Source organism: Amblyomma mixtum, chromosome 3, assembly GCF_055824585.1.
Source record: "Amblyomma mixtum isolate Tamu chromosome 3, ASM5582458v1, whole genome shotgun sequence".
NCBI classification, from domain to species: domain Eukaryota; kingdom Metazoa; phylum Arthropoda; class Arachnida; order Ixodida; family Ixodidae; genus Amblyomma; species Amblyomma mixtum.
The window spans coordinates 380,968,025-381,028,972 of record NC_143014.1 but is presented as its reverse complement, the minus strand read 5'-3'; the positions used below and the strand labels follow the sequence as shown (position 1 = coordinate 381,028,972).

The 60,948-nt window shown below is 48.9% G+C and overlaps 2 protein-coding genes across 2 annotated transcripts; both read left to right on the top strand.

Annotated features, from left to right (window-relative positions):
* The first annotated feature begins 282 nt into the window (after window positions 1-282).
* On the top strand, window positions 283-42,335 carry LOC149357000 (uncharacterized). Its single transcript, XM_089584401.1, has 21 exons — window positions 283-415; window positions 6,956-7,429; window positions 7,926-8,319; window positions 9,168-9,425; window positions 10,787-11,080; window positions 12,140-12,274; window positions 12,838-13,137; window positions 14,254-14,460; window positions 15,161-15,322; window positions 16,674-16,860; window positions 17,883-18,019; window positions 18,284-18,404; window positions 19,056-19,220; window positions 20,449-20,595; window positions 21,208-21,329; window positions 22,712-23,008; window positions 24,370-24,482; window positions 37,350-37,587; window positions 38,955-39,290; window positions 41,468-41,715; window positions 42,014-42,335. Exons 2-21 carry the CDS (start codon window positions 7,101-7,103, stop codon window positions 42,276-42,278), a joined length of 4,455 nt encoding a protein of 1,484 aa, XP_089440527.1. The 5' UTR covers window positions 283-415; window positions 6,956-7,100; the 3' UTR covers window positions 42,279-42,335.
* On the top strand, window positions 26,171-32,105 carry LOC149357001 (uncharacterized). The gene is made up of 4 exons (XM_089575382.1): window positions 26,171-26,264; window positions 27,002-27,154; window positions 31,665-31,753; window positions 31,861-32,105. Exons 1-4 carry the CDS (start codon window positions 26,171-26,173, stop codon window positions 32,074-32,076), a joined length of 552 nt encoding a protein of 183 aa, XP_089431508.1. The 3' UTR covers window positions 32,077-32,105.
* Window positions 42,336-60,948: the final 18,613 nt, after the last annotated feature.

The following is a 60,948-nucleotide window of genomic DNA, read 5'->3' as shown; positions in this document are numbered from 1 at the left end:
CCCTGTCCTCTCGACAATGACAGCTGTGGCTACGCCTAACGAGTCCTCGGAAATATGAGACGGTTACTGTGCGCTTTCCTTCACTCAAAGGACGCAACCGCGCATTTCAGCACACTTTCTTTCCTCTAGCGCCGACATCTTCCTCATCATCACGAGCCTCGTGTCAGTGTGGCTCGTGGCGAAGGACCGCGAGATAAGACCTCGTGAGAACGGTGAACGCCTGCTGCTAAGAAGGACGCTCGCACGGTGTGTTACGGCAGCTCTCGGATTCCGGCAACTAGGCCTAGCGCTGTGTCAAGGGGCTACGCGTCCAGACGAAACCGGCGCCAGACCATCGCCGGGTTTGCGGCCTTGCGTTATTTTGCTCCGAGGGACGCTTCAGTTCAACGAGGGATTGCGAACTGTTTCGCCTAAGGTGAGTAATTTTTTCTCCGCCACTGAGGCTGTGTATCGAGTTCCACGCGAGCGCTTCATCGGGAATGCCTACCTAGTCTTGAGTGCAAGACCAACGTTACTAGAACCAACTCAGTTTCACAACTCTGCCCGGAGAGCTGTCCCAAGTGGCGGTCGCGCGAACTAGTGGCGCTGCGATCGAGTCTTGCTCCCTCGTCGCCGCTCGGTGCGGCTCGCTGGCCCTGCTGCGCCCTTTTTAAAGAGCGCTCGCGACAGCCGTTTTGTGTCGTCTGCTTCTCGGTTAATTTTAAGGCGATGCCTCATACTGTCGTTAGCAGCCGTGTCGGCAGATGTGTCCGCATTTCGGCGTCACTACTTAAAAAAAACTGTCGAGGCTGAGAATCGAACCATGGCCTTTGACATTTGAAGTCACTAACTACTCATTTGGCATTTGAAGAAATCATTAACAACTCATGACGAGTTAGTCATTATTGGTAGCAATGAGTGGTTAATGAATAACTAGTCATGGCTAACCAATCATGACTAGTTCTTCATTAACCAATCATGACTGGTTTGTCATCGCTGGTTAGTCATGACTAGCTAGTCATTAACCAGTCATGACTAGTAATGACTGGTTAATGAATAACTAGTCATGGCTAACCAATCATGACTAACTAGTCATGAGTGACATGACTAGTTAGTCATGATTGGTTAGCCATGACTAGTTATTAATTAACCAGTCATTACTAGTCATGACTGGTCAGTTAGTCATGGTCAGTCATGACTGGTTAGCCATAGCCATGACTAACCATGACTAATGACACATTAGTCATGACTGGTTAGTCATTAGGCAGTCAACTAGTTAGTCATTAACCAGTCATGACTAGTTATGACTGGTTAGTCATGACCAACGGTACTAGAACCAAGGTCTAGTAATGTTGGTCATGACTAGCTAGTCTTTAGCCAGACATGACTAGTTCGTCATTAACCAATCATGACTAGTTGGTCATGACTAGCTAGTCATTAACCAGTCATCAATTAACTAGCCATGACTAGTTAGTCAATAAGCAATCATGACTAATTAGTCATGATTGATTAGTCATGACTAGTTAGTCATTAAACAGTCGTGACTGGTTAGCCATTAAGCAATCATGACTAGTTCGTCATTAACCAGTCATGACTAGTTATGACTGGTTAGTCATGACTTGTTTGTCATCGCTGGTTAGTCATGACTAGCTAGTCATTAACCAGACATGACTAGTTCTTCATTAACCAATCATGACTGGTTTGTCATCGCTGGTTAGTCATGACTAGCTAGTCATTAAGCAGACATGAATAGTTAGTCAATAACCAATCATGACTAGTAAGTCATGGGTCAAGTCATGACCCAATTAGTCATGACTAGTTATAATTAACCAGTCATGGCTAGTCATGACTGGTTAGCCATTAGTCATGACTGGTTAATCATGACTAATCATGACCAATTACTAATTAGTCATGACTGGTTAATGACTAACCAGCCATTAGTAGTTATGACTGATTAGTCATGACTAGTCAAGACTGGTTTGTCATGACTAGCCAGTCATTAACCAGACAAGACTAGTTCGTAATTAATCAATCATGACTAGTTATTCATGGGTCATGACTAATTAGTCTCGACCCAATTTGTCATGGCTAGGCAAACCAAGTCGCCCCATAGCCGCCTCGTGTGTGCCAACGGCCGTGCGACCAAAGTTGCGTGGAAAGGCTTTCGCCTCGCGCACTTTAGATCGTCAAAGTGGCCCCTGAATTTTTTGTTAGTATTTTGTGACATCGGGCCTCTTCATGTTGACCTGCTTTGCACCGGGATGCAATAGCGGGTATCCCAACGATGACTCCACGGACAGTCATTTCAGCGTTTTTGCAATTTTTTCACAATATTAACAGCCTAATTTCGCATCACACAAACGTGTTCTCCAAGATAACACGCAGCTTCGGAGCAACAGGTGCCGTAATGGAAGTATTATTTTACTGCAGCCATGTAGAGCGCGAATGCAGCGCGCCAAAACCTCATATGTGCCGGCCGCTCCATGCTTCCGCGCTGCGTGTAGCAGACGACGCGCCCGGCAGGGAGCAAGACTCGACTGCAGCGCCGTTAGTTCTCGTGACCGCCGCTTGGGACACTCTTCTCCGCTGGGCGGTATGGGGAGCTGTGAAACTGAGTTTGTTCTAGTAACGTTGTGCAAGACTGCTCGCACCAGCTGCAGTGGTCGCACAGATTTCGTTACTATACATGGTGATTCATCTAATATTAACGCTAGAGCGTTAAGGGCCCCGTGTCGCAGAAAAGCCGATGTCGGCGTCGGCCTCGTTGGCCGTGAGCGAAAAATCCCAGAAGCCCGCTACTTTTCCTCTTCGCTTGGCGCTCACGTAGCGCCATCAGACGGCGCCCACTAAAACTTTCTCCTCGCAATGTACTAACGCCACTGCCCCAACAGAGCGCGCGACGACAGCGCCTCCCGCTCGTCTCGTTCGGGCGCAGTGGGGCCGTGCGGGGACGCAGGAACCACGCGGTGAGCGGCGAACAACGCAGCGCGCACTTCCAAGGCGCGTTCACCACGAAGCTTGCGGCTTGCTGGCCGTTCGTTCGGCGCGGAAGCTATGCTGGCGTTTGTGGCATTGGGTTTGTCGAGAGGCCTCCTAAACACTCCGAGCTATTTGTCCAACGGGCAAGGCGTCGCGCCGAGCGGGCGATGGCGTTCCGCGGACTCCCTGGCAGGCTGCGACAGGCTGTCGCGTTCCACTCTTGAAGGCGAAGCTTAAGCGTCCTCCAACTTTTTTACAGATTTTTTAAAACGTAGGCTTTTTGAGTTAGAAGAGCGCTTTTTTTGGAATAGCATTGTCATCGGTGTTGTTACCAGAATACAGTTAAGAAGTGCTAACTAGCAGGATGTTTAAGTAATATTCAATAGTTAATTTTTAACTATTACTATTAGGCTACTTAATTATTTAGAGCCGTGTAGCCCACCGTAATTAATATTCATATCAGTCTAGAATTTCGGAAACGCGAATATCCTTGGCGCTGTGGCTCGGAGTTGATAATTCCACGCCGCCACGGTGGATTAGTCGTTACAGCGCTCGGGTGCTGACCCGAAACACGTGGGCTCGATCCCGCCCGCGGCGGTCGCTAGAGTCCCGTGTACTGTGAGATGTCAGTGTACGTTAAAGAATCCCCTGCGGTCGAAATTTCCGCAGCCCTTCACTACGGCTTCCATCATAGCCTGAGACGCTTTGGGACGTTAAACCCCATAAATCAAACCAAACCTATTTCCACGAGTTGCGTGCACTGGAGAGGTTGCTCTGCCTACAAGCTTCGCGAAAGCGCACGCATATTGGCGCGATGTAGCCAAATATCGTTGGGCCACAGCGCCGAGGGTAACCGCGTTTTCGAAATTCTAGAATCTGATATGGACGTTACTTACGGTGGGCTGCACATCATTATCACCATCATCGTCGTCATCATCATCATCATCAGCCTGACTACGCCCACTGCTGGGCAAAGGCCTGTCCCATGTCTCTCTAATTAACCCTGTCCTTCGCCAGTTGCGGCCACCGTATTCCCGCAAATTTCTTAATCTCACCCACCCATCTAACTTTCTGCCTCCCTCTGCTACGCTTGCCTTCTCTTGGAATCCGCTCCGTTACCCTTAAGGACCAGCGGTTATCTTGCCTTCGCATTGGTGGGCTACACGCCTCTCAATAATTAAGGAGCCTAACAGTAATAGTAAAAAGTTAGCTATTCAATATTAGTTAACCAGCCTGTTTGTTAGCACAATACTTCGCTGAACAAAGAGCTCTTCTAACTCAAAAGCCCTATTTTTAAAAATTGCGTAAAATGTTAGGTGAAACGCCCTGTATGTCACCAGAGCACGTGAGGCCAGTAGGACTTTGAGATGCGTTAACCGGAACTGTGTGGCCGCCTGGAAGACCATTTGAGCTTAATGGAACAGCCCAAATTGTCAATAAACCCAATTAGAACTTGTTGCGGGGCTAGCTGGTACTTGTTTTTGGTCGTAAGAAGGCGCAACGAAAACGGACACGAGAAACGTTTGCGATTATTCAGCCGCATTGCGGGTTATATCCGAGAAACGAACATGAAGCTCAATGGCAAGAAAATCAAATTCTTGTCATTCATACCGCCTTTTCGCAATCACGATGTATTTGGATTTTATGGGGTCTAACGTCCGTAGACGACTTAGGCTATGAGGGACGCCGTAGCGTAGTGCTTAGGGAATTTAGACCCTGTACTGGTATCGCACAGCACACGGGCCCCTAGCATTGCGCCTCCATCGAAATGAGACGCCGCGGCTGGATCGAGCCCGCGTCTTTCGGGTCAGTAGCTGAGCAAACGACTGTCACCACGGCGGCTGTGGCCAGAAAGCCGCGTTTAATCTATACCTGAATCGACTGAAGCTGGATCACAGCCGTAATGACCAGCTGCAATGTAGTGAAATACTTACGGGAATGAAGGAAGAATATTTGTTTGCTGCAAACGACCGGAGTGGGTGAGAGAACAAACTTGCGTTAATGATATCCTAGTTGAAATCAAGAGGAAGAAGTGGGCTTGGGCAGGGCATGTAATGCGAAGGCAAGATAACCGCTGGTCCTTAAGGGTAACGGAGTGGATTCCAAGAGAAGGCAAACGTAGCAGGGGGCGGCAGAAAATTAGGTGGGCGGATGAGATTAAGAAATTTGCGGGAATATGGTGGCCGCGGCTGGCGAAGGACAGGGTTAATTGTAGAGACATGGGAGAGGCCTTTGCCCTGCAGTGGGCGTAGTCGGGCTGATGATGACGATGATAATGATGATGAATGGGAAAAACAGCGCAACGGAAGACGACACAAGAGAAGGGGAAACACCAGCGCTGGTGCTTGTCCTTCTCTTGTCTCGTCTTACGTTGCGCTGTTTTTTCCAGTTCTTCACACATGTCCCAACCAGCCCGTATTCGCACTCTTCTGGAATCAACAGTGTACTTCACATCCGCTCATTGTTTAATCACTGGACTGCTTTAGTGCAGGTGCAATTCGCTGCGATGGTCGTATACAGTAAACTCCGAACAGGTACGCACTGACGACGCAGTATCATGGAGTCAACTTTACGTCGCTGAAAAACATACGGACCACGGGGTTGAAACATCTCACCAACCTGCCTAAAGCACTTTTTACTTACTTGCAGGAACAGCGTTTTTGTTTTTTCGAACGTTCATTGATTCACACACCGTTGAATAGCAAAATATTCTCATTTCTGAAGCACATCTTCAAGCTACAAACCACTGCAGTCGCCAGGAGGGAAGAGCGATCACCGGCTCGCTGCTTGAGAAAGAGACCGCGTGGTGCCGCCACCGACACTGAAACGGCCGAATACGCCGCCTATGTATAAGCGTCACCTGACCTACCAATGGACCTTTTTTTTTTATGCCGCGCAGGGTTGGAACAAATGCCATTCTGAGCCTTCATGAATCCTTACTCTTTTTCAACTATATCGATGGAAGCAGCGAGGCAGGAGAGGTAGTCGAACCGCAACGTTTTTTTAGAAGTTTGCGCCTTCTTGCTCGAGTACAAGGTCTCCGGTTCGTTACCTAGCCTCATGCCAATGCGGACGAGCATGGGAAACCGCTCTCGGGCTATGATTTCGGCGCTCACTGAAGAGGCGTTTCGTAGCTGCTATTCTTCCGAAGCGCTCCGCTGCAGTGACGAGCCGTAATCGACTAAGGCCTAGCAATGCCCAACGTGGTCGTCCTTCATCAGAAGCATTCCGTTACGGTGCTTGTCCGTGGTCGAACTTGGCCACTTTGACGCAGTTTTGGCCTACGTGCTTGTCATTCATTCGAAGCTCTCCGCTGCGGTGTCGGGCTGTTATCAACTTATGCACCCGTGGGCGAGTGGGACCCCACATATTGGTAATTCACCCCATGCCGGGCCGATGCCGGGCCGGTTACGATGCCGGGCAGTAATCGACCTAGGCTATCTAGGGGTATTGGTGCCCCATGTGTTCATTATTCACCCTAGGCACTCCACTGCCGTGCAGGCCCGTAATCGACCTAGGTGCCCCATACTGTGGTCCTTTATACAATGCACACCGCTGAGTTGCCCGCTTGTAATCGACCTATACGGTGCCTTGCTTACGCCACCTAGGCGTAGCTGTGCCCCAAGTGGCAGTCGCCCATCGCCTAGCTAGTCGCCTAGGTAGACTACCAAGACCTTAACATTAGTAGGTAATCTCCCTGATCGGTGGAAAATACTTGGCTTGAATCCCGATACCCCGAAGATTTTTACAGCAGACTTTAAGGACGTTTTGGGAGATGTTCCTCCTTTGTAGATTGCCTAGCCGCCTCTGCATTCCAGGTAAGACTGGAAGTAAGTGGTGCTTAATGTTTCACGAAGTGGTATTGCCGTGTTAACTGCATGTCCGGCTATTATGGCATAACGAAGTCGTGGTGCCTAACATCAGGAGCGCTGTCACTGACGCCCACGATGCAGCTGCTGAATTCAACCATAATTACTTGTGCAAAACCTCTTCGCAGCTCGTATCAAAGGCCAAGAAATCGAGCACTTCCGGGTCTGCCCCTTGGTCTTCTAGCTTGACTGCCGCTCCAGAAGAAGACATAGTCGAACTCAACGCAGAAGCCAGCCGAAGAGTTTGAAAGGGCAGCATAGCCATCTGCCGCAATGACGCTTCCTACAGAGCCGTTGTTGCTTCCTACAGAGCCGTTGTTGCTTCCGGGGCCGACGCCATCGGTGTCCAGGTTCTGCGTTCGCAAACGGCAGGACGACTGCCGGGAGATGACGCTGCGAGTCCATTGTTTGGAGTCCGGCTGGGGCACGCCGACAGCAACTCAGCTGCGGCGGCTGCTAGGCCTGCACTGCGCCGTGGACCAGGTGGGGGCCGGAGACCGTTGCGAGGTGGCCGTCTACGAGAGCCTCAATTGGACAGCAACCATGACACTGCGACTCGAGCGGTCACCCAAGGACTCGTTCATGCATATCGTACTTAAGTGGTGAGCACGACAAGTCGTTCTGGCTTTGCCCTTGCCTGTCTTCTTTCAGCCTCAGCAATCATTTTGTCAAGTATGTACTGTCGCATAAGTTGAGAAACTCCTCATGTGCCCTGACATGGGTCCAAAAAGCGGAGGTTAGCTGATGCGTGCGTATTGGAGGTTAGGTGACTGCAGCGCCATTTGGGCAATCCAAATGCATATTCAACCACTACTATTTATACCGTGATCGAGGGGAAAGGCTGTCGAGCTTCATCAACAACTCATTGCGCGAATCATTGTTGACACCTCCGTCTGTTCAGAAACCGAGAGGCGTTTATGCAGACATCTCGATTCATAGTTTCGTCCCTGGTGCAATTAAAGAACTATCGGTTTCCGCATGCGCCGTACTGAGGTGGTTGAGGGTGGTGACAGTACCGCAATTTCAGTTCGAAGATATCGTTCATGCGCCTGTACCGGCTTTTGATTCCGCATGTCCAGTTTACTTTCTTCTCCGCAGGTGCGACCAAGACCAGGACGCGGCCAATAACGGCACGGCTGCGGGAAAGTCCGGCCCGCCAGAATGGTGGCTCGCATCCGAGGAGCTCGAGGAGCACTGCGACCCATACAGCAGCAAGGTCGCCATGGAGCACAAGGACGTACCCGTAAACGCTTTTGCCCTCGGCTGCTTCCTCGGGTACAACACGTTTGTGGCGCACTTTGACAGCGCCTACACCACGCCGCCTCCGCCCTCGTCGTCCAAGTCTTCATCCTCTCCCTCCGGTCAAACAAAGTCTGTGAAGCAGGGAAAGAAAGGAAGAGGGACCAAGTCTAGCTTCCCGTCAGATGGGACAAGCTCGACGACGAGGAGTCTCAAGCCGTCGCCGCCTGCGCCCTCGTCTGAAGGATTTAAGGTGACATGAGATTTAAGTATAGGTGTTCTCAGACGGAGTCTTTCCAAAATTTGGAGTTATGGCAGCTGTGAATGGTTGCATGGTGAATGGTCATGAGAATAAACCTTGCTGCTGTCGGTGAGGGCTTAGGGTAAACTAAAATACAGCCTGAATCGCAAGGGGGATATGAGAAGAGTATTCGTCACTATATCAGGCGATACGACGGCAGTGGCAGCTCATATATGCACATTAAAACTAACGCTGTCCTCCCAGATCAGATCATGGGTGCGTGAAGGCAAGGGAAATTTTCGGGCATGATAGCCATGCACTTTACACGAGGGCCCTTTTCAATTCATCTGCATGCCTCACTTTTCAGATTGGCTCGCTTGACAGGGAGCATAAATTGCCATGTGGATAGAATTCATGTAACGAGCAGCTCCAGAAAAATTTATGGGGTGCCTAGCCATTACAGATACCAGTAAGAGAGAGAGGTGCGGTGCTTTACACGGCACGGTGGCTTAGAACAGTTTTATATACTGCGGCCAGTATAAGCGACCTGCGATTCACCGTTCAAGTTTTCTTCGGGCATAGCGATTTGAAGGAGTGACGCTATGTTGCATGATATCGCAGATGTGGATGCTATGCCGTGCCCATCCTCAGTCTTAGAGAGGACTTTCAAGGGTTGTATAGACAGTGCTTCTCCTTACATAAAACACTTGGAGCGCCAGGAATGTATTATCCACTCTGCATGGTGCAAAACTGTACCGACATTGATAGACCTGCGATTCTTAGGAAGTACTGCAAGTTCACAGTGTGAGCGGAAGAATTAGGTTTTAGAGCTGTCTTCTGAACGCCTTCTCTTGCGCCAGGTGACGCAGTGCAATGCGCACTTTGAGCACAGTTCCAAAGGCTTGTACCTGTACTTCGTGGACGTCCGCAAGCGGAGCTCCACGCTGTACCGGCTGCTGGTGCGGTACTCGAACGTCTGCCGCATCATTCTACGCAAGACGTCGCCAACAGCCACTATTGTCTACCTACACCTGTTGCACCCACCGCTGCTGTACAAGGTGTGCGCCGGTAACAGCTCCACTAGCCAGTGCAACCGCGAGGGTGACTATCTGCCACAGGTGAGTAGTGCTGTATCGGTTAAGTGCTTTCAATGGACTAAACAGGAAGCTTGGCTGTCTCCAAGAACTGTCCTACACCCTTACGGTTTCCCTTCCGCTACAGTTTCCTTTAGTCGTAGAGTTTGCATTTTGCCTAGAAGGCCAACTGTAGGACTACAAGGAAAGTTGACGGACTTCGAGAAAAGCTGTATGAAAAAGAGCTAGAAGATCTACCAGTGGGGCTAGTTGGTGTTCCATCTGTACGGTTTTTGAAAGCGCTAACTGTGCGCTGAAACGGGCACGCACAAGACGGCGCGCTATAGAAACCAAGGCCTGTATAGAAACCTGTACAGAATCCTGGACGAGTGACTGCTGACTGCTTGTCTACTAAAAGTGTAGGATGAATATTAAGAGACATAAGACGTATTTGAGCGCTGCTGGGGCCTGTCTTCGGACTTGCTCTTCCAGTCAACGTCCACTGCTACTTACGCACCTTAACTCTAACTGCTCAGCTAGTGTTTCTCAGTGACTGGTCTCTCTCAATTTTTTTCAAACCTTGTCCAACTCCCCTCCTTTCTCGAGACTGCTTAGCCTCTCTCCTTTCAGCAGAAGCAGTAACGGACGTCGCACAATGGGCATCCACACAAAAATGCCATATCGACTGCCCTAGTAGATATGCAGTGTCTACTTGCAAAAGCTTAGTTTTACGGCAATAATGCTGGAAGAGATTTCGCCTCACCGCAGAAGGAACTCAACGTCAGGTGCACTGCATTTTAAGTCCTTATCTTGAGAACCACATTACCTGGCCCAAACACGCGCATATCCATATCCCATTCACGAAGCTTAGTGGTAGAGTGACAATACAGTCGTGACTTCACTGCATTCTTTGTTTGGCAAACATTAAGCTGCGACAATGGCGGTCCATAGAAGCTCCTTACTAACACAGCCATTAGTGTAGATGATGGGCGCTGAAAATGAGGTCAGTCATCATCATCATCATCAGCAGCAGCAGTCAGACTGTGCCCACTGCAGGACAAAGGCTTTTTCCGTATCCCTCCGTTTAACCCCGTCCTTCGCCAGCTGCGGTCAACTTATCTCCGCAAACTCCCTAATTTCATCTGCCAACCTTACTCTTTGCCTCCCACTGCTAAGCTTGCCTTCTCTTCGAATCGGCTCTGTATCGAGTCTGTTACCATAAAGTACCATCGGTTATCGTGCCTTCCCATCACGTGGCCTGCCCATGCACTGCTCTTGATTTCGACCAGGATATCATTAACTTGAGTTTGTTCCCTCGCCCATGAAATAAAAATAGAAATTGAGTCCAGACAGGCTCGAAATAAGGGACGCATCAGCCTGCTCAGCCACCACCTTGCCTGACGCAGTTCGACCTGTCCGAAACCACCCCGTGGGACCGGGCCGTCGAGTTCGGCGAAGGACCCTTCAAATGCGGCGCCGACGTTCTGGGCAGGAGCCGCGTGATGCGGCTGACGCTCAGCGGACCGCGCCACTGGGCGCCCCTCTGCAATCTGATCCTGCGCACGCGCAACAACGCGCAGGTTTTTTACGCGCCCGTGCGCGAGTTGCAGGCGCGCCAGCTGAAGGCAGTGGCCAGGCCCAGCGTGCAGGACTTCGGCGTCATGTACGCCTTGCTCAGCGTCTGGTCCGAGAGCTTCCAGGTAGGGTTTCAACTCACTGCACGGATTTCTTACCCCCGACAACAGATATCAGAAGTGGACGAATTGAAAATTTCCCGGAAACGTAGGCATCGAACCGCGTATCCCCGTCAACATTTCTTGTTCTTGTCACTTCCAAGCATCCCGCTCGCTATATAGGGTGCGTTCATGCCTAACAAAACTGCCCGAAACCGACAGACATGCAAGGCAGTCAGTACAAAATTCCAATTACGTGTCGATATATACATCGGGAATTAGGTCAAGTACATGACATGGACATAACTTTCTTGTTCTTGACCTCATGAAGATTCATGTCAAGTACATTCTAAACGTACCCGCCGCCATGGCCCAGAGACCACGCTGCTCGGCTACTGACCCGGAGAATGCGGGTTCAATCCCGGCCGAAGCGCCACGTTTAGATGAAGGCAAAGCGCAAAGTTGCCCGTGTGCTGTGCGATGTCAGTGCTCGTTAAAGATCCCCCGGTGGTCGAAATTTCTGGAGCCCTTCACTACGGCCTGCCTCATAGCCTGAGTCGCTTTGGAACGTTAAATTCCCCATACGACACCATACCATTGTGAAGACAGAATTAAATAAGGGTTATGGGGGATTAGCGTCGCAAAGCGACTCAGGCTGAGGGACGCCGCAGTGAAGGGCTCCGGAAATTTCGATCACCTGGGGTTCTTTAACGTGCACTGACATCGCATAGTACACGGGCCTCTAGAATTAGATAAGGATTATCACGAGTGAACGGACGCTGCTTCAAAAGTATACGCTACATCACGTGGTCGGATCTTCGCTCTTGATTAATAAAGGTGATCTTCGTTCGCTTATTTGCCGCCATGGCTGTTCTGGCGTATCGCGCTGTACCGCAACCAGGCGCAAATAGAAAACTGCGTCATTATTCTATGCGCGAATTTTCGCGGACTTACGGTGTCATTTGACTTTTTATGTGGCAGCTTCCCGAAACCAAAGTTGAACAAAGCGGACGGATTACTTCAACGGTGCTTGAAAAGGACATTGTCGAACGCGGACGAGCAACGCGTGGACTATCGCTTTTGCAGGTCACCGATGAGCTCGCGATGGACGCTCAGAGCTGCCGGGAAACATTCAACGAGTTGGCTGCGCGCGCCGAAGAGTGTCCCCGTGCCCTGGAAGAAGCCCTCTTCGAGATGTATTTCTCGCTTAGCCAGGGAAGGGTGAGAAACCTTATTGGCAGGCTGGCTTTAACAAGAAAAGCTCAAGGGCTCTCTAATGGCCATGCCCCTGCTCTAGTGGGGAACACTTTTGACGATAGCAGAAACGTTAATAAAAAAAAAGTGCAAGACTGCGCTCGAGTGATCTGGGGATATATTGATTGTTACAGTGAAATCTTCCATTATTTGAAAAAAATTGCATTCATAGACGTTTTCCCACTCAAATGTTTTTGTCCAGAATTGTTGGGTACGAATAGGGTCACATGGAAAAGTGAATGGTGTGTAGCCTATAGTAATCGATCGCATTTTCAGGAGCTGAATATCAAGGTGTCATTTTAAGCGAAAAGTTAAGATTACTTTACACGTAGGAAGTGCCGGTGAGCCCTGAGACTTATGTATTTTTATTTTTATTTCATTTATTCTCGGACTATAACCTTATCTTCTTCCTTGAATCCCTTTCATGCTCTCTGCACATCAACGTTATCCTCTTAGTCGCCCTGGCCACTGTGCAACGCTGGAGCAACACTTAATCCAGCGCGTCAAGAACAGTGTGACACCGCGCGCAGGTGTTCTGGTTCCGCACCGCCCTGGAGCGCCTGTACTCCCGGTATCGGGCGCACCGGCAGCGCACCGACGCCTTCACAGGATCGGTGATCGCCCAGGAGCTGCCGTCCCATATGGTCAAGGTGCGCAAGGTGATCCTTACACCCACTCGACGCGTCTACCTGCCTCCGCAGCTGGTGTGCAAGAGCCGCCTGCTTCAGCACTCCGACCCAGATTACGCCCTGCGCATCGTCGTGCGGGACGACGATTGCAAGCTCATCTCTTTCTCGCTGGGTGCCTGCAAGGACGACTTCCTCAACGCGGTACGGTGTTTAGAGGTTCACCATCGCCCGGTGAATCAGTAGCCGTAGCAGGCTTAATTTTTGAACAGGTGCAGTAGCTGAAGCACGAGAAATTGGCTGTGGTTTAGCTCTGGTTAACTCTAGTTGAATCGCGAAAGCAATTTAGCGCGTTGTCTCTTCCTCGCTTCCTTCTTTCGTTGTTTCCTCTCTTTCGCGTTCTCCATAACGACTACAATCCACTGAGGCGAAGAGCATATATATATATATATATATATATATATATATATATATATACCCCACGAGGCGACACCTCCTCTCCCTCTACACCAGCTGGGCACATCTGGTGGAGTGAGCGGCGACGGCAGCGGCGCCATCTGTTGGAGCGGGGCTGCGGCGTTGCTAGGCAACGGCGGCTCAAGGTCGTTCGTGGGCCACGGCATACGGCTCGTGTGCGACCATGCGACGAGCTGAGCTGGCTGGCGTAGTGTTGCTTTCGCAACAAAAAAAAATGGCTGGCGGTATAGCATTGCGAAGCACGAAATGATGTGCGAAAGCACGGCTTTTGGAGGTGTACACCAACGCTACGTACCTTTAAGGGAGAATGAGGTGTCCCCTGACCCAGGCAGCCATTTATGCGCCTTTTCTTTCCTCAAAAATTGAGGGAGCGGAAACCTTTCGCTTGATTTGAGGAAAGGAAATGCGCATAACCCGCAATTTGTTGGTGGATGCCACCGCCTATAGTCAGAGGTGTTCACTGAACCAGTGAGCCAGTTACATTACTACTTAAGGGCTGCACACGCACAAACACCCCTGAAACCTGGAGAGTGCGGCTGTAAGTGCTTTAGCACTAAAATGTACAGGAAATCAACAGTTTCATACGACAAATGTACGTTAGCAGTGGTACTACATTTCGAACTCGCATTGATGAACTTCCATTTGCATATTATAATTTGATTTCAGTGTCGCTTTTGAGTTCCGCTGTTGCATGGATTCAGTTGGGTGGAGTACAGAGGAGGGCACAAAACTGAATAAATATTCGATAGGAACCTTGAAGAAAGTTGAAGGATGTGCTCCTTGCGATGACAATGTACAGCTCCCATTAGGTTCTGACTTCAACCGTGGGCTCGTTTTGTGTAGGTGATCAAGCCTCCGCTGTCGTCCGGTCTGAAGATTGGTGGCCGCCGATTCATGTTCTTGGGCTGCTCGACGAGCCAGCTACGTAACCACGGCGTCTGGTTCTACGCGCACGACAGTCAGGGCCGCACCGCGGAGCAGATACGCGATGGAATCGGCGACCTCTCCGCCATCCTCAGCGTGCCCAAGTTCATGGCACGGCTCGGACAGGTCAGGAGCCAATCAAGTTCTTGTTGAGAGAGGTGATGGGATAGGCGAATAACTGACATGAAAATCTGTGGGAAAACCTCCTCGCTTTTAGCAACACAGATGGTGTTTGCAAGGAAGCAGAACCCAATAACTGCGCCATTCATCTTCGTTCATCACATCTGTGAGGTCACGTGCTTTGCGTTAATCCACATATGTTTGGATAGCATCTTTCGAAACGAACAGCCTTGTAGCAAAGCGAACCCTTCTTTTATCAATCCACTGGAGGCAGGTCAGTCACGAACGTCCGCAGCAATCAGGCGCCATGTGCAGTGGCTCAAAGCCGGCTCTGAAAATATCCTCTAAATCATACGTCACATCCTGCACGTTTTCGAATCTAATGTAAGTGTGTCGAAATAATTTCAAGAGGGAATGGAAGGTAAGACTAGCTTCCACAAATAATCACGATACTGCACGGACAGTGCCCGGAGGTCTAACCACGCTTATCAGCCTCCTTTGGGAGTACGAGTTCCTCTGCTTGAGGTGTTGCATCCTTTACACACACTCCTCTTTTGTCTGAGAAGCCATTCATTATTGTTCTCTAGACTTGCGCAAAAGTTTCCCTACTACCGGCTACATAGCCTTGTATTCTGTGTCACCAGTATTAGAGCCAACCAGCTAAGGCGGGTGGCCCACTCGGGAGAACTTTTTTTCTTGTGCGCAGGCCTTTTCGCAGTCGTTGGGTCTACTGTCGGTCCCGATCCAAAACACGACTGTGGAACCGGACATCCGGCACGCAGGCCATGGGTGCAGCAGCGGTGGTTCCCGTCGCGAGTACATTTTCAGCGACGGCATCGGGCGAATATCGCACGCCCTGCTGCGCAAGGTATGTGTATTGTCGTCATTATCGCCAACCAAAGTAATAAACTCATTGTAAACTAAAGGCGCCAAAGAACCACACACACAAGACAAGAGAACGGGACAGAGCGCCAATCACAACTAGATTATTTTGCACACCACAGATACATATATACACAACGCCAGCGCCTGCGCAAAGAACAAAGAACAAAATTACGCATCAATGCGATAACGACTGCTCAAAAAACTTCCCGCTTGATAGAGAGATACGGAAGTTTCGCTAACACACGCACTGCCTTTTTTACAGATATAAAACGCTTCAATCAGTTCTCTGGCTTCAATATTGCTGCTTCTGGCAAGGATCCGCACGGATGAAAAGCATGGCTCACAAGAGCGTGACGGGCAGGATCTGATATGTTTCGGCAAATTTGTGGTTTTTTGGCGCCTTTAGTTCACAATGAATTACCAACTAGCCCAGCAAGAAGTTCTCTTAATAAACTTATATTCGAGCGTTAGCTCAGAACTCTTCCCACTGCTATACGGCGGGTAGCGGTGAATTTGGCAGGTGCTATGACTCTTCGGCGCAATTACCATGGCTCGACGAGCGAAATCGGCAACCTGCCAAAGCGTTGCGAGGCGAGTAGCAGCAGTGCATGGCTCTGAAAAATTCTTTGTTCTCACACCTCTGGAAATGCTCATACACTCGCTTTACACACCCGGTAACATTCCTGTGGCTTTTTTTTTATTACCAACAAAAACCCTTTTTTTCTGCCTCGCACCTTCCACAGCCATCTTGTCCGAACGAACTTCCTGAGAGTAACACTCCACCCAGAACTCTGCCGCCCGTACTATGCTTTGCTTCTTTTTCTTGAGAGAGACCATCGGGGGTCTGTTGTGAGCAATGCATGTGTTATCAAAGCCCAAGTGCTGCCCGTCCATTGCTTACTCATGCACCGTGCACGTGGCAAGTTTGCATTCCTTGAATGCAGGAACCTATGATGCATATGATAATGTTTTACAGCGGCAACTGTATACGAGACTTCTCTGGGGCAAGCATTGTCGCCGTCGGTGGCGACCACTATGTCGTAACTAAAAACTCGCCTTCGGGCCGCTTAGAAAGTTAGAGACTGGGCGCTCTCGGCAATGTGTCCTGTGTGGCTATGGTGACCTAGCGGATCTGGCCATTTTGACGCTAAGAGTGAGAAAGATGAGCGCCAGGCCAGAGGAAGGCTTGTACCGGTACTGAACTGGGCATCACTTAATCCCGTAGCTCCCGCATATCAAAAGGCCGTGGCTGTTTTTTCTGTTTTTGCATAAGGCGTGTACTGACCTAAGTATGTAGTCGTTCGCCGAAGGCTTAATTGTCCGCCCTACCGCAGGTCCATCACGCCCTGGAGCTAGAGGAAGGCGAGGAGCCGTGCGCCGTGCAAATCCGCTACGGCGGCTGCAAGGGAATGCTGCTGCTGGACCCGACGCTGAGCGGACGCCGTATCATCTTCCGCGAGAGCATGCGCAAATTCCACTCGGACCACTCCGACCTATACGTGCTGAAGACGAGCAAGCCCCGTACGTTGCCTTCATGCGCTACGACCATCGACAGAAAGGGCTTAGATAAGCAGCTGGTGCCGGAGGCACATAGTTCCGAATATACAACTCAAGAACGAAGCGGCTTTTTCTCCGTCAAAGAACTCCCGTCCAGCCAATGGCGTCGGCCGACTCTGGTGACCCAGTTAGCGTTACAGTGCAGGCAGCGGCGCGACAATGCAGGGAGGTGACTATCCCCGACCGTAGAGGGAGTGGACAATCGCCTTTCATCTGCCACTTCCTGCCTTGTCATGCTAGCAGTGTCATGAGAATCGGCCGACGCCACTTAAAACGACCCCACTTAAACTTCTTTGACGGGTAAAAGCTGCTTAATTTTTCATTTGTATGCGACTATAGTTGCGCTGTGCCCTAATGGGCTTGTGCCGGGCTTCTTACGAGTATCTTAACATAATTTTAAGCGATCAATACTTCGGGGTTTTTTTTTCGGGCATACAATAAATTGTCATGCAGAGCATCCCACATTTGCTGCTTAAGTGTAATGCCGATTTTTTTTTTTGCGTGGCCATGTAAAGTCATCGACCAAAGTTTACGGGAAGCAGGTTTGTAGACAAAATTTCCCTCGTGGTCAGACAAACCTACTAACTGAAAGGCCAGAGAATGGGAGGGGAATGCCTGCTCTACCCGGTGGAATGAATACCAAATGAATGAATAGCGACGCAAGATGGTGCAATTTTTTTACGCGAAAATTTGAGTGTACATTTACCTCTCAATGAGGCGCTAACATCGATGATTTAATGCTTGAAACGGTGACAGTCATCCACTGTTCTGTACTTTTGTCGTAGCTACCACAAGTAGGCAGAAGGCATAGTCATCGAGCCAGAGTATATTATGAAGCATGGAGGGGGGCGCCTTCCTTCTGCGTTGGATTTCGCTGATTTAACGTTGAGCATAATTCGTGGCATGCGTTGCATAAAGTAGAGGACTACTGCAAGATGGTCACATTTTGAGCTTGCAGCGCAGACAGTATCTACGGCTTCTCGCAGGCGTTCTTTACCTGAACCGGCCTATGATCACCATCTTGGAGCAGAGTGGCATCAAGGCCAAGGTGTTCCTGACGTTGCAGAACAGAATTCTCGATTCCTTCATCGACAGTATGATGGATCCCCACGAGGCCGCGCAGGTGAAAATTTTTCGTCCATGTTCGCAGCTTTTTGTGCCATGTGTGATGTCAGTGTTTGCAGTGTTCTGGATATAACTGAATCCCATATACTACAGCCGATCCCATTTTAGTCTAATTACGGAAGCCCATGTACGACAGCCGATTCATTTTAGTCAAAATTCGAGAAAAGGTTCAGGATTTCGGCGCCCAGGTGCAACGGCCTATGAAGCAGGACGGTGATTATGAGCATATGAGACGAAACTGGGCGCCTTATTAACTACGCAGGTTCTGTGCGCCTACTGCGCCATGCGTCTTCCGTACAAAGAGCTGGCTGGCGTGGGCATCGACCTGACAGTGGAGCCCTTCTTTCGGGCTCTGGTTCGCGCCGTCAACAAGAAGGTCCTCAGTGAGTGAAACGCTCGATCTTAACCGCTTTTGTTGGTTTCGTAGTCTGGGAAGAAGGCGTAGAGAGGCAGCATCCTGGCCCTGACTACGTATTTTGTTTATTAGTTACGCTCATTTTGCAGGACCTGCCAAAGTTATCGCAAATTTCCAATAGCTTCACGAGATGTTTCTTGTCGGTTTTGTGCGCATGGTTTATGTAATCATAAGATTCTTGATATGAGGTGTATGTAACGGACAGTAGTTTAAATGCACCAGGTGAGTGGCCATCCAAAACCTATCGCTTGGATTAGCCGAGCCTATTGCGGCAATCATTGTAGTTATGACACTTGGCGGCTAGTATAAACCTGCATTTCTAGAACGCGATATTCGGTCCTGTGTGCCTTCAGTCAGTGAATAACATATTTCTGGCTTGTGGACGTGTCTTGTAATCGCCGACGAAGGCATATGGCGCCTAAAGGGCCGGCTTAACATTCAGAAAGTTTTGGCAAAAATTAGTTAAAGATGGCCCATAAAAATCAATGTTTTCTGAGGGCCAACATCAGCCCGTAAGGCATCGAATGGCCCTCAGGAAGCATGCTGAAACTTGTCTACAACAATGCGTGAACGACGAACCGTTGACTATTCAAAACGGACAATGTATGCGCTTACGCAGAGGAGCTGAGGACCAAGGCTCGTATCCTGGTTCCTCCGAACTACGGGCGCACCATGTTCGGCGTGCTGGATGAGACCGGCACGCTCGAGTACGGACAGGTGTTCGTCCAGTACTCGAACGACATGCTGCGGTACAAGGTCAACGACCCGGCGACCATCCTCGAAGGTACCCCGTTAACCCGTGTTCGTGCTAGCAAGCATAGTGCAGCATAGTCTGGGTGCGTTTAGGCAGCAGCTTTCGTATTTTCTTCGAAAATCTCCACCATCGGAGGATCTAGTACGAATTCCTTCTGTTGAGCGATGGGAGGCCGTGCTGGTCAGCTCGGACCCGGGAATTCAAGCCTTGGCCACCGAGTGGGCCGCTCAGGTCACCGCCAGCCATGGCTTGGTGGCCATCTAGCGCGGACCGTCTGCATCTGCATTTTTGACGGAATAAATGTTTTCCAATCCAATCCATGGATGTGAACACAACTAGAAATGGTAGGGACATAAAGTGCGAGAGTACAGGCTTTAAAAGCGTATACAAACGTGCTGCGTGTTCGCGGGTGGTGGTCTCAGAGATGTTGACTGTAGTAATCGGATCGAAACGTAAACTACTGCGGCGATGCTCCCGAGTTATTAGTCCGTATGCGTGGACGCACGCGTAAATTTCTCGTGTGCTGGAAATTATCTCGTTTCGGCCTCGTCTGCGATATCCCCATCTAATCACAGCATTCTTATTTTTAAAGCCGAAGCTAGGACTTCACTAATGCTCAGTTGACCGAGAAATGTCGCGGATATATCTTGGGACACATCCGTGGTTTGTAACCCGTGTTCGGGATCAATGCCTTTATGTTGACAGCATGGGATATGCAATAAAAGAATATAAATGGCGAGGTACCTGTTCGTTGTGCGCTGCTATACTCTCGATAATCTTGCGAAACCGTCGCCTGGAGCGGAAGCAGTATACTAAGAACCACCATTTTATATATGGTCTCGTGATGAACTGACTATTTTATTTCCGTTATATCGCACGGAGGAGCCGATAGGTTATCGCATGAGATTCACTTTCTTTTTTTTCCTTTTTTCACCTAGGCCTCCGCGGTGGCTCAGTGGTTATGGTGCTCGACTGATGACCCGAAAGACGCGGGTTCGATCCCGGTCGCGGCGGTTGAATTTCTATGGAGGAGAAATTCTAGAGGCCCGTGTACTGTGCGATGTCAGTGCACGTTAAAGAATCCCAGGAGGCAGAAATTTCCGGAGCCCTTCACTACGGCGTCTCTCATAGCCTCAGTTGCTTTGGGACGTTAAACCCCATAAACGATAACCATAACAACTATCTTTTTTCACCTGAATTTGCAGCCCCACTTGGCGTTAGTGTCACTGAGTTCTCCCATGCTCTATGTGATGTGCAGGGGACGTGATCGTGACCAAGAACCCGTGCATGCACCCGGGGGACATCCGCAAGCTGAGGGCGGTGAATGTGCCGCAGCTGCATCACGTGCGCGACTGCATCGTCTTCCCTCAAAAGGGAGAGCGTCCACACCCCGACGAGATGGCCGGTACTACACAACCTTCTTGGCGCGCTCCATGTTGACATTGTGCTGCGCGGGGACGGATGTAACCGTCGCTTTCAACGTTTGTGACTGAGGGCTTGCCTTATGTTCACATGCGCGTTAGGACTACGCTCTGCCAAGGCCAGAACCCCGTGGTCTCGCCTTCAGAAGACACCCGGATACCTTCGTCGACGCTTAGAACTCATAATGCTGCAGTGACACAAAGAACGCCTACTGGCGTAATGAGGGATAAATCCCTCGCTTTCACCTTTCGTAACTGCGAATTTCTAGCATTCTAGAATTTCTAGCATTGGGCAAAGATTCAGGAATTGTTCCAGACTCTGAGTGACTTGTGTAAGGAGGCACAGCGCTTGTCAATCGCTAAAAAGAAAGTAGCCGTGCTTTGCCTGAACCTGCATGCCGCGAGCGCTGTCACAGCACGAAAAAAATTCACTGCGAGGATGCATGATCTGGAGCGCAAAATATTTCGTAGTTTGGGCTTTAGGAGTTTGAGTGATTCCTCTAGTCGTAGAGGCCCATTCACCATAACTGCTTTCACAGACGTCCGCAGACAACTTGTTTCTAACGGTCCCTAATGTGGACTCCACCTGCGCTCAGGGTCTGACCTGGACGGCGACGAGTACTCAGTGCTATGGTACGAGGACCTCATCTTCAAGAGCAACTGCAACCCCATGCATTACTACAGCGACCCGCCCAAGGAACGAAAGGCGCCCATTGGGGTGAGCAATATCGCTGATTACTCCTCTTAGTCTTGCTAGGTCTCAGTGTGGGTATGGGGAGGGCTTGTTAATTTTGGTGGGGTATTTTAGGTGTTATTGGGCCAGTTGCACCAACTGGATTAGTCCCTACGACGAGATAATAAATTTTTCAGCAAATTCAGCGGTGGGAAACGGCGAAGCCTGGATTGTCACTGACTGATCACAAATGAGGCTTAATGAGGCCCTAATATGTTGCAAGCGTCCTTTTAGTATAAAACGAGGCAGTAATCGAATTACGATTCCGTTTTAGAATAGGCTGCATCACTGACAAACCTATCGTCTACTTTTCCGAAGTTTTACTTGCTTGTAGAAAGCATAAATAAAAGGACACCTGGCTGCTCATTTGGAACTCGCGAGAGGCAGCCCTCTTTGCTCAATTGTGACTTTACCTTGCAAGCCTGGCTTCGTTTTGGCCACGTTAGGTTGAGAGCGGTGGCTGAACCATGGGACAATATCCGTAGATAAGTGAACATAACCAAAACGATCCGAGGAGATGATCGTTCACAAAGAAAACCATCCGATAATTGCTTATAAACACGGAATACCCGCAGTACTGAACTGTGGGAAATACCTCGAGCACGTACTAACTATGGTTACCAGATGCTACGTAATATGCTCCCGTCGCTCTAAACAAACGAGTTGTTTCATAGCCACAATACTGTTTTTTTTTTGTAAATGTATCATAGCCACAATAATTGCACTTTCTACCTTTTTCTGCTTTGCACCGCACATTGTATACTTCATTAAACACTCTCCTAATCTTGCAATTGTCTTTGCTTATCTCTTGATTTTGTACCAGATCCTCCCATGTCTGATGCGTTGTGTTTGTACTCTAGTTTTGTTTCCAATGCCATGTTTTTAGGACCGTGAACCCCGTCAAGCCCCGTTAGGCTTTCTGTTCATGGTCCTCAGCGTCTGTAATGTTGATTTTGGAATACAATAATGATGATGATGATCAAACTTGTCTGAGGTCCTGTGAGCTGTCAATGATGGCGCCCCGAAAGCGTGCAGCATGGCTGACCATTTTAAGCACCCTCTTCTCTCAGAAAACAAGATTGTCTTAAAACACAAGTAACGCATTGCCGCAGCTGTGCTGCGAAGTTGAGTGCGAGGAGACGGCTGCTAAAAGTCGGCAATTCCCTCCCGCTCCAGAGTAGAGTCAGCAACGCTGGTCTAGAAGCGAACCGCTCGCGCTAGTTCCCTCAAGAGTGCCACCAAAGGTTTCGCACACGTGTAAAAACCCTGATCTCTAGTTTTTTTGAAGGATGTAAAGGGACGGTGTGAAAAATTCTGTTTATCGTCCGTCTGACTAGAGGAATTCCCTTCTTATACGGCGACGACAGGTCCAGGACATGGTGGACTTCTTCTGCCAGTACATCAAGGGCGACAAGATCGGCCTCATCGCCAACGCGCACCTCGTCTGGGCCGATATGCTGGACGCTGGCATCAACTCGCGCCGTTGCCGTGACTTGGCGCGTAAGTGCGCCGTCAACCTGGACTTCGCCAAGTGTGGCGACCTGAAGGGCTTCCAGAACTCCGAGAAGCCACCCATGTACCCGGACTTCATGGAGAAGCTCGACACAAAGAACACCTACTGCTCGCGCAAGGTGCTCGGGCAGCTCTACCGGAACTGCAAAAAGGTATGCTCCCGCGCTTGCCGAGTTGTGGTTCAGACGGCTGCCCTTACTCTGATGACTAAACCTACAGAAATAGTTGAACCGCGTTATAACGACGCTGATTTGACCCGGCAATCACTTCCTTATAACCCGTCTTGACAACTTCCAAGGGGAATCATCGCTTTTCGTGATATCTATTATTTTGTTATAAACCGTTTCGCTATAACGAGGTTCGACTATATGCAGGATATGATGTGTGAGACGATAGTGCTGTTCATAACGCACATGTCTCGCCCGCAACTCGTGTTTGCTCCGGGTCTGTGTTGTTTGGCGCTGTCTTTACTACCCTAATTGCGCACTCAGGTTTTAGATCTCGCGAACGGCCACCTCTGCGACTTTTCCAAGATGCTTAGGTTCCATACGTGGAAATGAGCGACAGGACTGCTGAAAGAGCCGCTGTTTCCTTCAAGGTTGGCATCTACAAGATCCCTGTTTGAAAACGCTCGAGCAGCATTGCGGCAACGGCTAGTTCAGGGCCATCTGAGCTCTTGCACGAACTTGTCGGGTGAATTTGATGCTAGTTTATTGCATAGCTATAACTAGCGTGGCTTATCACATGTTGATCATCGCATAAACAAGTACGTCTTAAGCGTAATTGGTTCGAGCCGTACTTCTTACGTGATAATTAGCAATATATCTATGAAGGTCTGAACCGAATAGGTTACGGCAAGAAATTTTTATGAACCACGTAGCACATACCATGCCCGAGATTGTACTCCATGGCTGCTTCTGGCGATGTACCATCTTGTTCATTTGCATGGGCGAATAGAACCATAGCGTTAGTCTGAATTCAAGAAGCTCAAAAAGCTCTGCTTCACCCCTCCGTGGAACTGCGGCAGCCTGTTTGGGGTTTTCGTTCTGGGAATCCCTGTCAAACTGCCAACTATCAGCATGGGTCTAAAGAGGTCTTATACGACATGTCAATTTTGCTGGATAGGACAGTTTGGACTTCTTTAACCTGCCCTCACTTGCTCTCTACCGACTACCTTTGAATATCAGCACGGGGAAAATTTGATTTGTCGAGTCTGGCAGTAGCTCTGAAGACACAGGAACAATTTTAATGTACTATCGGTGACAGAAGTTGCTGACCCCTCCTTCACGCCGGCCTCGACACCAGGAGTGCATCATCATGTGGCATGGTTCTTCGAAACTTGGAATGGAGGCATGTGGCATGTGGAGAGACATGGGAGAGGCCTTTGCCCTGCAGTGGGTGTAGTCATGCTGATGATGATGCGTTCACGGATGCTGTCTGCATTGTTTATTTATGATGTGCTGAATGCGCGCATCACCCTTTTGTGTGGTCCTTGTGTGGTTCCGGTGAACAGGTTGAACTGACCACCGAGTGCCTTGAAGTGGTGGAAGACAGCCTTCCGGACCCTCGACTGCTGCTTGAGGGACGAGAACAGTTCCTGCTAGAAGCCACGTCCGCCTATAAACGGTACGCACTGTATCTCAACACTACAGTAGACAAAGTGTGCTGCAGCAAAGGAGTCGCAAGATATTAGCGTTTTATCATAATTATGCCGGTGTTCTCTTGCTACTGTAGGACAAAAAGAAGTTGCAGTGTTTTAGCGTAGTTAGACCGAGTAGACGTGCGGAAGCATGTGTTTATTCTCGGTCTCTTCTTTCTGGCATCTGCATGTGCGCGTTTCTCGCTATTCATCTTCGCGCCCTCTTTCCACTCTGGGGCAGCTTGCGTCACGTTCCTCCGAACTAACCCGAGCTTATCCGAATCACACCGAGCTACACACAAGATTTTGAAGCGAAAAGCTTCACTAGGCTAGTCAACACCGGGTCTGGCGTATGCTCCGTGATCAGAATTAGCCACAGCTGCGCGTGCGCAGAACCGAGTGACGTCACAGAAGAGGCGCAGGTGGTCGGAGCGGCCGCCGCCGCAACCGCCGCTGCGACTCCGCCGCCTGACCTTTCGGCGCAGCCAGACGACAAGCGCGGGCTCGGGCTCTTGAGAGACAACACGGCTCCCGACCCGGAGTATATTATGTAGACGTAGCAGGGCCATCGCCCACGGGATTTTACACGGCCGCTGTCGTTCACCAGGAAATGCGCGTTGGTGGACTTTCTTTTCGAGCCCCGAATTCAATGCAAGCCGAGGAAGTAGCGATAGCGCTTGCTGCCGCCCACGCCAATTCGAGAATCATCATTACGGACTCCCGAAAAGCATGTGATCATTACTTGGCAGGGGAGATCTCCCCCTTAGCTGCTTGCATTCTAAGACGGACTGCCACTGATCCAACACCGAAAAGAATCATTTGGGCTCTTGGCCATCAGGGCTTACGAGGTAATGAGGCCGCTGACGCGGCTGCCCGAGCGCTTATTCACCGGGCTCCTCATCCCAGCTCTTCTGGCTCGGAGATTAACCAGCCGCTGCTGCGATTCAGGGAAATAATAACTCATTATAGCGACAACCACCGCCTTTTCCCGGCCCCTGCAAATGGGCTGAGTAAGACGGAGGAGCGAACTTTAAGGCGCCTGCAGACAGGTACTCTACTCTGTCCTGCAATCTTAAAACATTACGATCCTAACACGGATGGGCGATGCCCGCACTGTGGGGAGACCTGTGATATATTCCACATGGTGTGGGCATGTACTCAAAATCCCCACCTCCCCCCTTCCCCTTCCAGATAGGCATGGGAGACTGCCCTCCTCAACTGCTCTTTGCTTGAGTCCCAAAGGGCTCTGGTGAAACGGGCGAGAGACGGGGCATTGTCATGCGGTGTCCCGGACTAGGGACGCCGACCATGTAGCGGGGCAACTCTATGGCTCCCAAACTCTATTTCAGCAATTAAAAGTTTTCACCACCACCACCACCGCGCGCTGCTGCGCATTCGCAAGGGGCGCCTACACTGGCGCCAACTAGCGGTCAGAAAAGGAAACGCCACAGGGATTATTGCAGACGCCAACAGAGGCGCTGAAGCGGCTGAATGCGTTAGTGGCTGCTTTTGCGTTTTCCTGCCCGTTCCGTTTTTACGTGCGTAACTTCACGCGATGGAAAGAAAATACAAGAGCAATCGGATGTGTTGCGTGCCTCAGTGCGTCAACAGAGCTGTGAAGAACCGCGTAAGCCTCCATTCGTTTCCGGATGGCTCGCGATTGAAAAAGGAATGGATGGTCAAGCTGCGTATGGGTAAAGCGGTGACGCCGTCAATGAGAGTGTGCAGCGAACACTTCGTCGCCGGAGACTTCTTCTGGAGCACTACGGGTGAGTAAATGTGCACTTTTGCGACTGCTACCGTACAGCTTACCAGGGAAGGGTAGTGTAAAGCGCTGATCCTCGATCATTGCGTTGTAGCGTAGCTCGGGCCTTAAATTTCAGCTTATGCTGTCCTATTGGCAGTATGGCTTGCAAAATTCAGTCGTTACTCTCTCGGTGACCTTTGATCATGTCAGCGGGTGCATGACTTGAGTTCAGGCTAACTAGTCTGACTGTGAACTGATTGCTTTTAGCTGCCGCGGTGGATCAGTGCTCATGGTGCTCGGCTGCTGACGCGAAATCGGCGGCCGCATTTCGATGGAGGTGAAGTGCTAAAGGCCCGCGTGCTGTGCGATGTCAGTGCATGTTGAAGAACGTCAAGCGGTCGAAATTCTCCGGAGTCATCCACTAACGTGTCCCTCATATCTTAAGTCGCTTTGGGGCATTAAACCCATGAGCTAAACTTACGCGTCTCTCGAAGCGCCAGAATGAGTCATACTAGCTGTACAGTTTCCTCCCTGGAGATAGGTTTTAGAGCTTCTACGATTTCTGCGCGACACGGAACTCCGCGTTCTTCGGCTGATATGGGCACAGACCATGTCCTACGAATGCTAACTTTTTAAAAATATATTTTCGTTCAGTTTAAAGTGTAGTTATGACGGAGTTTAAGCTGGTCCCACCGGCAGTCAGTGACCTCACCCTGATATCTGGGTGAAGCCAATGTAATGCGTTATTGTGTTTCCCAGACCCTCAGGTGTGGACGCCCGAACGAAAACGGCTAAAGAAGACCGCTGTACCGTCGCAGCGCCTGCCTGTCAGGCCTCATGACCACCAGGATTTGTCCAGGATTCAGGCAGCAGCAGCTCGCGCGGCACGGGCGTCTGCACGAACTCAGGAAGGTATGTTTTGGGAAACTTGATATGTTTTTTTTCTTTAAGGCGCAGACTTCTATTGAATGCCATATGCTCAGTGTGCACCTATTTTATTCTTTCTCGTAACACTGGGGCTTCATGAACATTTAAAATGAACCAAACAATATTTTTTTCGATGCAAATGCCCTGGAGCAGTAGATAGCGCCGGTTGTCAAACTGGGTAGAAGTAGCATTGATATAAACTTCTAAAAGTGACATAAAATTGTCTACACTTAAGCTGGCTGTATTTTGGAAGGCGATAGTACCTTTTGTTTCAATGCATTGTCCGACAGCAATAAACAGATCGTTATGTGGTATGGAATAAAATAGATCTTCAACATTTATGAAAAAGGCATATCCAATCTGCTCTCCTTTTAACATGCTGGCTACATCCAATGAATTCTTGACGGTAGAGGGATCAGAAAGAACCAGATTATTCAAGTGCCTAAGCATGAACCTAATATTTTGTTGCTGCCAGGTCCATTTCTCGCTGACAATCATCCTGAAGGGTGCACCAGGTTTATGAGTTTTCACCGCGAAGAACACAGACAAGGTGTTCACTTTTTTATTTTTTATTTGTACAAAGCTTGTACAATAGCTTTGGCTCGTAAATGAGAACAGCAAATAAAGCAGGCCATCAAAATACATGGCAGCAGTGCTAGGAGCCATAGAACAATAGAACACAGAATTGGGAAAGCACGTGAGGATAGATGTCGACCTGTAATATTCAGGCTTTCAGACTACAGGGACAAATCAAGGATACTGAAAGCATGCAGCGCCTTTAAAGGCTCAGAATTCAGCGTTTCGGAGGACTTTTCGCCCCGAGTCCAAGCGATAAGAAAAAAACTTTGGGCCTATACAAAACCAAACAGAGACAAAGGCGACAAGGTAGTGTCATCATTCGATAAGGTCAAAATAAACGGGAAGGTTTACAGATGGGACGAAGGACTGAACAAGGCCGTTCCGCTGGAATTGAAGTGACACACCTGGCATAATTCTAGCAAAAAGAAACGAAACAGCGCCTTGCAGCCAACAAAACCACACCCAGACAGAGCACCGCTATCTGTACTAAATGTCAACGCTAGAAGCGTCGTGAACAAAATCGATGAACTCGAAAGCCTTCTTCTTGGTTGCGGCCCTGACGTCACGCTTCTCACGGAAACATGGCTCCATGACAGTATCCCTGATACTGACGTTATACCTATCTCGCATGATATAATTCGACAAGACCGTGGCTCAAGGGGAGGTGGCGTCGCGGCCATAATTAGGAAGGGCATTAACTACACATTAATTCCTCACAACACATCTGTCGAGATGGTTTGGATTCACGTTCAACTGCACCAAGGCAGCCTTCTTATGGGTGTAGTGTACAGGCCTCCAAATGCTGACATTTCGATTTTAGAATCGTTGTACAATTTTCTTCATGAGCACAGAAAACGTTACCCTTATGTTATCTTATGCGGCGACTTTAATCTACCCATGATAAACTGGGACGAACTATGCGCAAGGCCTTCATGTCTGCACTGTGAACTGCTGCTTGATATTGCTTTTTCTTTTAATCTTAAACAGATAAAACAGATAGTGGAAATACCAACACGTGTCACTACGACTTCGAAATCAATTCTCGATCTTGTTTTTATTTCTGCAGAAGTAAGTGATTTAGGATTTACTGTTGAAGTCTTGCCAGGCATATCCGATCACGAATCTGTTCTTTTTAAAAGCAATTTATCAAGAAAGGTGACACGAAGCATCCCCAAGAAATTCTTGGATTTTAGAAATGCTGCCGACGAAAGCGTGATTGACTACTTAGAACAGGATTTTGACTCCTTTCTTGAAAAACACAAGCTGGGAAACTTTAGCGTCAACGATTTATGGAAGCATTTTAAACATTCAGTACATGAATGCACTAAGAATTTCGTTCCCATGAAGTGTAAGAAAGCACCTCGCCACAGTCCATGGATTACTCGGGACATACTGCACCTAAAGCGTCGACTAAAACGCTGTTCACGCCTCAATTCTTGCACCGCTCGCTCAAGGCTACAGTCATTGCGCACTGAACTTAAAAATAAAATTAAATTATCTAAATACCACTTTTTTAACGTTAAGATGCACCATTTTCTTACAAACGCGCCAAGAAAGTTTTGGATGCATTTAACAAACAAAAAAGCTCCGGTGACCAAAGTCAGACTGAACGGTACCGAGACCACTGATACTCAGTGTATTGCCGAGGCTTTCAACGCGTATTTTGCTTCCGTATTTTTACAAGCTGATAATCTTAGTCCTGAATATGTATGCCCAAAATATGAGCTGCCGAACCTCTTTATTACGGAACAAGGCATTTTTTCGTCACTGTTAAACTTAGACACAAAAAAATCTGCCGGACCAGACGAAATATCCAACAACTTTCTATTTAGGTACGCAGAATGGTGCTCGAAATACCTGCTCATAATATTCAACGAGAGTTTGAATCAAGCTACCATTCCCGATGATTGGAAAATGGCTAAGGTCATCCCTATTCACAAATCTGGAGATAAGGCTAGTGTCAACAATTACAGGCCTGTTTCGCTCCTGTGCACCGCTAGCAAGGTAAGGTAATGGAGCACTTTATTTTTAAGCATATAAGCAGTTTTCTGGAAAATAATAATTTCTTTTCTGAGGGACAGCACGGTTTTCGACGTGGCCTATCCACGGTTACGCAACTACTACACACTACTAATGATCTCATGGTAGCTTTGGATCGGGGTGGGCAAATTGATATACTGTTCCTCGACTTCGAAAAGGCGTTTGACCGAGTCTGTCACAAAAGGTTATTACTTAAGCTAAAAAGTGTATTGCAAAATGAACAAATTTTGAATTGGCTTGATTGTTACTTATCCAATCGACAACAGTATGTCTGCATTGAAAACTCACTTTCTTCATCTGCCCCTGTATTATCCGGTGTACCACAAGGTTCTGTCCTTGGACCTCTTCTTTTTCTGATCTATTTAAATGACCTGTCTTTGGATTCCTCTGTACAATGCCGGTTCTTTGCCGATGACTGCATCGTGTACCAGGTCATCGAATCTGTGCAAGATCAAATTGTGCTACGTGATTACCTCTCTGCAATTACCAGTTGGTGTCAATCCTGGCGTATGAACCTAAATGTCTCTAAATGTGCCCACATGATGGTCACAAGAAAGAAAAAACCGTTAATATATACTTACAAAATTAACAATGCTGATGTCAAGCGGGTTGACAACTTCAAATATCTTGGTGTTATAATTGACTCCAAATTAACGTGGAACGCACATGTTGAATATGTTGTGTCGGCGTCACTAAAAAAGCTGTGGTTATTAAAGCACCGCATGAGGCACTGCACTAGTGCAACAAAACTTGCAGCATTCACGACACTCGTTAGGCCAATTCTTGATTACGCTGACACTGTTTGGGACCCTCATACTAAGAAAAACATCAATCACATTGAAGGGGTACAAAAGAAAGCACTTAGATTCATTTTTAACGCTTACCATAGAAGTATCTCTGTTTCAGACCTGAGAACACGAGCTGGGCTCCCGTCGCTAGAAATGCGCCGCAAACTACACCGCCTAAAAATGATGTACAGTATTGTCAACCACCATGTCAAAATAAATTTTCATAATTACATGCACTTCAACGAATCCAGGAAAACGAGAGGCAAGCACAGCAAAACAATTGTAATGCCGCAGGTTAAAACTAACGCCTACCGTTCATCATTCTTTCCTCGAACCACAGCTGAGTGGAACGCCTTACCCTATGAAGTAGCTGACATGCCCTCAGTTGAATCTTTTGTTACAGCCGTGTCATCTTATCTATGATGCTGCAAGTATTTCTTTCCAACGCTTCTTGCTTTGCCGTCCGCCTTTCAAAGTGTATTCCTTCTTTCTTTTTTTGTGTGTTTTTTGATTGTGCACATTCCTTCATGGCTGATTGTCAATAGCATGTTTTCTTTCTTTGCCGCTGTTAAACTCACCTTAGCAATTGTTCAAGAACAATGTATCCACTCCTGCTTTGACTGCCAAGAGGCAGTTGGCAGTATTTGATAAATAAATAAATAAATAAATAAATAAATAAATAAATAAATAAATAAATAAATAAACAAATATCCCAGCTTCTTGACAGGATTATCAGATTCGAGTACATATGATGGAAGGAGGTTTCACTCCGTGACAGTCTCGAAGAAACTACCGGAACCTGTTTGTTCGTGCTAATTGAACGTTCATTTGCATGCCGTCTTCTAGAGTCTACTGGTTCGACACAATGTTTTTTTGCCATGCGTGCACACCATGTCATATGCACAGGTGTGTACATTTTACACCTGCATCACATAAGTGGCTACTGTGACCTCGGTAGCTCAGCGCTTTAGCTACTACACCACCACAGTGGGCCAGGGAAAGCTAAAACGCAACAGCTCTAAACAAATGGTAATTTTTAGGCTGTGCTGTCACTTTTTCACAGGTGAGGGTTCTTTTGTCTTGTGCAGAAGCGTCCTTACCAAGGGATTCAGACACAGAGTCAGTGCCACTCGCCTTGCCCACTGAGGCGGAACTGGCTACCAGTAACGTTACCAAGGTAAGCGTTGCGAATGACGTAGCCGCACTATGTGTTGTCATCATTCTATTGCTAATGCTTTAGGATCTTCTCATCATGCCTTGGGCACATTTGGTTTTGTGATGCAGATGGCTGACTCAGAAGCAGTGCCAGGTGATTCCTGCCTCAACAAGGCTTCAGTCGGGCAAGATGGCCACTTGGATTGTGCTGCTGCACAGGATGTGGAGGTGGCCGACATACTTCTGCAGCTCCAGGGGTGCAGCCATGTCGAAGATGTGCTTAAAAAAATGTTCTGGACAAAGGTGTACAAGTTAACACTGATGCCCTTGCGCCGAAGAAGGTGAAGTTGGTAGATTTGCTATCAACCAATGCTGCTGTCGTGGCCTTTACAGGAGTGAATTCGATGAATGCACTGATGGCAATATCAGATGAAGTGGCTCGAATAGACCATTCGAACACAGCCATTCCTGTATTTGACCGCGTAGTGCTTGTGCTCACTAGGCTGAAAACATGCCTTCCTTTAGAATGTTTGGCCACGTTGATCGGCGTAAGCAGAAGGACAGTGGCAAGGCACTTCTACGACACACTGCGAAACCTTGCTGCCATTTTGGAAGCTGCTATTCCCTGGCCTGAAAAGGATGAAATAAGAAAGAACATGCCACAGTGCTTTAATGACTACCGAGAAGTTCGCATTGTGCTTGACTGCACGGAAATTGCATTAGAAAAATCTCACTGTGCATCATGTAGGATACTGACGTACTCCTATTACAAAGGCATGCACACTGCCAAGGTACTCATTGGAGTGTCGCCTGCAGGACTCATCACATTTCTTAGTGATGGGTTTGGCGGCAGAGCTTCCGATAAAGCTTGTGTGGAGAAATCAGCAGTTCTCAACAAGCTAGATAGCTTTAGGGACGATGTAATGATCGACAAAGGGTTTAGCATAGATAGTCTATGTGCGGAACATGGACTCGGAATTGTGCAGCCCCCTTTCCTGCGGAACCAGGCGCAGTTCACAGCTGCCGAATCTGAAAAGACACTTAAAATTGCCAGGGCGAGGGTGCACGTGGAACGAGCAATCCAACGCATGAAAGTGTTCAAGATTCTGAAGGGGCCCGTTCCTTGGGAAATGGTGGGAGCGCTTGATCAGGTATTGATCACAGTCGCAGGCATTGTGAACCTTTCAACGCCTATTCTTTCTGAGAAGAGATTTGGACTGCATGTTAACTAGACCAGGCATGTCAACTGCAGACAGAATCCATTTTTTTCTTTAATTCTATCAGAACTTTTTTTATCACATTTGTGTCATTTTTATTTGGTTGGTTTATGGGGTTTAACGTCCCAAAGCGACTAAGGCTATGAGAGACGCCGTAGTGGACGGCTCCGGAAATTTCGACCACCTGGGGTTCTTTGACGTGCACTGACATTGCACAGTACACGGGCCTCGAATTTCTCCTCCAAAGAAATTGTAAGAGAACGTCTGGGCAGGAGGAGCATACATAAATGTACATACGAGGTCTGTTAGAAAAGTATCCGACCTTTGACCGAAGAAAAAAAAAATGGCATAACTGGAGCGTTGGAAACCTAATTACCTTCAAAGCAGTCTCCTTGGGACTCAACACACTTCTCCCAGATGTGCTGCCACTGTTGGAAGTATTCCGAAAAGGCCTTTTTCGGAATGGAGTTTAGCTCAGCTGTCGTTGCAGCCATAATGTCCTCTCTTGTCTAAAATCGCGCTCCTTTCAATGACCTCTTGATTTTGGGAAACAACCAGAAGTCGCAGGGGGCCATATCAAGAGAGTAAGAAGCCTGTTGAACAACAGGGGTCTGGTTTTTTTGCCAAAAAAGTCTTAATCAAGTCCGAAGAATGTTCGGAGCATTGTCGTGATGGATGCGCCAATTTCCTGTTGACCACAATTCCGGTCTCTTGCGCCGCACAGCATTACGTAGGCGATGGAGGACAGCCCTGTTGTACTCTTTTGTAATTGTTTGACCCTGGGGTGTGCGTACTCGTGGTGTGCCACACAGTGAGAGTCCAAGAAAGCAGTCAGCATCACTTTGACGTTGCTGAGCATTTGGCAGGCCTTCTTTGGTCTTGGCGACATGGAATGCTTCTACTATGACGACTGGGATTTGGTTTCCGGGTCCTACCCGTACACCCAAGACTCGTCACCAGTGATTATGGTGTTGATGAAGTCGGGGTAACTGTTTGTGGAATCCATGTGTCCTGTGAGACTTCAACACGAAGCTGCTTTTGCTCAACCGTGAGCAGCTTCGGTGCGAATTTCGCCGCAACTCTCTTCATGGCCAAACCTACGGTGATAATGGAATGTGCAGAAAAACTACTGATGTCCACCTCTTCCGCAATTTCTCGGATAGTCACATGACGGTCCCGCATCACCAGAGCGTTCACTTCGGCAATTACCTGGCCATTTCGGCATGTTGATGGTTGACCGGAGTGTGGCTCGCTCTCCACCGATGTGTGGCCAACTTCGAAATACAGTTCGACCTCTTTAGAGAGACTCCACAAGTTTTGGCAAAAGGTGCTGGAAATAGACGAACTGCAGCCTTCGTATGAGCCTGTCAATATGTTCGTCACATCGATGCACGGTGATGATTAGTGAGTCTACTTCGGAGTACACTACAAAGTGTGCTAACTTCAAATTGAGCAGGAACATCCCAAGCTGCACCTGCGAAAAATACGAATGCCTCTTGTTGATAACAATGTTTTCTCCATCTTTCTTTACATAAGGAAGCTTCCTTTCTTCCACAAGATCTACACCTTCCTTTGTTCTGCCAAGTACTGGGCTCTTTACTTCTAGGAGAATTGTTGGCACTCCCTTGGTGAAGACAACACCATCTGGGCTATACCCTAGCCAAGGCAAGAGAGGGTGCACAACCAGGCCAACCTTTGTAACTGAATTTTTAGTTTTACTTATGTAGTCGGCAATAGCCGGCTCTTCGCTTGCTTTTCCGTAGCGTGTTGCCTGGTTGCCACGAAAGCTTTCGGCCACCATTACTGACATTTTGTCCTCCCAAGTGCGGCCATCCTTCGGAAGGAAAGTGAAATATGCGTGGCACCTGCTCCCGGTTATCCTGACTTTCCGCTCTTTGTGCCATATGGTGTTGTCTTGAGTCCGTGTTGCAGCCAAGATCTGCAGGGCTTCCTCCCGAGTCACCGCCACATATTTTCTGTAAAAATGCTGCTCCCGTTCTGTCAAATCTTGGTCTGACGATTTGCATATTTTGAACTTTCCCACCTCTTGGAAACGAACATTATGGTACAGGAAATCAGTGTAGGGCCTCATGTCCTGGCACATCATATGGCTCAGCAATTGGTGTTCATCGTCACTTGGATCCGAAGCAGGTGACTGAGAGCTCTCCTGCAGCCTGCCGTGAAAGTGAAGTGCCAATGCACTTTCTGGCAGGGCTGCTATCAGTCTCTGCCTTATTGCTTCCTGTGTGTCTGTAGGTAGCTGTAGCCGTTGCTGGACATTCACATGGCACAGTTCTTTCAGTTCTCTTGCGTGGTACATCGGTGATGCCTTCAGTTTACCCCAGGCTTGCTTCAGGTCGGTGCACGTCAGATGCTCCAGATTGTTGATGCCAGTCCTGTGAATGAAGAAAAGCAAGTGATACTTCTGTAGCACATGTCTGCATAGCTGCCTTTAGATGTCTGTATTAAGTGCCACCAAGTATTTAATTAGCTTGCAGTTTTTCAGAGTGTTTTAATCTAGCTTCAATAATTTAAACCATGCACACAAAGGAACTTTTCATATTACTGTTCGGAACTTTTGTGATACTAATGCTAGTTAGCAGAAAGCAAGGATATTTTCATCAGAATGAAGAGTTTAGCTCTGTTGGTTGCATATGTGCTTTATTTATGTCAAACTGCCTAAGGTTGCATGAGTTGTTCTACATGCTCAAAGTGCCACTTCACACTTGCTCTACTGAGCTGTGCCTGATGAAAATAAAAAGATGAAATAAAAGCACTCTTGCCTGTTTACAAACAGCAACATTGCGACCATGTGTTTGCAGTGTTGGGAGTTTCCAGCCTTGCAGGAGCAGTGGCCCTGAAAATGAAGTGTGCAAACGAATTTTAATTTTCAAACGCAGCGATTATCAGTCCAAAGGATAATCAGCGTGAAGAAAACCTCGCATATGGTAAGGCATTCTGTAATAAATCTGTAATTAATAAACGTTGATATAAAACGATGGAATATGTTGGTGTTAACTCTGCAGACAAGAGCAGCGCCCGCCCTACATAAAAACATTCGCGCCTGTATGAGCACAAACTGTTGGGTAAGGTGGTCATGGATGATGTGCAACGCAATGACACACAGTACGACCGCTAGCATATTTCCTTGAGGCTGCTACGACGTGATGATGTCGCCGCAACGTCGAAGGGCTCCGCTACCTTTCAAGAGCTCCGTCGGCGCTCGGGAGTTTACGCGCAAGTCAGAACAACTGTACTGACATCGTCATGCCTAACGATAAAAACATCGCTACACCACTGACGCTGACTGTACTTGCGACAGACCGCAGGCTTAACCGCACAGCCTGTCTAGAGAAACGATACTTTTGAGCGAGCCGAGCGTTTCATGCTGGCCTGTAGGCTCCGTACACAGTAAAACGTGTGACATACCTTGATGGAGCTGTCTTGGCTGTAAATGAACTCCAGTTCATGTGGTTTCTGCTGAACGTTCGATGTCTGCACGCAAAGTCCTTGTATTGTGACGGATCCAATGCTGGAAGCCTTCACGCCGCAGCAGATGACATGGCCGGCGTTGAGAACCGCTTCGCCTTCAATTAGGCATCGAATTCTTGTTTCTGCCGCTCCAATATGGTTCATGATGTCTCCTAGAGACAGCGGCCTGCTGAATGGTAGCGAAATCATAGCAGACTACCGAAAATCGGTTAGCACTACAACGCTACAACCTTCCGCGGCGCAGCTCGGCACACGACAACAATGACGACGGGCAAGGAGTATCATCCCAGTGACAGCCATGTTGAATCGCCTCGCGCGCCCCCTATAGGTCATGCCCGTTGCGAATATGCGCCGCCTCCTCACCGCCGCTACTACTGCGCGCTCGCCTTCTCGCCACCGTTTGACCTTTCGTTGCAGCCTCGTGTTTACCACAGTTGCTACGCATGCGGAAGGAGGGCTATATAACGCGCTTGCCTACACCGCTATCGTGGTGCTCCCAGTGCATTGTGCGCGAACTGCGACAGCCATGACGTCAAACAAAGCATAACTGCAGCTTTTCGCTTGTATATCCAGGCTTAACCAGAGCTAAGCCACTGCCAATTTTCTTTTTAATGTTCAGCACCACGATGCTCGTGGTGGAAGCCGTTCGAAATAGAAGCGTTTGTCCAGATTTCCTGGCCTTGCTTGCGTCATAACCCATCCTTTTCCGTTGCTACATCTCGTGCATGGTTCTCTGACAGTACCTCCTTTTTCGTTGCATCACCTGCACAGTTCAATAACACTACTTTCTCTTCCTTTTACGTTGCTTGCATCACCTGCATGATTCAGTGACAGTACCTCCTCCCTTTCCGTTGCTTGCATCACCTGCACAGCTCAGTGACAGTACCTTATCATTTTCCTTTGTGCCAGGTACGCGATGAAGATCCGGGCGCTGCTCAAGTCGTACCACATCGAAAGCGAGAGCGAGGCCCTCTCCGGTGCTGTGTCCAAGCTCAGCAAGTACGTGAAGGAGAAGAACGACCCTACGGACATGGCCATGGTGCTCGAGAGCCAGGTCGAGCACGTGGTGCGCCGAACGCGCGAGGAGTTCTTCTCACAGCAGCTGGACCCGGCTCGCGAGAACCTTAAGGCCTCCGCCTGGTACCAGGTGAGACATCGTACGCTTTCTTTTCTGCGTGCATCGCTTTCGATCTGGTATTCTGCTGAGCTGTGGTCAGTGCATAAAGAGGGAAGCTGGGTGAGCGAACAAACGAGCCGGAAACAGATATGGCACACGAACGCAACGCTAAAGGCTGTCACCTTATTCTGTTGTTAACAGTGTTGTATATGTGTCCCTTCCTTTGTCTTTCGCTGCCTTATTTAGCTGCATGTAGAACTTGAAGGGAAGACGGAGTGATGAATAGTGGCTGTGTGCCTTGGAGGACTGACACCAGCGCCGCGGAATGTTGGCCGCTAGGTCTGAGACCATGCTGCACGATGTGTTTGCGGCGGCTGACGATAACGGGTGGCCTTATAGTAAGGGTACCCTGCAGCCGCTATCATCATGAGCGGCGCTGATGTCAGTTGAAGCGACGTGCTCTAGCATTCGTGTTTTAAGCCTGCAGAGGGTGTCACAGTGCAAGATGGGAGGCTTTTAGGTTGACCATTTCTTACTGCGAGCCTCACCCTTTCCCCTTCTCGGTAATGGAACTGCCTGCCTGGCTGGCTGCGTTTATAGCGGAAGCCTGAAAGATTGTGCTGTTCAAGGGGGGCTGTCGATTGTCGTGGTGTACCTTCTAAGCAGAGCCCAATACACATACTTGAAAAACCGGGCTGAATAGCCACACTAATACATTCTGAAGGTAGCATGACGGCGACCAAGAAGGCAGATAGTTAGGACTTCATATCAGCGACTGCATGCAGTCTTCCATCGACGTTACGCAAGCTGCCCTCGAATAGTTTCTGAAAGGTGAATAATGCTTGCGGAGGGAATCCGAAGCGTCTGAACGACCGACTATCTTAGTGGCCGTACTAATTCTATGCCAGATTCCGCCAGTCCACAGACGCATTCGACGACAACTAATTTCAAAAGTTAGGTGTGGTAGTAAGGAACAGATGATTACTACGGTCGTGGCGGAAGCAAGGTGGGTAATAGCGAGCTGAAGTAATATGCCCGTGACCCTTCCTCCGGGGATCCGACATAAAGCTTTAGACGAAGAATGAGAAGAGATAGTTCGAGCTTGTGGCCTTATTTGTACTTGGTGCTCAGTAATGCATCTTGGTTATACCTTCCGCGAAATGAAAGCCTTTTTTTTTAAATAAAAACTACTACAGGCCTCATTCCTCCCGCGTTTTTCAGCGTCTTCTGAAGAGATTTCACGGTGACTTATGTTTTGACAAAGACCGATGATCTAGCTTTAGCGTTTTTCGTTCGATGGCAGCCCTAGACTAGCTTTACACCTTACGGCGACTACGTTAAGGCTAACGCCTTGTGCAGGGTAATTCGCTAAAGTATCATGTGGGGTCGGGACGCAGGTGACGTACGAGCTTCAGTCCTCGGAAGGTGGCATCCAGAGCTTCCCCTGGGTGGTGTCCGATGTGCTTATGCGCATCGTGGTCAACACGTCCACCTGCGTCCGCGGGCCGGCATCGCGCAACAGCTTCAGCCAGCGACTCGGTGCGCTGCTGCTGGGCAGGCCGCACCCTGGTGGCGGCGACCAGAACGACACGCAGCACGGCGACACGCAGGTGCTGACCAACCTGCTCAGGCTTATGCACGACTGGATCGACTCCAGCCGCGAGTTCCTCTTCGTCAAGGACCCGCAGGAACTGGGTCTCTACAAGAACATCATGCGCGAGGCATGCGTCAAGGTGCGTGGGGTCAGCAAGAGAGCTGCGTGGGGCGGAGATCACGCGCGAAAGTAAACGTACAAGTTAGAGGGCTGGGCACCTTTGCGTACTTTGTGCATTGTTGTGTTTCTACCCCCCCCCCCCCCCTAACTCTCTTTGTGTGTTCCCGTCACACCTGTCTCCACTTAGGCCATGCCCAGATGCAGTGCGTGATTCTGCGAAAGGGGTCTTTTTTCATGCACGCGCTCCCATGCAACCTCATGACAGGTGGAACCGAACACGAGGGACGTATTCAACTCCTGGATTCCTGGTACCACCACTTCTGCCTAACTGCCACGACGTGTTTTCCGGAGTTCCCTTTAGTCGGCACCCAACGCAGCAGTATTGACCCTGCGATTTTGTGTGTGCATCTGTCAGGGTAACAATGACTCAAACGCCTGCTGCCACCTGCGGAGACGAGCGTCTGCCATTCAACCGCGCCTCGCTCTCTTGTCAACAGCGGGGTGACGACGCTGCCGGTGTTCGCCTTTGGGCCATTTCCTTGGAACAAGATATGGAATCCACCTGGCCGGAAACGATTAGCCCGTGAACGCGCTCTTCTGGACATTTCCGAGTATCCAAGGGCCTCAGCGGATGAAGCGAAGTGACGACGCTAAAGGTGTTCGCCCTTGGCGTTTCCTCGAAACAAGATATGGAGACGACCAAGTGGTGAACGACCTTGGAGCACCCGGACGAAGTCCCTAAAATTGGTTGAAAAAGGCGGGAAGATCTCGGGAGGGTCTATTTAACGCGCTCGACACGTTCATCGAGGAGCCATTCCCGGAGCGACTCCCTGAGCGATTCCTTCAGCGTTTCCCTGAGACTTCTCAGCTTTTACCATGTTTGTCTCTTTTTGTAAATAATCATGTAAATATGTAAATACAGTTTTTCCTTCACTTCCCCTACTCCCTATCTCCGGCCCACGTTCCTTCCTCCGTCAGCACAGCGGCGGTGCTCCTGGACCAGATGCCTGGTGGAACACTCTACTAGAACGGCAAAACATAACAGCATGGGGATCTTTTATGCGTCGCCGATAACTGTCTTGAGTTATTCGCCATCCAACATTTGTAGGAAGCGGGATGGAAGCAGCATTGTGGATGGCCTGCTCAACAAAACTAAGTCCGTCTTTCGTACAGAAACACTATGTGCAGCTACATGCGGCACTTTGAAACGAAGCGCCATGCACTGCTGAATGGGAAGATTTCAAAGCGCCGGCGTTTTGTCTCGTATTTGACCTTGCGTGAAGTCTGCAAGGATGAGGGTGATAGTCACTCGACAAAAGCACCAGTTTGTGCTGATTGTGCTCTATGAATATGTTGTGTCCCCTTATTGCTTTTTTGTGTGTGCGCCCCCGCATCCTCCTCCTAACGACCACTCGCATCCTCCTCCTAACGACCACTTGCCCTTCGTCGCACGCTGTCGCCAGATGCCCCCCCATGGTGCGCCCCCGCATCCTCCTCCTGTTTTGGGAAGCCACTCCCTCCCGTGGACGCTTCTCCGCTCCCTCCTTTCTTCGGGCGGCCAGTTCGGCTCCTGCCTCGGTCGACGCTGGTCGCACCCTCATCGGCTTTAAATAAACGAAGTCTTAAAGTACCGTGTGCGTCTTTCGCTGCATTCAACACAGCGACCGGACACGACAGGATATAAAGTTTCAGCACAGCGCAAACGTACGAACGCACGCACCGGCTAAGCCTTGGCCAATGGTAAAGATCATGCACCTGCCTGCCTACCTCCAGCAGTCAACCGGATGGTACGGATATGGCTACGCTATTACGTCTCCGCTATTCTGCTATCAGAACTTATCATAACTTAATAATAACGAGCAGCTGTACTTCCTTGACGGTTCCTCCTGCCTTATGTTCGGTTTCTTTTCAAGCAATCGGGAAATGCGCAGGATCGGGCGCTTAACCTAGATTAAGGTTTATGTTGTGAAAGTTTCCAGAGCTTAAGAAGGTAAAGGGGGTATTTATAAGAGCTTTCAAGACCTTTTACACGCTCCTGGTGTAAAGAAGTGAGAACGATGTCATGTGGCAGCACATTAATCTAATTTCACCGCACTGTAAAAAAAATGCATCCATAGATAAATGTACTTAGAGTGTGTGTCATTCTCAGCGTGCGAGGGCCTGTAGCGGGAGTTCACTGTTCATTTCCCATCGCAGGTGTCCCGCTCCCTCTCGAGGGACGTGCCACCGCACAAGCTGGTGGTCCTGTGCCTGCGCTTCGCGTGCGCATGGTGCCTCAAGATCTTCCAGGGCGGAAGCGACGGAGAACTCATCTCCCTGGAGTGCCGCCGCCGCTACCGGCTGGGACACCTGGCCCTCATCACGCTCAACCGGCTTTCCATGTCCGGCAACCTGGCCTATCTGCGCGGGGCACCGGAGGTGTGCCCCTCCACAGAGCTAGTCAGGTATTTCACACACTGTTCGGTGTGTTAACGAACTGCGTCAGGAGTAGCAGCTGACAGGTTGTGTTACTGCCATGTTTAAAGTGGGTACATAATCGGCGTGCTTCGAGAAATACTCTAAAATCAGCATACTCTTCTCAGTCTTGATTTATTGAGGAAGTAATTAAAAACAGCCAGTGCATGTTTCGGAAATCCAAGGCGACTTCACAGCTTTTCAAAAGCACCGCTACGCGCAGTGCCTTGGTAACTGTTCATCGCAGTGCACGAAATACCCTGAATTGTCTTCCGCTGTCCTCCCCAGGATTTACATCGACCGCCAAGACGAAGAATTCTTCCTAATCCTGCGTCGCTACGAAGACGTATTCACGGCGATCATGATGGACTGGTCCGGCGCAGAGGACATCCAATGCGACCTCAAGACGGACCGCATGGACGAGTGGTTTCTCCAGCTCATGGTCACCGGGAGCCGCTGGGCTCTGGAGCGCCTCAAGGAGATCGTCGTCTACCCGTCTTTCCGCGAGGTGCTGTCGCTCATGTTCAAGCGGGAGCTTCGCAGACAGACCTAGAATAACGCCGTCGCCAGGACAGGACAGGGATGATGGATAAGCCAAGCCCCACAGCCATTCCCCAAAGAAGCAGTGCTAGTCTTCTACCAAGACGAGTGCACACGGGAGGGAACACCGGGAGGGAACACCGCGGCGGGGTTGGGCAGGTTGGGCGGTCGGGTTAACCTTTGTTCGGAATACCTTCAACACTGTGGGAGGAAGGGGGAAGTGCGCAACCATAAAAGTGTGTGGCTTTGTAAACAGCTCGAACATCACTATAAGTCACCAGTGCAAGGCTCTAGGAGTCATTAGCGCTCTACGCTGAGTGGCGGGAAGCGACTCCTTCGTGGCAGAAAAGGAACACGAAAAGACTAGAAACGGAGCCAAGAGACATAAACACTAAATGAATGGCCTAGGCTCTACAGTAAAGCGGAGTTGGCGACATGAATGGGAACAGAGGAGGAAGGAGTAGCCCGAAGAGATGCACTTTCGCCTGGCTCGGCAAGCGCCACGACAAAGCGACAGCGGGCCGGGGCGTCTGTCGCGGTGAAGAGGCGCCGAGATCACCTTCGCAAACAGCGACCGAGAGCTGAGAAGCGACGTTCATTTCATGCAGTAGCGTTTCCAGCATGTAGTTTAGCCAAGCCATCACCACAAGCCCTTGGACACTTGGCCAAAGAAGCCAGAACACTAAATGAGGTTTCTCTTGAAGTTTCGCTCACGCGGAAGGCGTCCTGGGCGACAGCACGAAATGCAAGCGCAGCGAGACAAATTCATAAAGGTGTGTGTAGTGACAACGCTCGACATCTATACATTGCTACAAAACACGACACACTACGCATGCATTACTGCAATGTGGTAGTCCAGGTGTAGCACGGATTGGAACAGTTTTTAATGCGAGAGCACTATACTTCACTTCACTTTCAACAAGTGACATTTGCTTAAAGTGTCATTTGAGCACTGTCACACGATGAGCTTTTGTGACACTCGCTGCAGAACGCACTTTCCTCGTAGTGAGTTTGGTGGGCTCCCTCCACTTCGTCCGACAAGGCGAGCGTGTAGCCTCAACAGCAGTTCTGCGGCATTCAAAAATTTGTTCTGAGAATTAAATATCTCCATCTTATTTTCTTGATCGCGCCTTTTAATGAAAGCTTGCGCAAATAATGCGCACACTTGTACAGCTACTCTCGCTTTGCAGACGACGGCGACCCCCGTAGGCCTAATGAGTCCACCGGGTGTGTGTACGCAATTTCGGTGATTGGGGAGAGCGAATTCTCAAGTTTCAGCGAACTCAAATGTACAGTGAGTGTGGTTTTGCTAAAGGTGACCTCAAATCGGCTGTCGCTTACATTACAGGACGCGCACGCACTGAAGCGCCGGTGGGACTTAGACTGCCGCTCAATGTTTTGGGCAGCCAGCAGCAGTCGCTGCCGTCCCTTGTGGATGACAAATAACGCCGGTTCAATGCATGCGAACGGTCACCGAATATGCTTCTGCGTAAACTGATTCAAAATGAGGTATTTGTCTCATCGGAGAAAGCAAGGACGATTACCGACAAGCGCCGGACCTACGCGATGTCAGCAACCAGGCTACCAAGGGTTTCCTTGGCGCGCAGTCGCATCGGCGTTTCCTACGTGTTGTCGCACTTTGTAAATAAGCAAGGGTACCACCGTTAGAAAAATGAGATTAATTAAGATAACTAATCCGTAGCTCGGGTATTATGTCATGCAAACAAGCACTATCAACTAAAGTGGCTTTCTGGGCTTGTCGGTCAGTGATCATGGTTAAAGAATGCAGCGCGAAAAGACAAGGACAAACGAAGAAGTGGACAGGACTGGCGCTGTCCTCAGCGCCAGTCCTGTCCACTTCTTCGTTTATCCTTGTCTTTTCGCGCTGCATTCTTTAACCATGAGCACTATAGCAGTTTGTACACAGCGATGTAAACAAGAGTACTGGAGTGCAGTCGTCCTCATCGGTGCATTCCTGGGTAAATTTCGCGCTTACGCGGTAAAAATTCAGTCATGTACTATGGTCTTCAAGCACTCATTTAGCATCTACACAAAAATATTTGCTAAAACAGAATGAAAAAAAAGCGAACACACATGGAAATGTTACATCTCCGAATGATTGTCTTTGGCTTCGTCACTGGAAAGCCGCAATTAAACTACTTGTTTTTTTTCGGCCTGTTACTGCTTTCTTTTTGTTCTCAACGTACTTCCCTTTCCGTAAGTCCTTTCTCCTTGTGACCACGCTTGCTTTAGCCGTTTTAATTGTATAAGCACTGAAGTTGTTTATATAGGGCGAATGAATGGTAATAACGATTGTTCTCTCTAGCCTCACTGGACTGCAATTGTGTATGCATTTTTGTAACTGAACGAAAACATCTTCGACGGAGGTCCGTCTGGTTGGGTTTTTGAGATAGTTGAGAGAAAAAAACTAACGCCAACCAAAATATTGGTTGGCGTTTTTTCTCTCAACCATTTTTGTAACTTTTATTCGTTCAGTGAATTTTTTGTCTTTTTTTTTGTCCGTTGACTGGAATGTATATCAGCTGAATGCTATTAAAAAATTTGTCTAGCAGCACAATGCGGCAGTCCAGTCGAATGACACTCAGTTGGAAGGCGTTCGAAACTCCCGTGTAGCAGGGGTATTACTAGTCACGGATCGTCATGCTTTTTGTCGTTAACATTTTTTCAGATGTGGAAATAAATCTGAAAATTGACTCGAAGTAATTACATTTGCGAAAAAAAAGTTGTCTTTTGTAGGTATTTGCGCGAAAAAGAAAAGAATTTCTCAAAGGTGCTGCAACATCCCTCGCCACTGCCATCATTTCCACATGACACCCCTATTTCCCGTGTGACAGCGCGCACCGAAAGTGTCATTCGTTCAAGAGAAGTGCATTTCGTGAAAGTGTCACTAAACCTGCCTGTGTGACAAGGCACTCGGCTCGTTATACGAAAACCCAGACGTAACCAGAAAGCCGTGGCAGGCCAGAACTACCTAGACTAGAAGGCACGCGTGGCAGAGACTCCGCACGCGAGTGACGTCATCATCATCAGTGCGACCCTCCCCTTCCGAGAAGGGCAAGACGACTTCCGGTTTAGGGGCGCCCCACCGCATTCCTGGGGTCGTTATACAATAGCCTTAACTCGTGGAACGAAGCAGACCAGGCTCAAGATGGGAGCGGCTGGCCCCTCTCCCGCAGGCACTGGGCGAGATGCCACTGTACCGCCTGACTTGCTGTCGTACATGTAAAAAATGGCGTGTCGCCTCCGCGAGATACGCTAGGAAATACGATTCGCCACTGTCGTATTCATGTAAACGCGGCTAGATACTACACAAAAGGGAAGTTCCCGCCGCCGCCGACCTTAAGCTTTAGGTGAATGAGGTTGCAGTGCTATGGAGCCTTCAACGTCCATTATGAATCGCTCGCGTGTACATCGACAGGCGAGACAGGAAAGTGTGGCCAGAGGCGGCAGTTCGCTGCCGATGAAATACGCTGCCAACACAACGCAGGGAAACGTGCGAAGCGATCTCCTGCAGCGAAGGAACGTTCAGCCCCCAAGTTCAAAGCAACAACTCAGCGAAAAGCAGTCCTCTCGCAGTTACACATCATAAGAATTGCTTATGTGCCCCCTAATTTTTTTTTGTGTTTGCATTTTGTTTTTTTTGTCATACCCCTAATTTGCGGAGAAATGTCTATGGGCACATGGTTTTCTCTTCAAGACGCGAGAATTGTTATCCATTAACAGTCTCTCCAATGGCACACTCGGCTACGCATTGTACTAGTTTTATTTGTGTGCATCTTTTTCATAAGATAAATATTCCTCGTTCCACCAAAAAAAAAGAGGTGAAGGCCTAATGAACGAAATCCTTTGTGGGAAGTGCCTGACAACATGCACTGGTGAAACGAAAAGCAGAAAAATAGAATCAGCGCAAGAACTTCGTTCGGAACTTCTTGAGGGAGCGCACGGAGCTACCGGTCATCCAGATTGCAACGACCACGAAGGTACCCCGAGAACACGACCAAAATTTCAGTCAAAGTTTTAAGTGCCAACTCCAAGGGTCCTTCCTGGGCGTACGAGCCCAGCGTCTTCTATCTTGCCCAACCTCGGCGAGGCGCCGATGTCTGTCCGTGCTAGATATCAGCGCACGGGCGCTCGCGTACGCGTCGGAAGCTGGGTCCGGTTTGCAACACTCGGAGGACCGCGGGAGTCTCGTGTTGCAGAGAGAAGCCCACTGCCGTCGATAGAGCTTGTTGGAGTGACGTCTTGCCGCTGCGTCTAGCCGATTGTAGACCGTCCAGTCTTCTGGCTTGTCCGTCCGTACAGGAGTGTCTCCAAAGGAAACTATGGTTGGGAGTTTAGAGTACTTTACTTCGTCTCGGATTTCAAGAAGTTTTTCGGAACTCGCTAACTTCGTCACCTTGTAGCCAAAGCTCAGGGCATCAGTAAGAGATCTAGAAACAGTGAAAGGACAAATTTTTCTGGCTGGCTACTTTGAATCTTCACAATGTATGATATGGTACTTAAGTAAAGTTCTGTTGTTTTTTGCAGGGATTCTGCTGTTTTACCCATGTGCCCTCCTTTTTGAGGGGTGCCGCCGCGGTGGCTCAGCGGTTATGGTGCTTGGCTGCTGACCCAAAAGACGCGGGTTCGATCCCGGCCGCGGCGGCTAGAATTTCTTTGGAGGAGAAATTCTAAAGGCCCGTGTACTGTGCGATGTCAGTGCACGTTAAAGATCCCCAGGTGGTCGAAATTTCCGGAGCCCTCCACTACGGCGTCTCTCATAGCCTTAGTCGCTTTGGGACGTTACACCCCATAAACCAAACCAAACCTTTTTGAGGGCGATCATTTTATAAGATAGAGGGAGCCATGAAATATATGCTTTTTTTAGGCCGTGGTGCCTGCACGCAAGTCCCGCCTACGCCGGCTATACACTGAAAATATAACAAAATTCTTTGGAGGCACTTAGATATCTCCTAAGTGCGGGAAGGCGAAAGCCGTTTGCTACTCATTGCACTGATCTGAATTTGCCGCGCTTGAATTCAATTCACGACAGAGGAGGAGAGCGTGATGAGAGAAAGCGGTGACGTTACGCTGCTCATTCGCAGCGCGTCGGCAGTTATTGCTTCGATGTCCTTTCGTCTTATGTGACGTCATCATGCACTTTTCCTCTTTTTTCATTTCATTTCATTTATTGAACCCTCAAGGCCAAAGGCATTAAAGAGGGGAGTGGTTCCAAAAACAAGAAAATACATAAACAGATGCAATACATGATACAAAACAAAGTATTATCATATTCCTGTTATATAATGTTAGCTAGTGCAGAACGGAAATGCTGATTATCACTTATGTACACAATATCTGCGGGAAGGCGGTTCCATTCGCGTGATGTACGGGGCAAGAAAGACTGAAATGCAGTTACAGTGTTACACGTTGCAATGCCAACTTTGTGACGATGGTCAATCCGGTTTGACACGTATCTGGGGGACGAAATGAGGGCGTCACGTAGCATGGGATGGTGGTATAGCTTATGAAAGAGGCTCAAACGAATTGTCTGCCGGCGGGATGTTAAGAGGCAGAAGAAAGATTAGTTTTCATGCTTGTTACACTTGCGGTACGGTTAAAGTTGGACAGGATAAACGAGCAGCGTTATATCTTTAACCAGCTCAAGCAAAGTTCTCAGTTTTTCGTGATGGGGATCCCATATGGCGGCGGCGCATTCCAGATTCGGGCGTATTAGTGTTTTATAAAGCAATAATTTCAAGGAAGACGGAGTTTTGGAAAAGTTACGGCGCACGTAGCCCAACATGCGGTTAGCTTTGTTAGCAATGTACTCAATATGGCGCGTCCAGTTAAGGTCAGCAGAAATATGAACACCCAGGTATTTATATGAAGTACCCGCTTCTAAGGGAACGTTATTTAGGTAGTACACAGGCGGAACGTTGACACTTCTTGATATTCGCATAATTTTGCACTTATTAGTGTTAAGTTCCATAAGCCATTCATTACACCAAAGAGAAATGTTAGTGAGATCACGCTGAAGAAGGTTAGCATCGTCGGGGGATTTTATTTCGCGGAAAACAACACAGTCGTCAGCAAACAAAAGAATGTTAGATGATACAATCGAAGGCAGGTCGTTGATGTAAATAAGAAATAAAAGGGGTCCTAGCACTGAGCCTTGTGGCACGCCCGAGTAAACTTCGCTGAAAGGTGAGTTAAAATTATTAGCGCAAACAAACTGCGATCGGTTAAGAAGAAAGTATTCAATCCATTTCAGAACGCTGTAGTCGATATTCAGTTGGGTTAGCTTTAAAAATAATAAGGAGTGACGTACCTTGTCGAATGCTTTAGAATAATCAAGGAAAATGCACTCAGCTTCTGATGCGCGATCTAAAATATGGTGAAGTTAGATAGTTGTCGTGTCCGGTCGCTGTGTTGAATGCAGCGAAAGACGCACACGGTACTTTAAGACTTCGTTTATTTAAAGCCGATGAGGGTGCGACCAGCGTCGACCGAGGCAGGAGCCGAACTGGCCGCCCGAAGAAAGGAGGGAGCGGAGAAGCGTCCACGGGAGGGAGTGGCTTCCCAGAACAGGAGGAGGGTGCGGGGGCGCACCGTGGGGGGGCATCTGGCGACAGCGTGCGACGAGGGGCAAGTGGTCGTTAGGAGGAGGATGCGAGTGGTCGTTAGGAGGAGGATGCGGGGGCGCACACACACAAAAGCAATAAGGGGACACAACACTTCCTTCCCCCTTAGAAAGTTGCCTGGTATCGTGCAGGGGGTCGGCGCTCACGCGTGGAGGCGCGCTGGCTTTGTGCGCTCGGGGGAGAAACACTTGTAGGCTGGCTGTTGTTCGCTGTGTCTCCTAGGTCTGTCCTGGGCGAAGTCTCTTCTTCCGGGAAGAGGTGCCAGGCTATGTGGGAAGATGGTGCACGTGCTCTCTCCGCTGGCGGACAGCTCTCAGACGGCGTCGTAAATCTACGCAGCTGGTTGAGATGTCGGCGTGCTACTGTGCCATGTATGTTGACGAGCCAAGAGCGCAGGCCTATGCGTCTGACAATTGTAGCTTCCTCCCAGCGTGGCTTTTTCAGAAACTGTCGGGCGAGGACGCGCTGCCCCTCATTAAGCGTGCCGCAGCGCGGAACTGCTTTTTCTTCCCGGAACGTCTCTGCCTTTGGCTCGGGGAGGATGGCTGTGAGCTGGGTTCGCATTTCACGCTCGAACATCATTTTCGAGGGGGTCTCGCCTGTTGTGCTCTGAACCGTCGTGTGCTGCTTGAAGAGAAAGCGCGCAAGGCGGCGCTGCAGCGAGCCTGTCTGATCTCTCAAGGGCGCGTTTTAGCTCGGCTACGTAGCGCTCGGCTTGTCCGTTTGTCGCTGGGTGGTAGGGGGCCGATGTAACTGAGGAGATCCCGTTGTCGCGATAAAACTTGAGAATCTCCGCAGACACAAACGGTGTTCCGTTGTCCGACACTACCTTGCGCGGCAGGCCGAACGTTGCAAATAGTGATCGGAGGTTGTCAATGACTGCTGCCGAAGTCGTCTGTCCCATTTGCCTTATCTCAAGCCACTTTGTGTAGGCATCTACGACCACAAGGAAAGTGCAGCCCTCAATTGGTCCTGCAAAATCAATGTGCAGTGTGTGCCATGGTGTGTCTGGCTTTTCCCATTCTGGGACAGGAGCTTTCGGCGGGGCGCTCCGGCTGCTCTGGCAAGGCTTGCATTCTCGCACCACTGTTTCGATGTCGTTGTCAATGCCAGGCCACCACATGTAGCTTCTGGCACACTTTTTCATTGCAACGATGCCCCGATGTCCGGCGTGGATGAGAGACATAGCTTGTGCGCGTAGTTCTCTCGGCATCACAACTCGGGACCCAAATATGATGCAGCCGCGATGGGTGCTCAACTCTGTAGCTCGCCTGCGGTAAGCGTCGAAGTTGTCCCCTTTGAGTTTATGCACGTTGCCTTGTTGAACAGCTGTGTAAACTAGCCGGAGAGCTGCGCACTTCTGCGTAGATGCTGCAACTGTGCCTGCTGTAAGCGGAGGTTCTGGCAGTGCTTCGAACATCAGAACGTCTCCTGGTGGAAATGGTTCGTCAACAGTTGCGTCTAGTGGCAGACGGCTTAGCGCATCGGCGTTTTGATGTTTACTCCCATTGCGGTAGACCAGAGCGTAGTCGTACGCTGAGAGTTTGATGCACCAACGTGTCATTCGCGGAGACAAAGTTGGTGGCATAGGCCTTTGTGGTCCCAGAATGCCCAATAGCGGTCGGTGATCGGTTATAAAGGTCACCTTCCGGCCGGCAATGTACTGGTGAAAATGTGTCGCCGCGTAGACGATGGCTAGCCCTTCTTTGTCAAGTTGCGCGTAGTTGCGTTCTGCTTGCGACAACGTACGTGAGGCGAAGGCGATGGGAGCTTCCCTTCCTTGCTCGTCAGTTTGCGATAGAACCGCGCCGACTCCGTACGGTGATGCGTCGCAAGCCAAAAGCAGAGGCTTCCTTTCGTCGTAGTGACGGAGGACTGTACATCTTCGAATCAGGTCTTTCAGGGCATCGAATGACTGCTGATGGCGTGGCGACCATGTCCATGTCACATCTTTCCGAAGGAGTTGGTATAAGTCGTTGGCCACGGTAGCTCTTTGTTCCAAGAACCGGTCGTAGAACGTCAAGAGTCCGAGAAAAGCCTGTAGCTCCTGCTTGTTTGTTGGAGCTCGTGCTTCTGTGATCGCTCGCACTTTGTCCTCGGTAGGGTGAATGCCTTCCGCATCAATTCGGTGTCCCAGAAATTGCACCTCTGGCACCGCAAAACAGCACTTCGATTTGCTTATGCACAAATTAGCGTTTGCTAGCCTTTCGAGAACGAGCTCTAGGCGCACTGCATGCTCTTCAGTGGAAGTGCCACTGATGATGACATCGTCAAGGTAGACACAAACTCCTGGGATGCCCTGAAGCACTGTCTCCATGAATTTTTGAAATATGGCCGGGGCTGCAGCTACGCCAAAAGGCAGTCGCTTGACTTTGTACAAGCCTTTCAGTGTGTTAATTGCCAATAATTCAGCAGTTGACTCGCTCACCTTCAGCTGCTGATACGCCTGGGTGAGGTCCAATGTGCTGAAGACTCTTGCGCCACGCAGTACACTGAATACTTCTTCAGGTGTCGGTAGCGGGTAAGAGGACGCTTTAGTCGCAAGATTGACGGTGCTCCGGTAGTCTCCGCAGAGGCGTATGGTTCCGTTCTTCTTGCGAACTACGACAAGTGGTGTGGCCCATTCTGAATGCTGCGTCGGCTCGATGACACCTTGCTGCTCCAGTTTGTCCAACTCTTTTTCAACTGAATCTCGGAGAGCAAACGGCACCGGCCTGGCCTTCAGAAATTTGGGTTGCGCGTTGTCCAACAACTCCAGTGTGACCGGGGGCCCTTCGTTTCCTGGAATCTCTTCCGAGAATACTCTTTCGTATTTCTCTTGCAGTTGCTCAACCATGTTCTGGCTCGGCGTCTGGTGTATGCCGCATATCATCACGCCTAGTGGAGAAAACCAGTTTCTCCCTAGAAGGCTTGATCCTGTGCCCTTCACAACAAGCAGAGGTAGCGTATGGGTCTGGCCGTTGTAGTTAACCTGCACGTTGGCAGAGCCCAATAGTGGCAGATTCTGTCCTGACCACGTTCGCAGGTGCGTGTCGTCTTGTTGCAGGGCGGGTGCGTCAGATGGCCATGAAGTTCGGAACGTGTCCTCACTGATCAGAGTACAGGCTGCGCCGGAGTCCACCTCGAACTTAATCAGCTGGTGATGTACGCTTACTTCTGTAAAAATCTTCGGTCGCGTGCCGAGATTCATGGTGTTCAGGTCGTACAACACAGATGGTGTTGCTGATGTTGTTCCATGGAGATCAGATAGCGGCGCATTCTCTGAGGCGTTGACGCTGTGATTAGGCTGGGAAGGTGACTTTATCTTGGCAAGTCTCCGTTTCGTAATGCATGCTCTTTCGATATGCCCTCGCTTGTGGCAAAAATTACACGTGGCTGACTGGAATCGACATCCCTGGGGGTTGTGTTGGTCGTCACACCGCCAGCAGCGTTGTGCCTTTTTGACCGATTTTACAACAACAGAAGGCTTGCGCACCTGGTTGCTTGTCTGGTGTACCGGCTCGGTGTTCCGGCGAATCCCTCTCTGCTGGTGACCGGCGCTCTCCGCTCGAACGGCGATGTCGTAAGCTTTGCTGAATGTGAGGTCCTTCTCAGCGAACAGGCGCTGCTGCAGTGACTCGTCACTCAGTCCGCACACAAATCTGTCGCGTAACATCACGTCCAAGGGAAGCATGGTGGTGTTAGCAGAAGAAGCTGCGTCTCCCTCCTGCCCGGTAGCTGTTGTCGACAGCGTTCCAAAATTGCAGTCGGCAGCGAGCTTCTTGAGCGCGGCTACGTAGGCGCTCACAGTTTCTCCTCCCAGTTGATCTCGTCGTTGGAAGCGAGCCCGGCTGTAGACCTCGGATGGCCTTGGGTCGTAGTGCTTTTGCAGCGCTTTTACGATGTCGTCGTAAGACACTGCCGCTGGTGTGCTTGGCTGAATAAGGGCGCAGACAGTATCGTAGGTCTGCTCCCCGCACAGCGTCAGCAGGTTGGCCCTCTTCAAGGCTGGGTCTGTGATGTTGTTAGCTTCAAAGTAGAACTGAAGGCGTCCAACCCACGATGACCACGATGAGCCGTTGAACTCTGGTATCTGATTGGGAAACCCTCGCGTAGCCATGGCTTGTCAATAGCGTTGCGTAGCGCGGGTCGAATCCACTTTCTCGTCGCCACTGTCGTGTCCGGTCGCTGTGTTGAATGCAGCGAAAGACGCACACGGTACTTTAAGACTTCGTTTATTTAAAGCCGATGAGGGTGCGACCAGCGTCGACCGAGGCAGGAGCCGAACTGGCCGCCCGAAGAAAGGAGGGAGCGGAGAAGCGTCCACGGGAGGGAGTGGCTTCCCAGAACAGGAGGAGGGTGCGGGGGCGCACCGTGGGGGGGCATCTGGCGACAGCGTGCGACGAGGGGCAAGTGGTCGTTAGGAGGAGGATGCGAGTGGTCGTTAGGAGGAGGATGCGGGGGCGCACACACACAAAAGCAATAAGGGGACACAACAATAGTGAAACTGGAAAGTTGGGTTTCGCAAGAAAATGACTTCCGAAAGCCATGCTGTGCGGGTGTAAAAAAGGAATTAGACTCGAGAAAGTTCAGAAGTATAGTGAAGATGACGTGTTCTAATAGTTTGCAACAAGTACTAGTAAGTGAGATGGGGCGATAATTTGTAGGGGAGGTTCGATTTCCTGATTTGAATAATGGAACCACCTTCCCGACTTTCCATTGTGTTGGCAGAATGAAATTATTGAGAGTCTGCTGGAAAGTCTTTGTTAGTATTAAGGAGCTGGAGGCAACTGTATTTCTAAAAAAATTTAGCATGAATGGAGTCAAAACCGTGCGATGAATGAAGTTTTAGGGCATCAATAAGTTTAGCAACGCCAGATGTATCGATGAAAATTTGAGGCATAGAAGGGTAATTACACCGGAGTGGAACGGGATGTTTGGTGTTTGATGTGCGCGAGAAGTCCTGAATAAAGGTTTCGTTAAGTTCTGATGCGCATAAATGAGCCGGAATAGGGTCCCCTGACACGTCAGTTAAGTTAATAGATTCTTCGGTATGTGGGTTGATGGCGCGCCAAAATATTTTAATGTTGGTAGATAGCATGAACGGTAACGTGTTAGAAAGGAAGTTATCTTTTGCTTGCTTAAGTGCAGTTGTATAGGCATCAGCGGCAGTCTTGTATGCGTCCCAGTGTGCGTTACATGGTGATAGCCTAGCTATACGATATCGGCGCTTTTTTCTCTTAGATAGGCGTCTTATAAGGGCGGTATACCATAAGGCTTGAGGATTAGAAGTGATGGTGCGTGTTGGAATATATTTCTGAGTTAGTTCGTGAACTTTGGCCGTGAACATATCTCACTTAGTTTTCACAGAGCGATCGTCAAAGTTTTTCAGGAAGTTTTGAGAAAACACTGATAATTCATTGTTAATGGCATCGAAGTCTGCTATAATATAATCTAGTATGGTCTTTTTCTTTCTTGCAGGTTTAGGACAGGCAGCGTTAATGTTGAAAACGAGCAAAGAGTGATCGCTTATATTAGGTAAATAGGTGATGGCGGAAGCAAAGTCGGCTCGATTGGTTAGGATCAAATCTAAAGTGTTGGCAGTGTTGACAGAGATTCTGGTAGCATTAGTGACTAATTGGGTAAATGAAAAAACTGAGCATAAATCAACAAAATCACTGGCATCGGATGAAAATTGAGATAGGGTGGGAGGCTGGGTATCCCAAGAAATATTAGGAAAGTTAAAATCGCCTAGTAAAAACAAGGAAGCCGATTGAAATCTGGTGTGTATTATGTTAAGTTCATCGTGAAGCTCGTTAATAAACGAGCGCAAAGAAGGAGGGCGATAGCATACGCCGAATATTATTTTCTGATGGTGTAGAGTAACTGATGCCCATACAGTTTCCAAGACGCTATTAGTGTAGAGGCATGATGACGGTATGTCTTTAGAAATAGCAAGGAGTACGCCGCCTCCCCGCTGAATAGTTTGGTCATTGCGATATATTGTGAAGCGGTGTGCGTTGTGAAAGATTTCGTTATCGTGGATTTGATATGATAGTGAAGTGTCAGTAAGTGCGATAATATGCGTAGAGACAGGTGTCGATCGCCGATGAAAGAGGTGTTTTCTTATTCAAGATACTTCTGATGTTAGTGTACAGAATAGTAACATCAGATGGTGATGAATGACCACTGCCCCTCTCAAGCCCCTAGTACGCAACAAGTGGCGAAGCCTCTGACCCTTGGGGCGCGTGTTCGGATGGCAGCTCGATTTCATTGAGCAATTTCATTTAGCAATTTGAGCAATTTTTACCCAAATTATAGATCTTTCGGTGATCTTAAGTACTAATTACGCTTATTTACGCATTTTTAAATTTAATTTGACAGAAATCCGGCGTTTTTACACCCATTCTGCGATAATTTTAACTATGCTGTGACGACTCCCGGTGGATGCGACGCCACACCTTTCCCATCGCTATATCGACGTACGCGCTATGTCGACGCATTTCGTTGTTTTCCATGTTTTGTTTCGTTATAATTTGCTGTAAATAATTAACTAATCATTCTACTGTCATCAAACTTGGCGTCGGGGTTAAATTTTGTCCCCTCTATCTGATATTGCCATTCGTTTTCTCCTACCCTGAGCAGTTGCCGCGTTATTCGTGAAAGACAGCGTTATACCGGACGTGACCTTGGCCGCCAGTGGGCTTCTTCGATTATCCGCCTCTGGCAGCCCGCGGGTTGCTTGCGGGCTGCCCGAGCGCGCTCGATTTTCTCAGGTTGCTCCGCCCACTTCCGGTGGCTGCCCGGAACGCGTTCGTTTTTCTCTGGCTGGGCGGTTTCGGGCTGCCAGCCGGCGGCCAGACTCGCCAGGACGATTTTGTCCCGGCAGCGCTCGGGCAGCTAGCAGACGACAGAGAGGTGTATGGCAGCGGGAAGCTCGCGCGGCCATTTTTATAAGGACTAGAAGGACCGCGGTTCTTCATGCGATGTTTTGCGCGCTGCAGGCGCTTGTTTCGACTAGGACACGGTGCATATCGACTGTGTCGCTTGCAATGGCACCTTTTGCGGTAGTTCTCGCTGTTTATTGATATGTTTTGCGTGCGTATGCGCGATCATATTTCGATCGTCTCACCACCTCGCAAGCACAATTGCTCGCTTCATGTTACGATCGCATACTTCTGTTTCACAAAATATTTCGGCTGTTAACTTCGTGCGCCCGGCGGATATTGCGATGGTGTTCGAGGCACGAGAGCAGCCGGATTCCAGTTCCGAATACGTGTTCAGACGCGCGCATATATGCATGTGCTGAACGTGTTTTACGAAGTGTTGGTTGAGCGCGATACGGGAGCGTATGGTCTTCATTGCGTTTGGCGCAGTGCAAAAGCGGATATGCTTTGAAAAACGCTTGACCGAAACATGTCCTTTATTAAAAGCCCTCACGAGCACATTGCTCGAGACATCTCTGCGGGCATGGACACACCGAATTGTCACGCCGACCAAGTGCTGATTCTGTCATCGCCAACTGTTGTACAGCTTCATGCTAGGGCCTTCTGCCACATATGCTCAAAATATCTGAGAAGTACCGCAGGCATGCACCTCCTCGCGTTTGGCTCATTTAAAAAAATAGATAAAAATGAGCTCTAGCGCTGATCGTCATGCAAACACACGCGGAACGTGTGGCGCCGACACGCAGGGCTTTATTGTAGCGCCTTTTATTCCAGTGCCAGTTCTCTGCTATAAAGCTGTATTATTACAGAAACGATACGCAGCTAAATTTATACAGCGCACCCGCTTGTTCTAGGTGGACGTTCAACAAGCTGATATGCGCTTTTGCCGAGATTATGCGTTCCTTGCCCGCAGCAAAAGCCGGATGCCGACAGACTACAGTTGAAAGAACGTATCCCGATTTTTTTTCTGCTTACAGCTTACAGGAAGCAGGTTACGAGCGTAGAAATCGCAACGACCACAGCAGAGTCCACCATGGTCGATCGTCGGCGGTCATACCAGTCATATATACTTACTGCGTAGTAAGCAAACATGCAATAATCCGAGAGTACGGCTTGCCGTTTGATAAACAACGCACGGGCAGTTTTTCCGTCCTATGTGGTGTCGACTGAAACACGTTAGATTGCGATTGCTCATCGCATGCTTTTGAGGATTTCTTGAAGCTTACACAGTGCACCGAAGGCACACGCTCGCGTTGTCGTTGCCGATGTATACGAGTGCGCGCTCGATCAGCTGCATGTTCTGCAGTCTGCGGCACGCAGCCCTCAATAACTGCAAGTCGTTGTTTTCGATACCAAGCAGCCTATTTCTACCGTACGCGTGCGTAGCAATGAGGCGCAGAACGCGAAGCTAGAGAGAGCATCTGCCCTCCGTGATCCGCGCCTTGCTTGCCGCCGTGATTGCCGGCAGGCTGGTTCCGGTAGCCGCCAGCCCATGTGACCATGATGCGTTTTCCTGTCAGAGACGAACTTGCGGGCCGCCAGCGGGCTGCCCGAGCGCGGTTAATCGAAGAGGCCCAGTATGAGCCATAAAAAGCTTTCGCCTTAAAAATGACGCAACTCAGGGTAGTTACCCCACACAAGGTTAACCCTAGCAGCTTATGAAAAGTAAAAAAACCGAGAAGAGAGGAGACAATAGAGTTGTAAGAAAAAGGTAGGAAAGTGAAAGATAGAGGGGAGGACAGGAAAAGGTGACTGCCGATTTCCCCCCGGTCGGGTCAGGCTGCAGGTGCCGTTTACAGGAAGCTGGGGCCAAAGTGGTGTCTTGCCTGCGTCGATGGGCCTTAAATGTCCAAATGCTCGGCATCGGCTTAACCACCTGGAAAACCCTTTTCCCCGGACACGGCAGTGCCACGCACGGCTAAGCGCGGGTGCTCGGGTCCATGGTGACGTACTGCTCGCCATCATCCCCCTCTGCAGATGTCCCTGCGGATGCTCAGGAACCGGTGGTGTCGCAAATCACCAACATCTGCAAGTAGGAGATGCACCTACGGGGAGATTTTTCGTTACTTTTTTCATTTTTTATTCTGCGCTCATTCACAACGGCTCGTGTACTCTTATACACTTGTTAGTAAGGTGAAAAAAGGAAGGGATGCGTTCATCATCCAGTCTATAGGTATCACGTTGTGTTGTGCTGTGTAAGGTTTAGTTGCGCGTAAGCAATTAAGCCTATCATGCGCCAAACACCGGGTAGAGAAAATTGTTTTGTGAAGGATTTTACCGTATCAAATGTAAAACAACGGTGGTTAAAAAGGCGTGAAAAGTTATTTCGTACCATCTAATGAAGAGTACAAAAATTTATAAATCGCTAAATCGCTTTCAAGACGGTCGGGAAAGCTCAGCAGCCATCCTTGGCTGGGAAAGGATCTCGAGGAACCCAACCCCCCCCCAAAAAAACCTCAGCCTTCTTCTCAGGAGCGAGAAAGGGACTAAGTTGTATCGATATGAATGACACTAAGCGGTTGGTTAAAATTTAGAGTTTGCCGAGAAAACCTGATTCTGTTAAAAAGCTAAAGACACAAAACATGGCAACAATTGCATCTTCACCCAAGAGCAACATTGGGTGTAAAGTAATATGTTCATTACAAAACTCACTAAAATATTCTTCCTTAGTTTTTCAAATGTAGTGCATGAGTATAAAATGTAATTAACGGTTAGTTTATTCCTACTTTTTTCACAAACATGATTTTCTTCTTTTGTAGCTAGAAACTTGTAAGATGTGTGTCGCGTACACGGCGATGACATAAAATAACTTCAATGAAACGCTCCTGGTGTAAGCATGACTTCCATTCACCTAAAACTGGCTATTCCAAGTGTAGTTTGCTGTTCACTTCGTTGTTTCTAACTGCCACTTTTTTCTTAACTTACGTGTACAAAGTTCATGCAATCCTTACAGGCTATATTTACTTTCTCTATTTGCTTGCCACGGGCTGGAGGAACGCACAAGCCTGCTATATCGTTGCGTTTAATTCCAACATGACATGGTGCCCAGCACAGTTTTGTATTTTGTCCTTGAGCGATTGTGGTTGTTATGTTGTGTATGATGTCACCAAGGAGCGGAGTGATTGAATTTCTAAAATGAAAGGCTGTGAGTACGTTTAGTGAGTCTGTGTAAATAATGCTTAGTAAAACACGTTGCGGGGCTAGTCGGTTATGCATTTTCTTTCGTTCAAATTTAAGCAGCGCTAACTTTTAGGACGAATACACAAAAGCACATGACAGGACGGGCGCTGACAGGGCCGCGCCCGTACTGTCATGTCCTCTGTGTATTCGTCCTAAAAGTTAGCGCTGCTTAAATTTGAACGAAACAAAAAGTAAATAATGCTGATTGCGAGGCTCTCCGGACGAGCTGACGAAGACGCGAAGAGCCCTTCATACTGCTCACCGCATACGATCATAGACCAACCGGCCATTCCGACGTTCTACGAAGAAAAACTTAACTCGAGCCGTGACCAGGATCAGTGTTTGAAAGTTAACTGTTACCGTGACCAGGATCGTCTGAGCGGCTTTCTGCAAAGCATTCGAAGGCAGCACTTTCCGGAAGATTGACGGGGCAACGTCCCAGTGAGAAGCCCCGGGGACCCAGGTCCAATTGAGGCGAGATCTTTGTCAAAGGCCTCGGAGTCAAGACACCACGACAATGCCGAGAAATGAGAGGAGCGAGACCGGCGGAGCGAAGGGCTGCGACTTTGGTGGCACCACACCGCTCCACACCGTTCTTATTCTTCGTTATTTCACTCCGTGATCCGGATCTGCGGTCACTACCTGCACTAAGTAGGCGTGTTTCCTTACCGCTTACAGCAACTCGCTACCAGTTCTAAAGTGATGTTCCCTTCCGAGAGTGTTGAACACTACTTTCGTTTTCTCCATATTAATTCTTATAACCCCCGTTCTGCATTGCCTGTCTAACACATTGGTCATGCTTTGCAGTTCATTTCCTGAGTGACTTAGGAATGTCGTCTCATAAGTATATCGCAGATTATAAGGTATTCTCCATTAAATCTTATCTCCAACTGTTCCCAATCCAGGCCCCTCAGTACGTACTGTAAACGGGCGGTGTGTGTCAACCTCTTCCGCCTCACTTTTTCATATTCTTGTGTATTGATCCGTTACTAGCATTTGGCTATGGATCCGCTCAGCTTTGAGTATTGAAGATGTACCTGGAATGACAATATATAAATAAAAAAATAAAATATAACGTCATTCGCGATGTCGTGTCTCCCTGTGTGACACCCTTTCTTATTCGAGTACTACTGTAGCTGTCCACCCGCTACAGATATCTTTCAGCATTTTTACAAAGGGCTGTTCTACACCCTGATTCTGAAATGCCTGCGTTACTGCTGAAGTCTTGAATGAGACAAATGCCTTCTCGTAATGTGTATCTATAAAGGCTATACATAAACATTTTTCATACTTTGAGTAGTTGTCTATCATCTGATTCATAGTGTGAATAGGATATATTGTCGAATTACCTTTACAAAAGCGTGCCTCATGATTTGGTTGACTAAGAACCAAGGTTGTCCTGACTTTGCTAGCGATTACCTTAGTAAATACCTTACAGTTAAGAGGACAATAAGCTGATGGGTATGTAATTTTACAAGACCCTGGTGGCTTCTTTCCTATGGATCAAGAAGATGTTAGCGTTCTTCGAAGCTTTTGGTACGCTCAACGTCATAAGACATTGCGTATTCAGGGTGGCTCGCTTCTCTAGTATAATCTCTCCTCCATACTTCAACATATATGCTGTTAGCTGATCCTCACCAGCTGGTTTCGCCATTCGCATTGCTCTTAAAAGCTTTCTTTGCTTCCTCTTTCGTTATTGGCTTGATGTCCCAGAGCTATGCGCTACTGCCTCTCTCAGCCTAGAGATTAATGTGGCTACTGTATAGCTTTTAGAACTCTTCGGTTACTTAAACTATCTTATCCATAGTGCTAAAGACATTGCCCTTTTGTCTCCTAACGAATACATCCAGGTTTTGGTCTGCTTAGCTTCCTCTTCATCGCTCTTAAGCTACCTCCATTATGCTTAAAAAGCGGCTGGCTGCGCTGCAGACAG

What these genes read in the sequence shown, in the direction of transcription:
- LOC149357001 (XM_089575382.1), top strand. Translation starts at nt 26,171, where the DNA reads ATGGTCAAGCTGCGTATGGGTAAAGCGGTGACGCCGTCAATGAGAGTG. An exon ending in CTTCTTCTGGAGCACTACGG is followed by an intron (nt 26,265 to 27,001) that starts GTGAGTAAATGT and finishes TGTGTTTCCCAG; the next exon opens with ACCCTCAGGTGTGGACGCCC. An exon ending in GTCTGCACGAACTCAGGAAG is followed by an intron (nt 27,155 to 31,664) that starts GTATGTTTTGGG and finishes TGTCTTGTGCAG; the next exon opens with AAGCGTCCTTACCAAGGGAT.
- LOC149357000 (XM_089584401.1), top strand. Translation starts at nt 7,101, where the DNA reads ATGACGCTTCCTACAGAGCCGTTGTTGCTTCCTACAGAGCCGTTGTTG. An exon ending in AGGACGACTTCCTCAACGCG is followed by an intron (nt 13,138 to 14,253) that starts GTACGGTGTTTA and finishes CGTTTTGTGTAG; the next exon opens with GTGATCAAGCCTCCGCTGTC. An exon ending in CGTCAACAAGAAGGTCCTCA is followed by an intron (nt 18,405 to 19,055) that starts GTGAGTGAAACG and finishes GCGCTTACGCAG; the next exon opens with AGGAGCTGAGGACCAAGGCT.